This window comes from Triticum urartu, chromosome 4A (assembly GCF_056163025.1).
Source record: "Triticum urartu cultivar PI428250 chromosome 4A, HENAU_Tu73, whole genome shotgun sequence".
Lineage (NCBI taxonomy): Eukaryota > Viridiplantae > Streptophyta > Magnoliopsida > Poales > Poaceae > Triticum > Triticum urartu.
The window spans coordinates 28,142,891-28,213,848 of record NC_141876.1 but is presented as its reverse complement, the minus strand read 5'-3'; the positions used below and the strand labels follow the sequence as shown (position 1 = coordinate 28,213,848).

At 45.7% G+C, this 70,958-nt stretch overlaps 4 protein-coding genes and 1 pseudogene across 5 annotated transcripts; all 5 read right to left on the bottom strand.

The window, feature by feature from the left end:
* Positions 1-27,956: 27,956 nt before the first annotated feature.
* On the bottom strand, positions 27,957-33,417 carry LOC125553447 (DNA (cytosine-5)-methyltransferase DRM2-like). Of its 2 annotated transcripts, XM_087517596.1 has the most exons (8): positions 33,348-33,417; positions 32,558-32,686; positions 32,326-32,434; positions 32,183-32,229; positions 31,926-32,093; positions 29,537-29,636; positions 29,371-29,432; positions 27,957-29,288 (listed from the first exon to the last, which is right to left on the bottom strand). In XM_087517596.1, exons 1-8 carry the CDS (start codon positions 33,354-33,356, stop codon positions 28,107-28,109), a joined length of 1,806 nt encoding a protein of 601 aa, XP_087373722.1. In that variant the 5' UTR covers positions 33,357-33,417; the 3' UTR covers positions 27,957-28,106. The 2 variants fall into 2 exon arrangements, with proteins under 2 accessions (XP_087373722.1, XP_087373723.1); XM_087517597.1 differs by lacking the exon at positions 33,348-33,417 and having other exon boundaries at positions 32,558-32,695.
* Positions 29,918-31,611, bottom strand: LOC147974590 (uncharacterized; annotated as a pseudogene).
* A 1,844-nt stretch (positions 33,418-35,261) lies between the features above and the next one.
* On the bottom strand, positions 35,262-39,217 carry LOC125554558 (ubiquitin-conjugating enzyme E2 variant 1D). Its single transcript, XM_087517599.1, has 5 exons — positions 38,959-39,217; positions 36,227-36,366; positions 36,004-36,129; positions 35,786-35,912; positions 35,262-35,551 (listed from the first exon to the last, which is right to left on the bottom strand). Exons 1-5 carry the CDS (start codon positions 38,987-38,989, stop codon positions 35,493-35,495), a joined length of 483 nt encoding a protein of 160 aa, XP_087373725.1. The 5' UTR covers positions 38,990-39,217; the 3' UTR covers positions 35,262-35,492.
* A 2,600-nt stretch (positions 39,218-41,817) lies between these two features.
* LOC147974589 (uncharacterized) lies at positions 41,818-45,479 on the bottom strand. The gene is made up of 6 exons (XM_087517598.1): positions 45,045-45,479; positions 44,332-44,449; positions 43,035-43,342; positions 42,810-42,941; positions 42,632-42,730; positions 41,818-42,439 (listed from the first exon to the last, which is right to left on the bottom strand). Exons 1-6 carry the CDS (start codon positions 45,431-45,433, stop codon positions 41,902-41,904), a joined length of 1,584 nt encoding a protein of 527 aa, XP_087373724.1. The 5' UTR covers positions 45,434-45,479; the 3' UTR covers positions 41,818-41,901.
* A 518-nt stretch (positions 45,480-45,997) lies between these two features.
* Positions 45,998-48,267, bottom strand: LOC125553448 (uncharacterized). The gene is made up of 8 exons (XM_048717227.2): positions 48,079-48,267; positions 47,724-47,964; positions 47,473-47,623; positions 47,325-47,395; positions 46,871-46,948; positions 46,708-46,795; positions 46,486-46,541; positions 45,998-46,383 (listed from the first exon to the last, which is right to left on the bottom strand). Exons 1-8 carry the CDS (start codon positions 48,142-48,144, stop codon positions 46,313-46,315), a joined length of 822 nt encoding a protein of 273 aa, XP_048573184.2. The 5' UTR covers positions 48,145-48,267; the 3' UTR covers positions 45,998-46,312.
* Positions 48,268-70,958: the final 22,691 nt, after the last annotated feature.

The window sequence follows — 70,958 nt, the reverse complement described above, 5'->3', positions numbered from 1 at the left end:
CGCGAATAAATTTCCCGGACTCAAAAAAAATATGTTAGGTCCGAGAAAATTAGGAAAGACCAAGATTGAAAGAATAAATTCAAATTTCTTTGAATTTAATTCAAAAGGTTTGAACTAGGGTAGGTTCTAGGAGTTTCCAAAAATATTGAGAATTTTGGTAGAGCTCCGGAAAATGATGAAAGAATAAATGGCAAAGTTAGAGGCCAAGAGTAGAAATAATAAAAGGCATTGGGATTTTTGCAAGTGTGTTCATGAGTGATTTCGAAAATGGAATATTTAATATAGCTCCCTAAAATATTGGGAGGATATGTTATAAAGAGAATTCACCATGTGAATACCATCGGTTTAAATGGATCAAAGATCCATGCCATTTATTTACTTGAGTTACGAAAATAAATAACTTGATGGCATGATGACATGATGCAATGCACATGATGCAAAGATGAAATGCAGCGGACCAAACAAACTCACATGACGAAAAACCCGGAAACCCTGGAAGGCATCTGGAGCTCCGGTCTTGGGGCGTTACAGCCGGGCTTTTGCCCGTGTGAAGGTGCAATGGGCCAAGCTAGACGACGTGAAGCTGATCAAGGAAGGACCGCCGCAGGGCAAGGAGCATCGCACCCCCGAAATTTATTATGAGGGTGTCCTGAAGGGTGCCCATCTTGTAGCGGACGAATGTCCAAAGGATGTAATATTTGAGTAAACTTGCTCGTGTGATCCTGTATGATGAAAACTTGTTTCATATGTGCTATACAACGCTTGTTTGAATTTAAAATATTACCTTCTGTTTGGATGTTTATCCAATCTGAGAGATGGCTAGTCCTCGGCTTCTGCCCCCATGCCGCGAGTGCTGGGGTGTTCGGGGTAAACCTGAGCACTCTTGTTCCCATTTTTGGGTCCTTCGAGGGAGGTGCTCAGCACAGCGAACAAGGCAACCGAACTAATAATGGTTTATCACTCTCACTTAGCCATAGAATTCTATAATTTTAAATTTCGGCGAAGCCCCTGGTATTCGGAAGGCTGAATTCGGGGCGCGATACACGCCTTTAAGCCGGACAGGACCGGCTCCTCGCTCTAAGTGGCATAAGTCTTTGGGGACACGAAACCTCGCCGAACAGCGACTAGTCTCTCGCCTTATCATGACAGTCAGTTTTAGCTTTCTCTATTGAGGTGCTTAGCCCAGCAGAACCGGGGCACAATCGCAGTAGTTCTCCTAGTGCTACCTTAGCCAATAGAGCGGAATGTAAGGTACCAAAACATAGGAGCCGGGCAAACCCAACATTTGACCAAAGACATGATTCGGAGCTGATGCATATAATGCTGTAAGTTCGGGGTGCCGCACTTGTGGAAGTGTTCGGACTTCTCACACCATATTGTGGGGTACTTAAGCCCCTGGTGTATTGGCCATACCAAAGTGTACGATTGCAAGGCGTCATTAATGAACACACACACATATATATATAAAGAAGAATGCAATAATAGTCTTAATGCTATGCATTGTTTATTCAAAAAGGTGCGTTAAAGCAGAATGATACAGATAGTACGATAAGCAAAAAGTAGGACTATGTCCCTTCCAAGGGCAAGCTGAGGAATAGTACTAAAGCAAATATTTCACTCATTATCGTAATCCACCTGGGAGTTCCGTGGTGTGATGTAGCTTTCTGCCTCCTTGGTTGCTGCATCATGTGTTCGGCAATCATGCTGCCGGACAAGGTTTCCAGAGATTAAAGTCGTGAAAGAGAAAAATAACAAAGCGGGAAGCCCCTAGTGCGGTTTAAGCCGCGTATTGGGACGTGTTGTAGTTGTGCCCCCCTCCCCTCCTGTGCCCATGGTATTTTTAATGCGTAATTATATACGCGTGGCATGAATTTCGCCGTTTGGCTTGGGCCTGGGTGGGGGCCGTATTGCTACACGAGCTCAGATCGTGCCAGGCGGTCTAGTTGTCGATTACTCCGAGCGCACTTGAAGGTGTCCGGGTCTTGAAACGCCGAACTAGTGGATTGCCTTGAGAGGCTGCTTTGCGCTTCTGCTGCGAGGGCCGCAGTGTGCTCCTCCGTGCGGAGAGAGCGCTCTGTGTTTCCATTAACTGTGATGACCCCCCGAGGTCCTGGCATCTTGAGCTTGAGGTATGCATAATGCGGTACCGCATTGAATTTCGCAAATGCGGTTCGCCCGAGCAGTGCATGATAGCCACTGCGGAACGGGACTATATCGAAGATCAATTCTTTGCTTCGGAAGTTATCCGGGGATTCGAAGACCACTTCCAGTGTAGTTGAGCCTATGCAATGGGCCTCTACACCTGGAATGACGCCTTTAAAGGTCGTTTTTGTGGGTTTGATCCTTGAGGGGTCTATACCCATTTTGCGCATTGTGTCCTAGTAAAGCAGGTTCAGCCTGCTGCCGCCATCCATAAGGACTCGAGTGAGGTGAAATCCGTCGATGATTGGGTCTAGGACCAGTGCAGCGAATCCACCATAACGGATACTAGTGGGGTGGTCCCTGCGATCGAAGGTGATCGGACAGGAGGACCATGGGTTGAACTTTGGGGCGACTGGCTCCAACGCATATACGTCCCTGAGCGCACGCTTCCGCTCCCTCTTGGGGATGTGGGTTGCGTATATCATGTTCACTGTCCGCACTTGTGGGGGAACCTCTTCTGTCCTCCGGTGTTCGGCTGCCGGGGCTCTTCATCGTCATCGCTATGTGGCCCCTTATCTTTGTTTTTGGCAATTAACTTGTCGGCCTGCTTGAATACCCAACAATCCCTATTGGTGTGGTTGGCTGGCTTGTCGGGCATGTCGTGTATTTGACATGAGCGATCGAGTATGCGGTCCAAACTGGACGGGCCCGGAGTGCTTCTTTTAAATGGCTTTTTCCGCTGACCGGGTTTAGAGCCTTTGAATCCGGCATTGCCTGTTGTATCCTCGGTATTGTCGCTGTTAATGTGGCGCTTATGTTTATTTCAACGTGACCTGCCATTGCCTTCCTTGGTATCCGAAGTACCACGGTTATTTGATATGTTATTACTGCGAGCCAGCCAACTGTCTTCTCCCGCACAAAATCGGGTCATGAGTGTCGTGAGGGCTGCCATAGATTTCGGCTTTTCCTGACCAAGGTGCCGGGCTAGCCACTCGTCGCGGATGTTGTGTTTGAAAGCTGCTAGGGCCTCTGCATCCGGACAGTCGACGATTTGATTTTTCTTTGTTAGGAACCGAGTCCAGAATTGCCTGGCCGATTCTTCTGGCTGTTGAATTATGTGGCTCAAGTCATCGGCATCTGGTGGTCGCACATAAGTGCCCTGAAAGTTGTCGAGGAATGCAGCCTCCAAATCTTCCCAACAGCTAATGGACTCTGCTGGCAAGCTGTTAAGCCAATGCCGCGCTGGTCCTTTGAGCTTTAGTGGGAGGTATTTGATGGCGTGTAAGTCATCACCGCGGGCCATGTGGATGTGGAGGAGGAAATCCTCGATCCATACCGCAGGATCTATTGTGCCATCGTATGATTCTATATTTACGGGTTTGAAACCCTCTGGGATTTGATGATCCATGACTTCGTCTGTGAAGCATAAGGGGGGTGCGGCGCCTCTGTATTGGGCTATATCGCGATGCAGCTCGAATGGGTCTTGCCCGCTGTGTTCGTCCCGGCCGGATTTACTTTTAATGTATCCGGCGTGACGTTTATCGTCTTGCATAGTGGCGCGCTCTCATGATCCATAGATAGATCTTGCATGTTTTGCTTTGTCCTCCAATACGTCTCGCAGGTCTGGCGTATTTCCCCATGCCTTTTTATTTGAATGGCGTCGAGGTGTAGACTGAGTTTTTGGCTGGAATGCCTCTCTATCGCGGCCACGAGGTGGCCGATCAGCCGCGTCATACGCTTCTTCCTCCAGTCAGGGTAGCAACCTGCATTTTGGGTAACTCTTGGAGGGGCGCTCGAGTTTATATTCCTCGGCTGCGAGGAGTTCAGTCCATCTGTCAGCTAGCAGATCTTGATCAGCTTGAAGCTGCTGCTGCTTTTTCTTAAGGCTATTTGTCGTGGCTATAAGTCGGCACTTGTTCGACGGGATCCTCTGGCACGACGAATTTGGCATCGTCGAGGCTTGCCTCGTCTTCGAAGGGGGGCATGTAATTATCATCCTTCGCCTCTCCATCCGCCGCTCTCTCTGGAGAGCTGGCCTTTCCATCCTCCTGTCCTAGATCGTGTTGGAGGGGATTGTTGCCATCTTCGGCACTATCCGGAGTGTTATTATCCCCTGTGCCGGTATCACCACTTTTGCTTTGGTGGGACTTAGAGCGGCAGCGCTGACGTTGGCGCTTGGGTTGCTTCTTGGAGGGGTCATCCTCCGTTGTCTCATCGCTATTGCCTTCTTTGGGTGTGTCCACCATGTATATATCGTATGATGAGGTGGCTGTCCAGTGCCCTGTGGGCAGTGGTTCCTCTTCGTCTCTCGCATCGTCGTCCATACCGTCGATGTCTTCGGAGTCGAAGTCGAGCATGTCGGTTAAGTCGTCGACAGTGGCTACTAAGTGGGTGGTGGGTGGGCAGCGAATTTCTTCGTCATCCGCATCCCAATCCTGCCGGACATAGTTCGGCCAGGATCCTCCTGACAAGGAGAGAGACCTTAATGAGTTCAGTATGTCGCCAAAGGGCGAGTCCTCAAAAATATCCGCGGAGGTAAACTCCATGATCGGCGCCCAATCGGATTCGCTAGGAACGGGCGCAGGCGGCTCGGAGTCCGTGGCCGGAGAAGGATCCGACAGTCTGACAACACGGCTCTTGTGCAGGGTAAGGTCGATGTTCGGCTCGATCGCCGCTGAGGGTAAGGCCTCTGTGGCGGGGTCCATCCACCCGTCCATGGACGGTGCAACTGGCTCCGAATTGAGGGTCGGAGCGGCTGCCGGTGCGATCTCTCGAACACTGTCTGATGGTAGAGCTAAATCGTACTCATCGTGACCGCGTGGCGCACAAGGCAGAGGCTCGAATCCGTCAAAGATCAAGTCTCCGCGGATATCGGTCCTGTAATTTAAGCTTCCAAAGGGGTGTAACTTTCGATCTGCTCCAGATGGCCAAGCGAGTTGGCCCGCAGTGCGAAGCCACCGAACACAAAGATCTGTCCGGGGAGAAAAGTCTCACCCTAGACTGCATCGCTATCGATGATTGTAGGAGCCATCAAGCCTAACGGCGACGACACAGAGGAACTCTCAATGAAAGCACCAATGTCGGTGTCAAAACTGGCGGATCTCGGGTAGGGGCTCCCGAACTGTGCGTCTAAGGCGGATGGTAACAGGAGGCAGGGAACACGCTGTTTTACCCAGGTTCGGGCCCTCTTGATGGAGTTAAAACCCTACGTCCTGCTTGATTTATTCTTGATGATATGAGTATTACAAGAGTTGATCTACCATGAGATCAAAGAGGCTAAACCCTAGAAGCTAGCCTATGGTATGATTGTATGTTGTCCTACGGACTAAAACCCTCCGGTTTATATAGACACCGGAAAGGGCTAGGGTTACACAATGTCGGTTACAAAGGAGGAGATATACATATCCGTATTGCCTAGCTTGCCTTCCACGCCAAGTAGAGTCCCATCCGGACACGAGACGAAGTCTTCAATCTTGTATCTTCATAGTCCAACAGTCCGGCCAAAGGATATAGTCCGGCTGTCCGGATACCCCCTAATCCAGGACTCCCTCAATGCCCATGGTGTTGGGTAACGTAGCAGAAATTCAAAATTTTCCTACGTGTCACCAAGATCTATCTATGGAGAAACCAGCAACGAGGGGGAGGAGAGTGCATCTACATACCCTTGTAGATCGCTATGCGGAAGCGTTCAAGAGAACGGGGTTGAAGGAGTCGTACTCGTCGTGATCCAAATCACTGGAGATCCTAGTGCCGAACGGACGGCACCTCCGCGTTCAACACACGTACAGCCCAATGACGTCTCCCATGCCTTGATCCAGCAAGGAGAGAGGAAGAGGTTGACGAAGACTCCATCCAGCAGCAGCACAACGGCGTGGTGGTGATGGAGGAGCGTGGCAATCCTGCAGGGGTTCGCCAAGCACCACGGGAGAGGAGAAGGACTTGGGAGAGGGGGAGGGTTGCGCGAGAACCTTGGTGTGGCTGCCCTCCCACCCCCCACATATATATAGGGGCAAGGGAGAGGGGGGCGCAGCCTTGGCCCTTCCTCCAAGGAAGGGTGCGGCCAGGGAGGAGTCCATCCTCCCCAAGGCACCTAGGAGGTGCCTTCCCCCTTTAGGACTCTTCCTTTCCCTTATCTCTTGGCGCATGGGCCTCTTGGGGCTGGTGCCCTTGGCCCATATAGGCCAAGGTGCACACCCCTACAGCCCATGTGGCCCCCCGGGGCAGGTGGACCCCTTTGGTGGACCCCCGGACCCCTTTCGGCACTCCCGGTACAATACCGATAATGCGCGAAACTTTTCCGGCGACCAAAACAAGACTTCCCATATATAAATCTTTACCTCCGGACCATTCCGGAACTCCTCGTGACGTCCGGGATCTCATCCGGGACTCCGAACAACTTTCGGTAACCACATACAAACTTCCTTTATAACCCTAGTGTCATCGAACCTTAAGTGCGTAGACCCTACGGGTTCGGGAACCATGCAGACATGACCAAGACGTTCTCCAGTCAATAACCAACAGCGGGATATGGATACCCATGTTGGCTCCCACATGTTCCACGATGATCTCATCGGATGAACCACGATGTCAAGGACTTAATCAATCCCGTATACAATTCCCTTTGTCTATCGGTACGATAATTGCCCGAGATTCGATCGTCGGTATCCCGATACCTTGTTCAATCTCGTTACCGGCAAGTCTCTTTACTCTTTCCGTAACACATCATCCCGTGATCAACTCCTTGATCACATTGTGCACATTATGATGATGTCCTACCGAGTGGGCCCAGAGATACCTCTCCGTCACACGGAGTGACAAATCCCAGTCTCGATTCGTGCCAACCCAACAGACACTTTCGGAGATACCTGTAGTGTACCTTTATAGCCACCCAGTTACGTTGTGACGTTTGGCACACCCAAAGTATTCCTACGGTATCCGGGAGTTGCACAATCTCATGGTCTAAGGAAATGATACTTGACATTAGAAAAGCTTTAGCATACGAACTACACGATCTTTGTGCTAGGCTTAGGATTGGGTCTTGTCCATCACATCATTCTCCTAATGATGTGATCCCGTTATCAACGACATCCAATGTCCATGGTCAGGAAACCGTAACCATCTATTGATCAATGAGCTAGTCAACTAGAGGCTTACTAGGGACATGGTGTTGTCTATGTATCCACACATGTATCTGAGTTTCCTATCAATACAATTCTAGCATGGATAATAAACGATTATCATGAACAAGGAAATATAATAATAACCAATTTATTATTGCCTCTAGGGCATATTTCCAACAGTCTCCCACTTGCACTAGAGTCAATAATCTAGTTCACATCGCCATGTGATTAACACTCATAGGTCACATCGCCATGTGACCAACATCCAAAGAGTTTACTAGAGTCAATAATCTAGTTCACATCACTATGTGATTAACACTCAATGAGTTCTAGGTTTGATCATGTTATGCTTGTGAGAGAGGTTTTAGTCAACGGGTCTGCAACATTCAGATCCGTATGTACTTCGCAAATCTCTATGTCATATCGTAGATGCTGCTACCACGTTCCACTTGGAGCTATTCCAAATGGTTGCTCCACTATACGTATCCGGTTTGCTACTCAGAGTCATTCGGATAGGTGTTAAGGCTTGCATCGACGTAACCCTTTACGCCGAACTCTTTATCACCTCCATAATCGAGAAACATGTCCTTATTTTCTCCAAGGACAATTTTGACCGCTGTCTGGTGATCCACTCCTTGATCACCTTTGTACCCTCTTGCCGGACATGCGGCAAGGCACACATCAGGTGCGGTACACAGCATAGCATACTATGGAGCCTATGTCTAAGCATAGGGGACGACCTTCGTCCTTTCTCTCTATTCTGCCGTGGTCGAGCTTTAAGTCTTAACTTCATACCTTACAACTCAGGCAAGAACTCCTTCTTTGACTGATCCATCTTGAACACCTTCAAGATCATGTCAAGGTATGTGCTCGTTTGAAAGTACCATTAAGCGTTTTGATCTATCCTTATAGATCTTGATGCTCAATGTTCAAGTGGCTTAATCCAGGTTTTCCATTGAAAAACACTTTCCAAATAATCCTTTATGCTTTCCAGAAATTCTACATCATTTCTGATCCATAATATGTCAACAACATATACTCATCAGAAATTTTATAGTGCTCCCACTCACTTCTTTGGAAATACAAGTTTCTCATAAACTTTGTATACACCCAAAATCTTTGATCATCTCATCAAAGCATACATTCCAACTCCGAGATGCTTACTCCAGTCCTTAGAAGGATTGTTGGAGCTTTGCATACTTATTAGCATCTTTCAGGATTGACAAAACCTTCCGTTTGTATCACATACAACTTTTCCTCAAGAAAATCGTCGAGGAAACAATGTTTTGACATCGTATCTGCAAGATTTCATAAATAATGCAGTAATCGCTAATATAATTCCAACAGACTCTTAGCATCACTACGAGTGAGAAAGTCTCATCGTAGTCAACTCCTTGAACTTGTCGGAAAACATCTTAACGACAAGTCGAGCTTTCTTAATGGTGATACTTACCATCATTGTCCGTCTTCCTTTTAAAATCCATATGTACCTAACAGCCTTACGACCATAAAGTAGTTCTTCCAAAGTCTACACTTTGTTTTCATATATGGATCCTTTCTCGGATTATATGGCCTCGAGCCATTTTGGAATCCAGGCCCACCATCGCTTCTCCATAGCTCGTAGGTTTATTGTTGTCTAGCAACATGACTTCCAAGACAGGATTACGTACCACTCTGAAGTAGTACGCATCCTTGTCATCCTACGAGGTTTGGGAGTGACTTGATCCGAAGTCTCATGATCAATATCATAAGCTTCCACTTCAATTGGTGTAGGTGCCACAGGAACAACCTCATGTGCCCTGCCACACACTAGTTGAAGAGATGGTTCAATAACCTCATCAAGTCTCCACCATCCTCCCACTCAATTCTTTCGAGAGAAACTTTTCCTCGAGAAAGGACCCAATTCTAGAAATAATCCCTTATTGCTTTTGGATCTGAGATAGGAGGTATACCCAACTGTTTTGGGTGTCCTATGAAGATGCATTTATCCGATTTGGGTTCGAGCTTATCAGCCTGAAACTTTTTCACATAAGCGTCGCAGCCCCAAACTTTTAAGAAATGACAGCTTAGGTTTCTCTAAACCATAGTTCATACGGTGTCATCTCATCGGAATTACGTGGTGCCCTATTTAAAGTGAATGTGGTTGTCTCTAATGCCTAACCCATAAACTATCATGGTAATTCGATAAGAGACATCATGGTATGCATCATATCCAATAGGGTGCAGTTATGATGTTCGGACACACCATCACACTATGGTGTTCCAGGCTGTATTAGTTGTGAAACAATTTCCACAATGTCTTAATTTTGTGCCAAACTCGTAATTCAGATATTCATCTCTATGATCATATCATAGATATTTTATCCTCTTGTCACGACGATCTTTCAACTTCACCCTGAAATTACTTGAATAATTCAGACTCGTGATTCATCAAGTAAATATACTCAACATCTACTCAAATCATCTGTGAAGTAAGAACATAACGATATCCACTATACGCCTCAGCACTCATTGGAATGCACACATCAAAATGTATTACTTCCAACAAGTTACTTTCTAGTTCCATTTTACTGAAACCGAGGCTTTCAGTCATCTTGCCCATGTGGTATGACTTGCATGTCTCAAGTGATTCAAAATCAAGTGAGTCCAAACGATCCATCTGCATGGAGTTTCTTCATGCATATACACCAATAGACATGGTTCGCATGTCTCAAACTTTTCAAAAATGAGTGAGTCCAAAGATCCATCAACATGGAGCTTCTTCATGCGTTTTATACCGATATGACTTACGTGGCAGTGCCACAAGTAGGTGGTACTATCATTACTATCTTATATCTTTTGGCATGAACATGTGTATCACTACGATCGAGATTCAATAAACCATTCATTTTAGGTGTAAGATGATTGAAGGTATTATTCAAATAAACAGAGTAACTATTATTCTCTTTAAATGAATAACCGTATTGCGATAGTCATAATCCAATCATGTCTATGTTCAACGCAAACACCAAATAACAATTATTCAGGTTTAACACCAATCTCGATGGTAGAGGGAGCGTGCGATGCTTGATCATATCAACATTGGAAACACTTCCAACACATATCGTCAGCTCACCTTTAGCTAGTCTCCGTTTATTCCGTAGCTTTTATTTCGAGTTATTAACACTTAGCAACCGAACCGGTATCTAATACCCTGGTGCTACTAGGAGTACTAGTAAAGTACACATCAACACAATGTATATCCAATATACTTCTATCGACCTTGCCAGCCTTCTAATCTACCAAGTATCTAGGGTAATTCTGCTCCAGTGGCTGTTCCCCTTATTACAGAAGCACTTAGTCTCGGGTTTGGGTTCAATCTTGGGTTTCTTCACTAGAGCATCAGCTGATTTGCCGTTTCATGAAGTATCCCTTCTTGCCCTTGCCCTTCTTGAAACTAGTGGTTTCACCAACCATCAACAATTGATGCTCCTTCTTGATTTTTACTTTTGTGGTGTCAAACATCGCGAATATCTCAAGGATCATCATATATGTCCCTGATATATTATAGTTCATCACGAAGCTCTAGCAGCTTGGTGGTAATGACTTCGGAGAAACATCACTATCTCATCTGGAAGATCAACTCCCACTCAATTCAAATGATTGTTGTACTCAGACAATCTGAGCACAAGCTCAACAATTGAGCTTTTTCTCCCTTAGTTTGCAGGCTAAGAAAATCGTCGGAGGTCTTATACCTCTTGACGTGGGCACGAGCCTGAAATCCCAATTTCAGCCCTCGAAACATCTCATATGTTTCGCGACGTTTTAAAACGTCTTCGGTGCCTCAACTCTAAACCGTTTAACTGAACTATCACATAGTTATCAAAATGTGTATGTCAGATGTTCGCAACATCCACAGACGACGTTCGAGGTTCAGCACACTGAGCGGTGCATTAAGGACATAAGCCTTCTATGAAGCAATGAGGACAATCCTCAGTTTACGGACCTAGTCCGCATAATTGCTACTATCAACTTTCAACTAAATTTTCTCTAGGAACATATCTAAATAGTAGAACTGAAGCATGTGCTACGACATAATTTGCGAAGACCTTTCGACTATGTTCAGGATAATTAAGTTCATCTTATGAACTCCCACTCAGATAGACATCCGTCTAGTCATCTAAGTGATTACATGATCCGATTCAACTAGGCCGTGTCCGATCATCACGTGAGACAGACTAGTCAACATCGGTGAACATCTTCATGTTGATCGTATCTACCATACGACTCATGCTCGACCTTTCGGTCTTCTGTGTTCCGAGGCCATGTCTGTACATGCTAGGCTCGTCAAGTCAACCTAAGTGTTTGCATGTGTTCCGAGGCCATGTCTGTACATGCTAGGCTCGTCAACACCCGTTGTATTCGAACGTAAGAATCTATCACACCCGATCATCACGTGGTGCTTCGAAACGATGAACTTTCGCAACGGTGCACAGTTAGGGGGAACACTTTCTTGAAATTTTAATGAGGGATCATCTTATTTACTACCGTCGTTCTAAGCAAATAAGATGTATAAACATGATAAACATCACATGCAATCAAATAGTGACATGATATGGCCAATATCACTTTGCTCCTTTTGATCTCCATCTTCGGGGATCCATGATCATCATCGTCACCGGCATGACACCATGATCTCCATCATCATGATCTCCATCATCGTGTCTTCATGAAGTTGTCTCGCCAACTATTACTTCTACTACTACAGCTAATGGTTAGCAATAAATTAAAGTAATTACATGACGTTTATGTTGACACGTAGGTCATAAATAAATAAAGACAACTCCTATGGCTCCTGCCGGTTGTCATATTCATCGACATGCAAATCGTGATTCCTATTACAAGAACATGATCATCTCATACATCACATATATCATTCATCACATATTTTGGCCATATCACATCACATAGCATACCCTGCAAAAACAAGTTAGACGTCCTCTAATTGTTGTTTGCATGTTTTACGTGGCTGCTATGGGTTTCTAGCAAGAACGTTTCTTACCTACACAAAAACCACAACGTGATATGCCAATTGCTATTTACCCTTCATAAGGACCCTTTTCATCGAATCCGTTCCGACTAAAGTGGGAGAGACAGACACCCGCTAGCCACCTTATGCAACTAGTGCATGTCAGTCGGTGGAACCAGTCTCACGTAAGAGTACGTGTAAGGTCGGACCGGAACGCTTCATCCCACAATGCCGCCGAATCAAGATTGGACTAGTAACGGTAAGCATATTGAACAAAATCAACGCCCACAACTACTTTGTGTTCTACTCGTGCATAGAATCTACGCAATAGACCTAGCTCATGATGCCACTGTTGGGTAACGTAGCAGAAATTCAAAATTTTCCTACGTGTCACCAAGATCTATCTATGGAGAAACCAGCAACGAGGGGAAGGAGAGTGCATCTACATACCCTTGTAGATCGCTATGCGGAAGCGTTCAAGAGAACGGGGTTGAAGGAGTCGTACTCGTCGTGATCCAAATCACCGGAGATCCTAGTGCCGAACGGACGGCACCTCCGCGTTCAACACACGTACAGCCCGATGACGTCTCCCATGCCTTGATCCAGCAAGGAGAGAGGAAGAGGTTGAGGAAGACTCCATCCAGCAGCAGCACAACGGCGTGGTGGTGATGGAGGAGCGTGGCAATCCTGCAGGGCTTCGCCAAGCACCACGGGAGAGGAGAAGGACTTGGGAGAGGGGGAGGGCTGCGCGAGAACCTTGGTGTGGCTGCCCTCCCACCCCCCACATATATATAGGGGCAAGGGAGAGGGGGGGCGCAGCCTTGGCCCTTCCTCCAAGGAAGGGTGCGGCCAGGGAGGAGTCCATCCTCCCCAAGGCACCTAGGAGGTGCCTTCCCCCTTTAGGACTCTTCCTTTCCCTTATCTCTTGGCGCATGGGCCTCTTGGGGCTGGTGCCCTTGGCCCATATAGGCCAAGGCGCACACCCCTACAGCCCATGTGGCCCCCCGGGGCAGGTGGACCCCTTTGGTGAACCCTCGGACCCCTTTCGGCACTCCTGGTACAATACCGATAATGCGCGAAACTTTTCCGGCGACCAAAACAAGACTTCCCATATATAAATCTTTACCTCCGGACCATTCCGGAACTCCTCGTGACGTCCGGGATCTCATACGGGACTCCGAACAACTTTCGGTAACCACATACAAACTTCCTTTATAACCCTAGCGTCATCGAACCTTAGGTGTGTAGACCCTACGGGTTCGGGAACCATGCAGACATGACCGAGACGTTCTCCGGTCAATAACCAACAGCGGGATCTGGATACCCATGTTGGCTCCCACATGTTCCACGATGATCTCATCGGATGAACCACGATGTCAAGGACTTAATCAATCTCGTATACAATTCCCTTTGTCTATCGGTACGATAATTGCCCGAGATTCGATCGTCGGTATCCCGATACCTTGTTCAATCTCGTTACCGGCAAGTCTCTTTACTCATTCCGTAACACATCATCCCGTGATCAACTCCTTGATCACATTGTGCACATTATGATGATGTCCTATCGAGTGGGCCCAGAGATACCTCTCCGTCACACAGAGTGACAAATCCCAGTCTCGATTCGTGCCAACCCAACAGACACTTTCGGAGATACCTGTAGTGTACCTTTATAGCCACCCAGTTACGTTGTGACGTTTGGCACACCCAAAGTATTCCTATAGTATCCGGGAGTTGCACAATCTCATGGTCTAAGGAAATGATACTTGACATTAGAAAAGCTTTAGCATACGAACTACACGATCTTTGTGCTAGGCTTAGGATTGGGTCTTGTCCATCACATCATTCTCCTAATGATGTGATCCCGTTATCAACGACATCCAATGTCCATGGTCAGGAAACCGTAACCATCTATTGATCAACGAGCTAGTCAACTAGAGGCTTACTAGGGACATGGTGTTGTCTATGTATCCACACATGTATCTGAGTTTCCTATCAATACAATTCTAGCATGGATAATAAACGATTATCATGAACAAGGAAATATAATAATAACCAATTTATTATTGCCTCTAGGGCATATTTCCAACACATGGCACCCCCAAGATAATCTAAGGACACCTAAAAGCCAAAGCTTGGGGATGCCCCGGAAGGCATCCCCTCTTTCGTCTATTTCTATCGGTAACTTTACTTGGAGCTATATTGTTATTCACCACATGATATGTGTTTTGCTTGGAGCGTCTTGTATTATTTGAGTCTTTATTTGTTAGTTTACCACAATCATCCGTGCTGTACACACCTTTTGAGAGAGCCATACATGATTTGGAATTTGTTAGAATACTATATGTGCTTCGCTTATATCATTTGAGTTATATAGTTTTGCTCTAGTACTTCACTTATATTTTTTAGAGCACGGTGGTGGAATTGTTTTATAGAAACTATTGATCTCTCATGCTTCACTTAGATTATTTTGAGAGTCTTAAATAGCATGGAAATTTGCTTAAATAATACTAATATGCTTGGTATTCAAGAATAGTAAAAACTTTCTTATGAGTGTGTTGAATGCTATGACAAGTTCGATGCTTGATAATTGTTTTGAGATATAAAGATGGTGATATTAAAGTTTGTGATTCCCGTAGCATACACGTATGGTGAACCGTTATGTGATGAAGTCGGAGCATGATTTATTTTTTGATTGTCTTCCTTATGAGTGGTGGTCGGGGACGAGCGATGGTCTTTTCCTACCAATCTATCCCCCTAGGAGCATGCGCATAATACTTTGCTTTGATAACTTGTAGATTTTTGCAATAAGTATATGAGTGTTTTATGACTAATGTTGAGTCCATGGATTATACGCACTTTTCTTCCTTCCACCATTGCTAGCCTCTCTAATACCGTGCACCTTTCGCCGGTATCATACACCCACCATATACCTTCCTCAAAACAGCCACCATACCTACCTATTATGGCATTTCCATAACCATTCCGAGATATATTGCCATGCAACTTTCCACCGTTCCGTTTATTATGACACACTCCATCATTGTCATATTGCTTAGCATGATCATGTAGTTGACATCGTATTTGTGGCAAAGCCACCATTCATAATTCTTTCATACATGTCTCTTGATTCATTGCATATCCCGGTACACCGCCAGAGGCATTCATATAGAGTCATATTTTGTTCTAAGTATCGAGTTGTAATTGTTGAGTTGTAAGAAAATAAAAGTGTGATGATCATCATTATTAGAGCATTGTCCCAGTGAGGAAAGGATGATGGAGACTATGATTCCCCCACAAGTCGGGATGAGACTCCGGACAAAAAATAAAAAAAGGGGAAAGAAAAGAGGCCATAAAAAAGGCCCAAATAAAAAAATAAGAGAAAAAGAGAGAAGGGACAATGTTACTATCCTTTACCACACTTGTGATTCAAAGTAGCACCATGATATTCATGATAGAGAGTCTCTCATTTTGTCACTTTCATATACTAGTGAGAATTTTTCATTATAGAACTTGGCTTGTATATTCCAATGATGGGCTTCCACAAAATGCCCTAGGTCTTCATGAGCAAGCAAGTTGGATGCACACCCACTTAGTATCTTTTGTTGAGATTTCATATACTTATAGCTCTAGTGCATCCGTTGCATGGCAACCCTTACTCACTTACATCGATATCTATTGATGGGCATCTCCATAGCCTGTTGATATGCCTAGTTGATGTGAGACTATCTTCTCCCTTTTTGTCTTCTCCACAACCACCATTCTATTCCACATATAGTGCTATATCCATGGCTCACGCTCATGTATTGCGTGAAGATTGAAAAAGTTTGAGAATGTCAAAAGTATGAAACAATTGCTTGGCTTGTCATCGGGGTTGTGCATGATTTAAATACTTTGTGTGGTGAAGATAGAGCATAGCCAGACTATATGATCTTGTAGGGATAACTTTCTTTGGCCATGTTATTTTGAGAAGACATGATTGCTTTGTTAGTATGCTTGAAGTATTATTATTTTTATGTCAATATTAAACTTTTATCTTGAATCTTTCGGATCTAAATATTCATACCACAATTAAGAAGAATTACATTAAAATTATGCCAAGTAGCACTTCACATCAAAAATTATCTTTTTTATCATTTACCTACTCGAGGACGAGCAGGAATTAAGCTTGGGGATGCTTGATACGTCTCCAACGTATCTATAATTTTTGATTTCTCCATGCTATATTATCTACTATTTTGGACATTATTGGGCTTTATTATCCACTTTTATATTATTTTTGGGACTAACCTATTAACCGGAGGCCCAGCCCAGAATTGTTGTTTTGCCTATTTTAGGGCTTCGAAGAAAAGGAATATCAAACGGAGTGCAAACAGAATGAAACCTTCGGGAACGTGATTTTCTCACCAAACATGATCCAGGAGACTTGGACCCTACGTCAAGAAATAAAGGAGGAGGCCACGAGGTAGGGGGCGCGCCTACCCCCCCCCCCAGGCGCGCCCTCCACCCTTGTGAGCCCCCTGATGCTCCACCGACATACTCCTTCCTCCTATATATACCTACGTACCCCCGAACGATCAGATACGGAGCCAAAACCCTAATTCCACCGCCGTAACTTTCTGTATCCATGAGATCCCATCTTGGGGCCTGTTCCGGAGCTCCACTGGAGGGGGCATCCATCACGGAGGACTTCTACATCAACACCATAGCCTCTCCGATGAAGTGTGAGTAGTTTACCTTAGACCTTCGGGTCCATAGTTATTAGCTAGATGACTTCTTCTCTCTTTTTGGATCTCAATACAATGTTCTCCCCCTCTCTTGTGGAGATCTATTCGATGTAATCTTCTCTTTGCGGTGTGTTTGTTGAGACCTATGAATTGTGGGTTTATGATCAAGATTACCTATGAACAATATTTGAATCTTTTTTGAATTATTTTATGTATGATTGGTTATCTTTGCAAGTCTCTTCGAATTATCAGTTTGGTTTGGCCTACTAGATTGATCTTTCTTGCAATGGGAGAAGTGCTTAGCTTTGGGTTCAATCTTGTGTTGTCCTTTCCCAGTGACAGTAGGGGCATCAAGGCACGTATTGTATTGTTGCCATCGAGGATAAAAATATGGGATTTTTATCATATTGCATGAATTTATCCCTCTACATCATGTCATCTTGCTTAAGGCGTTACTCTGTTTTCATGAACTTAATACTCTAGATGCATGTTGGATAGCGGTCGATGAGTGGAGTAATAGTAGTAGATGCAGGCAGGAGTCGGTCTACTTGTCTCAGACGTGATGCCTATATACATGATCATACCTAGATATTCTCATAACTATGCTCAGTTCTGTCAATTTCCCAACAGTAATTTGTTCACCCACCGTAAAATACTTATGCTCTTGAGAGAAGCCACTAGTGAAACCTATGGCCCCCTGGTCTATCTTCATCATATTAATCTTCCAATACTTAGTTATTTCCTTTGCTTTTTACTTTGCTTTTATTTTACTTTGCATCTTTATCATAAAAATACCAAAAATATTATCTTATCATATCTATCAGATCTCACTCTCGTAAGTGACCGTGAAGGGATTGACAACCCCTTATCATGTTGGTTGCGAGGAGTTATTTGCTTTGTGCAGGTAAGAGGGACTCGCGTGTAGCCTCCTACTGGATTGATACCTTGATTCTCAAAAACTGAGGGAAATACTTACGCTACTTTGCTGCATCATCCTTTCCTCTTCAAGGAAATCCAACACATTGCTCAAGAGGTAGCAAACCACATAGCCACAGAAAAGCAAAACAAAACAGGAAATCAAAGAAAATCAAAGGAAAAAAGAAAAGAGCAAAAATCCAGGCTGTTACAGTATCATCCTTAGTTGATTGTGGATTGTGTATGTCTTCTTGTGTACTCGAGGATCTAGCACATGTGTGACTATTTCGTGTTGGTTTAGTGATTCTCCCGTGTTTTCCCTTGTGTCTACCCTTGTTTTCCCCTCGTATTCTTCGCAGGATCCGCTCCTTTCGTGAAAGATCGGGCGATTAGGGTTCTACCCTACATCAGGTACCCTCCTGAAACCACAATGAGGTGAGATCACAACAACAATTGCATGCATTAACCCAACGTTGGTCAAAATTAAAACATACAACTGTTTATGCAATTAAGTATGTATCACCGTTGGGCAAAAGTATCAATAAATGCACATTTTATAACAATAACATATCATGATCATGTTATTAACAACATTGGTCATAAAATAACAGGATCATAATTGTTTCAATAATCGCTTTAACATGCTCCTAAAAATTTAATTTTACTTTTGTTTTATTTACTTCTAAAAGAGCACTTTTATTTATTTACAGCGGAAAAACATGAATAAAAAATTCATGAACTTTATCGTTTTCAAAAAAAACTTTTTCTTTTCTGTTTTCTAGACAAATATTTCGTTGGATCAATTTGAATAGAACTCAAAAACTATATGAAATTTACCCAAAAAACTGGGAAAAATTCATCAAAACTCTGCTTTGTAAAAAATAACAACAGAGAAACCTCTTTTTCGCAGCCCAGCCCACGGCCTGCCTACTGCCCGCTGCTGCGTGGTCCGTAGCCTGTTGAGGCTGACGCGGATGCGGCCCACGGCCTGCTTGCTACGGCTGCTGGCCTCTACCACTTTCGTCCTAGAGGCCCACCGTGTCGGTTAGGGTTTTCATCAGGGGCGTTGGTTTTGACCGGACGGTCACGCGCACGTTGCGCTCGAACAAAACGAGCCACCGCACCGCTCGGGACAAAACCTAGTCCACACCCCCCCACGCGCCGCTCGCTGTTCCTTTCTGCCCGCAGCGGCGGATCTGAGCAGCGGTCATGTCGCGCCGCCGGCAACCGGCAATGGCGCCACACCACCGCGGCGCGCAAGCCCCTCCCGTTTCCCCTTCCCTTTCTCCCTCCTTTCTCATGTCTGTTCGCAAGAGAGAGCAAAGAGGCGCAGCTGCACCTCCTCTTACCCCTTGCGCCCAGCGAGCGTGAGCGCCCCGACTGTCTCTGTTGCCGGCGTGCGTTGTTGCCACCCCCTTCGTCGGCCACGCATTCGCATCACGGTGAGCGCGTCGCCGTTGACGGTTTGGCCGCGGTGCCCCCCTTTTTTTGGTTCTTCTTCCAACGCCTCGGCTTGCCGATGCGCGTCCGGATCGAGAGGAACGACGCGGCCTTGCGACGGCGCAACTTTTCTGGCGAGCCCAAGGCCCTCTGTCGGTGATGTTCTCTTTCTGTGAGATTCAGGATCTAGGGGAGGGGATTTATTTTGTGGGGTTAATCTCCCGTTTACTTTTGCTACCAAAAGAATCTAGAACCCTAGCGGCTCTGACACCATTGATAGGCTCTCTTAGATCATCTAGGGCTAGATTATATCGGTAGTTCACCTTCCGCTTGACTTGAGGAGCTCGAGCCGGAGGCCATGGTGGAGCTGTGGCGGCGGTGAAGGCACTGTGTGTGTAGGCGAAGTGGTGGTCGCGCTTCCCGTCGCAGTTGCGAACCCTAGATCGATAGGGGTGTTGGTGGGGGGCGTGGCAACACGAAGAACCTCGTGAGGCGTGCCGCCGGACCGTACCTTGTTTATATAGCGCAGTGCGACAGGGGCCCGTCAACCATGGGTTCTTGAGCACCCCTGATCAGGGCGCAGATCAAAGGCCCGCCATTGGGCCCATACAGTGGAGATCATCCTAACAGCTGGACGATGGTTGTTCCATTGCCGAGTTGGCGCCACGGCCGTTCTCCTTCGTCAAGGACAGGGGCGATCCATGAAAGACGCACTTGCCAACCATGCCTAGGTAAGAGGAGTAATGCTAGACGTACGAAAGGTTACATAGGGGCTAATCTGGATGTTTCAGATTGGAAGTGGGGGGATGAAGGGCCCCACCCCACTGAAAATCATGGGCCTTTCATAGGTCTAGTATTATCGGGGTAAGAGATATCGCGGGCGGGCTCTTTCTCTCGCCCTGCCATCGCTCAGTACCTCAAGGTCTGGGATTTGGCACACACCACTATGCTGGACGCGGGAGTCAGGGACACGTCGTGGTGGATTCTGACGGCTGATCAACAGTTCTCTTTTAGGAGCACCTACCGCATGTTCTTCCTTGGGAATGTTCGCTTCGCTTGTTACAAGCCGATTTGGAAGTCCAAAGCCCCACCCCGTTGCAAATTCTTCATGTGGCTTGGGGTGCACCGAAGATGCCTCGCGGTGGACAACTTGGAGAAAAGAAACTGGCCATCCAATGGATCTTGCCTCGTGTGCCTATCGGAACCAGAAGATTGCACTCGCCTGTTCGTCCACTACCGCTTCACACGGAAACTGTTGATGCACTTCAAATCCTGGACCGGTGCTGAGTTTCTGATTCCTGATAGCAGCTTTCCTTCCACAAAGGACTGGTGGTTGCAGGCTAGGGCTGCTATACCCAAGCACGTGCGAAGGAATTTCGACACGGTGGTTATCTTGCTGCACTGGAGGGTATGGAAGGAGAGAAATGCCAAGATTTTTGATCAGGTTGCCAGCTCGCCAATCAGAATATTGGACCTGATCAAGGAGGACATGCCATGTGGAGATCCGCGGGATGCATCATGGATCTGCCCACTTAGTTGCAGTTGTGGTGCCTGATGTAATAGGAGGACTGCCCTTTGCTGGGTTGTATAGCTGCTCCTGATGAGTTCAGTCTAATCTTCCTAGACTGTCTCTATTGTACTCTTCTTCCCTATCTAGTAAAGATCGGCCAATGGCCCTTCGAAGAAACGTCGTCCAGTGAGGTCAAAACATGCAACTCGCTAGACTGATGTCAAGTGTCCAGCTGAGCTCAAGCCGCATCTCTGCGTTGCTCCTCTCTTTTTTTACATCATCTCCGCGTTGCTCCCTGTTTAACTGAGCAACGAACAAACAGTCAGTTCTTACCTGTGCTCCTAGTCCACGCTCAGTTACCCCTCGCATTTGACGGCCCTTAGCGACTCACCTGCCCCCCTATGTGATCTCTCGCAATGAGACGACTAGCTTCATTCCTTCCTTCACTTTTACTGCTTTACCATCATCGTTTAGCTTAGCCATTCCCAGGGGGAGGCCATGGCCAATGCCAGTTGCACAATTTCAGAGTAGCCCAAGGCAAGGCAGTGCCGAGAAGACATAGACATGGCGCATGGGGACTATGGTTGGGCTAAATTTTGAAGTATACATGTTGAAATGTTGTGCATATATGTGGAAATGCTAAAAAAATACATCGTGAAGTGTGAATTGGTAAGGTGGCCGAGATGGGTATTTTTACCCGAGAGTATTACCTGCACCCGGTCGGGTAAGGGTATGGGAACAATTTCAAACCCGAGGTGCGGGTACGGGTACGGGTTTGGGCGAAAAATAATATGATGGGTAAGGGTTTGGGCGAGACCATTACCCGCACCCGAACCCGGTGGGTGCCATGTTGAGATAGAATAAAACCAAGCAATATGATTAAACCCCGTTGTTTTACCCTTAGTAGCAACAATACAATATGTGCCTCGCTACCCCTTCTGTCACCGGTGAGGACACCGCAAGATTGAACCCACTAGAAGGCACCTCTCCCACTGAAGATAAATCAATTTTGTTGGTCGAACCAAATGGATAGATCAGAGAGAAATACAATGCTATAATAATCATGCATAAAAAACTTTAGCAAAAACTCAATTACTTTCAATGAATAACATGATCATAAACACACAATTAATCGGATCCCAACAAACACACCGCAAAAAAAGATTACATTGAATAGAACTCTGAGGAGAACAATGTATTGAAGATCGGAGAGAGAAGAAGACATCTATCTAATCACTATGGACCTGTAGGTATGTGGTAGACTACTCACACATCATTGGTGGTGAAGCAAGGTTAATGTAGAAGCCTTCTGTGATCGATTCCCTCTCCGGTAGTGTATTGAAAAAGGCCTCCAGATAGGATCGCGGAAGAATAGAAGCTTGCAGTGGCAGAAAAATGTTGCAGGTGGCTCTCTGTTGGTTTGGGGATTTATGGAAATTTATAGAGGTGGAATTAGGTCAAAGGGAGTTGCATGGGACCCACAAGCTAAGGTGGCACCCCCCCCCCAGGGGCGCCGTGTGAGCTTGTGACTACTACCTCTTGAGCACTACGTTGGTTTTCCCTTGAAGAGGAAAGGGTGATGCAGCAAAGTAGCGTAAGCATTTCCCTCAGTTTTTGAGAACCAAGGTATCAATCCAGTAGGAGACTACACGCAAGTCCCTCGTACCTGCACAAACAAATAAGAACCTCGCAACCAACGCGATAAACGGGTTATCAATCCCTTCACGGTCACTTACGAGAGTGAGATCTGATAGAGATAATAAGATAAATAAATATTTTTGGTATTTTTATGATATAGATTGAAAGTAAAGATTGCAAAGTAAAATAGATAGGAAACTTTATATGATAAAAGATAGACCCGGGGCCATAGGTTTCACTAGTGGCTTCTCTCAAGATAGCATAAGTATTACGGTGGGTGAACGAATTACTGTCGAGCAATTGATAGAAGAGTGCATAATTATGAGAATATCTAGGCATGATCATGTATATAGGCATCACGTCTGCGACAAGTAGACCGAAACGATTCTGCATCTACTACTATTACTCCACACATCGACCGCTATCCAGCATGCATCTAGAGTATTAAGTTCATAAGAATAGAGTAATGCATTAGGCCAGATGACATGATGTAGAGGGATAAACTCAAGCAATATGATATAAACCCCATCTTTTTATCCTCGATGGCAACAATACAATACGTGCCTTGCTGCCCCTACTATCACTGGGAAAGGACACCACAAGATTGAACCCAAAGCTAAGCACTTCTCCCATTGCAAGAAAGATCAATCTAGTAGACCAAACCAAATTGATAATTCGAAGAGACTTGCATAGATAACCAATCATACATAAAAGATTTCAGAGAAGAATCAAATATTGTTCGTAGATAAACTTGATCATAAACCCATAATTCACGGATCTCGACAAACATACCGCAAAAAGAGTTACATCGAATAGATCTCCAAGAAGATCGAGGAGAATTTTGTATTGAGATCCAAAGAGAGAGAGAGAGAAGAAGCCATCTAGCTAATAACTATGGACCCGAAGGTCTGTGGTAAACTACTCACACATCATCGAAGAGGCTATGGTGTTGATGTAGAAGCCCTTCGTGATTGATTCCCCCTCCGGTGGAGCTCCGGAAAAGGCCCCAAAATGGGATCTCTTGGGTACAGAAGGTTGCGGCGGTGGAAATAGGGTTTCGTGGTGCTCTTGAATATTTTCGGGGTATATGGACATATATAGGAGGAAGAAGTAGATCGGTGGAGCTACGAGGGGCCCACGAGGGTGGGGGCGTGCCCAGGGGGCAAGCGCACCTCCCTGCCTCGTGGCCTCCTCGTTGATTTCTTGATGTCCACTCCAAGTCCCCTGAATCACATTTGTTCCAAAAATAATTCTCCCGAAGGTTTCATTCTGTTTGGATTCCGTTTGATATTCCTTTTTTGTGAAACACTGAAATAGGCAAAAAAACAGCAATTTGCACTGGGCCTTGGGTTAGTAGGGTAGTCCCCAAAATAATATAAAAGTGTATAAATAAGCCCATTAACATCCAAAACAGATAATATAATAGCATGGAACAATCAAAAATTATAGATACATTGGAGACGTATCAGTGACTCTCCTCCCGAAACTTCTAGGGTCTCTTCTGGTCCAGAAAAAAATCACCGTAGAACTTCATCATCTTTGGACTTTGTTTGGTATTGATTTTCTGAAAAGTCAAAAACAAGCAAAAAAATAACAAACATCACTGGGCACTAGGTTAATATGTTAGTCCCAAAAAATAATATAAAATTGCATATAAAACATCTAAGATTGATAATATAATAGCATGAAACAATAATTATGGATACATTGAAGATGTATCACATCTCCCTATCTAGATCGTCGTACGCTGGCTCCCTCGCTCTTGGCATTGTGTGGGCACCCATCTGCTGCCCACCCGCCGTCCGCGCCCGAGCGAGCTGAGACGCAGAATACTCGGAGAAGAGTGGCGCCGCATTTGCGTCGACGATGTATTGCACCTTACAGGCGGGGGTTCCGAGCTGCTTGGCGGCGTACTACGGAGGCTCGTGATGCTCCGGCCATGACGCTGTCCATACTATGGGCACCCCCGTCTGGCGACGTCCAGCACGACCATCGTGCCCAACGCCACCACTAGGCCCACCGGCTGCCAACCGCTTCTTGACCTTCTCCTCCTTTGTAGCCTTCGCTCTAACGTGACAAGTTTATTGCATAGTCGAGCTAATCTTCCGGGCAAGTGTGATGCTTGGATCCTCCGGCACCTCCGCCGCCTTCATCTCCAACAGGTTCTCCGACGGTTCCATGCGTCGGCAACGGAAGGAAGGAAAGGTGGGAGAAAAAAGCAGGAATTGGACAGAGAGCGGCAGGGATGGAAGAAGAGAGCAGGGGATTTTAGCGCGAAAACAGTGCGGATTGCTACAGAAGTGCGGGCTCTGCCTTCCTTTTGGGTGGGCCAAGGGGGTTAGAGAGCGACATTTCGCCTGTCCGGACTCCCACAAAACCCCCCACGTTTGGTTCCAGTTTGCGGGAGAAAACATGTCTGGACCACTCGGCGGACCAATCCATGCCAGTGTTGGATGACTTCCATGATCCGGACAGCGCGGTCCGGACAGATGCGGACGGTTTGAGGGCCGGCGTTGGAGATTCCCTTAGAAAATGTTTGAAGAGTACTCTCGAAAAAGAAAATGTTTGAGACACCGATTGGTCCGGACAAGGATTTATGACACCCAAGTGTGGGGCACCCAGATCCTGGTGCCAGCTTTTTATTTTGGCTTTCAATTTTCAAAGTTCTATATATTTTAAACAAAAGTTAAAATAAAGTTATGTTTTCATATTTGTGTTGCTCGTGACCAACGCTTTCAAATAAGATTCATTTTGAATACATTTTGACGACTTTTAAAAAAATGTAAAGTTTCAATGTTTGAACCTTAGTACGAGCTACCAGTAAACATCAATTATTTTATGTCTTTGATCGATCGAAAAAATTGCTTAAAATTATATCTCTGAAACTTGTTGAAACCGGGCATTTTTAATGCGAAAAGGGTAAGTCTCATCGTTGAAATTTAAAGCTTTTTGAGGGATTTACTTTTTACTGTGCGGGATTCAACAATTTCATGAATGGCGAGGTAAATCGAGCGGAACGGCGGGGCTTGGTGAGTGCCTCAACATGGATCATGTTGCTGGCTGCATCAGTGTAAAGGGGGTTCAGTCAGTGAGTCCCAGTGAGATGGCAGGGTATGGGGTGTGTCCCAGGCAGCCAGATTCGGAGGCCATCAAGGTGCCGGTGATCCACGGCGTGGGGGCACACTGCTTTCGTTGGCTGGCTTGCCCGGTGGGATATGCATATGCGGCTATGGTAATGGTGGTGTACACATCCTCGTCGTGTTCTCCGGCCTTTCGGCACCCTCCATGATGCCTTCTGAGCGACCTGTGATCCTTTCTTACTCGTCTCCACCCGTCGCCCTTGGCTTTCTCGAGGAGATAGCTTCGTCTAGGCAAAGTGTCGAGAATCTCTAGCAAGGTCCAAGGTCGGAGTCGACATGAACTGCAGCCTGAATATGAACGAATCTCTAGATCGACATGGGCAACCTGAATATGAACGCCGCCTTAACTTTGATTTAGTCTGCACTTTCATCCTTTCGCACTCTGATTTGCAACTGTTTACAAATCCCAAAAATGCGCGTTTGGCTTCCTAAACATTGGCGCCGAGAACATGCATGCTTGGCGTACCAATTCGGAAACGTCACATAACTGAAGAAGAAGAAGAAGAACATAACCTAACACTGTCATAGGTAACACTTGTAAGCGTGTCAATCAGTTGGACTGAAAGAAAGAAAGGAAAAAAAAAAAACTAGCTTCATCAGGTGTGCAGCTTCTGCCTCACTTCAAAAAACCCTTGATCAGTGCACACACACAAGCCACATAACTGAAGAAGAAGAATATACCATAACACAGTCATAGCAACTAGCATGTCTTGTATGAATGCATTACTCCACAGGTTCGTTGTCTGAATCTGGTCAGTAATTCAGACGACAATGGCGACAGCACAAACAGGCAATCGAATCGGTCAAGGCTAGCTGCTCGTGGCGATGGCGCCGCAAAGCAACTTGCGACTTACCCGGTGGGATGGAGGATTCCAGTGCTCACAGGCCACCGGTCCTTCTCCTTCCTCCGATCCCCATTTCTCCTGCTACACTAGAAAAAAAGGGCCATTCCTCGGGGCTGAATGCCGCCGATTTGCAGCATGAACCGTGCATTCCCCTGCTTATTCACATTGCATATATTGGAGTTGGTTCAGCAACGAACAAGAATTTACTGGTGCACAAGGATATCTCCAAGGTTAATTCTCAAGGAAAATGCTCAAGATGCACTACCAACTTACCCAAATTTTCTTCACATGCAAAGCTGCTTCAGAAGGGGGAAAACAACAGCTCGCATTCAGACCTCTTTCGCACGATCTGGCACAGCGCAACTCCCATCACCACCGGATTCTGCGAATAAACTAAAAGCATCCATATCCGCTCCGTGCTGCCAACAGAATTTAAAGATCATCAACTGCCATGCAAAGTGGCAAAGTAGAAAAGACCAGCACTTTCAAGGAAGCCTGTTTAATCTTTTACCATGCAGCTGATGACTCGCAGAACAGAGCATATGACTTGCAGAAAACACGCGGTCGGAAACATTTATCTGCAATTGGCCATTACTTGGGTTACATTCATTTGTCGAAAACTGGCCAGTCATAAAGCTTAACTTTGTCGAAATACAGTGGTATTCATTTGTCCTTCTATTACATTTGATTGACAGGTGTATGCATATAACCACGGTGATTTTGAGATTTGCTTGACTGAATTGCAGCATCGAAGTATAAGCGATGATAGGTTACTGAGCCATCTACAAGAACAGACTAGTAAGCAGACATCGATTTACCTTATAATACATAAATGATAAGAAAATAGCACCAAGATCTGCACCTAAGCATGAACGTGCACATAAAAATATCTATTACTCCCTCCGTCCCATAATATAAGAGCGTTTTTTACACTACACTACTGTCAAAAACACTCTCATATTATGGGACGGAGGGAGTGACATGTCTTCCACGAAAGCTTGTTTGGTGGAAACTGAATGTATTAAGATTATCAACACAACATTTCTAACGCATCTCAGCTGATTAAACAAATCAAAGCCATGGGAAGGAGAACAAATGCAAGAAATGGACTTTAACCAAGGGAAGAAACACTAAAATACAGAGCTACACTCTCCAATTTCCCAGCACATAATTTTTTTTTCAGGTAATGCAGTAGCTAGCCTCTATCTGCAGCACATGAGTCCTTGCCCTAAAGCTCTGAGATGTACCTTTCCATGTGCACTTTGACTTTGCAGAAGATTGCCAGCCCTTCCCCCTGCTCTCCCAGGTTCTGCAAAGGAGCAGAGCAACATTGCCAACCCTACCATAACCACCCACAAGTGTAGAATGAAAATACAACGAATCAGAAAGCAATAAATTCAGTATTCACAAACATCAAAACAAGTTTCTTCTCTGTCAGCAAAAAATGAACTTCTCCCAAATGAAGGCCGGCAGGTAAGAAAATAGTTATAAGCATCAAACACAGAGCTGCAAATTTATCTGGTCTGTCTACAAAATAAACTTTCACCACAGTTACTTGATGTTCCAAACCTAAATGAAGTAGGGTTTCTAAGGATAAGGACTAGAAGAACACGGAATACAATCATCATCCTACATTTGCCATAATCGACTTTACAGAGTTCAAGATTCTGACATAGTCACGAAACAACACGGACTGGTCACCCTCCAAGCCAACACGGTGGTGCCGGTTGCTGCCAGCAAAGTTGTTACATGGGCTTCCCCCGATCACCAAGTCAAAGCCACCAAGTTGTCTGATAAGTGATGCAATTTTTTCATGTGTGAGAGACTGCACATCACGGAACTCTATCAGTGTGCCTTCCTGGGTCTGATCCCACCAAGTTCTCAAGATGCTCCTACTCGCGTCACAGATTTCCACAGAAACCACGGTCTTCATCCGTATGCCAAGCTTGTGAAGGGCAACCTCTGCTCCTCCGATACCACTGAACAGGGACAGCACGTTCATACCACATGGAAACCTATCCTTCAGCACTGACAGATGAAAAGCAACAGTATCGACTTGGAATGAATTTCCAAGGCATTTCTCTCTCTTTTTCTTGCTAGTTCCCCTGGTATGGTCCCTTGGATAACCAAGCAGAAACTCCATTTCCAGAGAATCCAATGCAGCAACTTTGTTTCTGCCAATCCATACCAAATTCCACTTCCTGCATTCTTCCAGCACATATTTCTGAACAGCTTGAGTTGGTGGATCGCTCGAGTTTGCAAGAGCACGGTGGATCCGTTCAGTCAGCGTTGCGCTTGCCGTACATGTTTGTAGGCAATTGAACTGCCTTCTTTGGTCCCACGAGGGCCACCATGTCTCGTACTGGGGGAAGGCCTCGAAAATGGTCTTCGGAGGGATGGGACGCAAAACTGACCTTCCCTCAGTTGGGAGGTTATGGATGTAACCCCGTTTCCTTAACGCTGCGCAGAAGTATTTCGAGTCTACGAACTCTGGCTCAATACCATATAGGCATCTTGAAATTTCTGCCCAGGCGCCTTTAGTAGCAAGTGCCACATTCTCATAGTAGAAGAAAAGTGCTCTCATACTATGTGCAGGAAGCCATCTGCCCACTGACCGTGGTCGGTCACCAGGTAGGCCAAATCCCACCATTGGCTTCGGCAGAGAAATTGACTCTTCATGACCACCATCCCATGGGGATTGACTTCCATGTGCTCCACCTCCGTATCTTTTCCTCTTCTTGCTATCTTCTGTGAATCTTGCTTTCTTTCTCCCCACGCAGGAACTGAAGCGATTCTCATCCATAACCTGCAAACAAATTCCAGTGTCAATCCATCGAAATTAAGAACGAAGCCATTATTATTCACATGTATAGCAAACTGCAATGTACCTCATGGTCAGCCTGTGATGCATAGATGGAGTCAACCAATACATGCATAGGGGTATCCAGACCTGGCCAAGTTTGAACCAAATATAAAGCATAAGGTACGATCCCATTAAAGTATGATCAACAAAGCCTAATCACCAAGCCAACAACTACAAGAAGAGAGCCATACCACATCTTCTAAGAGCCATGTTTGCTTCATCTTCAGGAAATCCCATGTCCACTAAGGACTTGATCTGCTTGTCCCACTGTGACATTTCTTCTAGGAAACCCTGCACAAAAGCACAGCAAAACAGAGATTAGAAAGCACTTTCTACATCTCACCGCCCATTTTGATGCCAACTAAGTAACTAGTGACTACATACTAGTAGTGAATGTAATTGTACAACATGATGCACAAGACCTGAAGAAAGGAGGGGGGGTTCAAAAAATTAATATTTAAGAGCTCGATTTGATGTCCTGCAATGCCGTTTCAGATGTATAATACAAGAGTTATTCTTGTGTGCATGAACTCAGTCCAGTACTTCATCTGCTTACTTGACACAGTGTTATGGCGCTGCTAGAAGGAGGGCGCGAGAGGGCCGGCCGGGGGCCGTTTTGCCCACGGCCGGGCAAGAGAGAAGGGATTTCCTTCTTAATTCTTGCTTGATTAGATTGATACATCTCCTCTCTTTATATAGAGAGGTTTACTTGACTCCCAAGCAAGGCTTACTTGACCCCTAAGCAAGCGATTCTTATCTCTAATTAACCCTAAGACTAACGGGCCCATTAGGCCCATTACATACTCTAACACTACACCCCACCTGGACATGCAGCTTGTCCTCAAGCTGCAGCCTAACCAACTTATAACCATGACTCGACGCAACCCAAACCTAACACCTAAAAACAAGCCTTTTACATCTCGGCTTGTTTTATTATTCTCAACCTGAAATGGACTGGGACGCTTTATTTTGGACCCCTTAACAAAAAGTGGACACCATCCGCACGTCGGACATGCACGTGTACAGCCACCTGGATCCCATGGACACCATCTGGACAAAAGGAGTGCATGTATAGGACCACCTGGAAGTGGTCGCAAGAGTGACCAGCAGAGGCGCCCTTGCGGCGCCCGGTGACGGAATGCAGTGGTGCTACGTGGTGCGCTGTTGTCGGTGACACCATGCCTTCTTCCTGCCGGACGGCTGTTGGTCTGCACCGCACAGGGAAGAGTGGGGGGCTTGCGATGGAGAATGACGAGGAGGGGTGCGCTCCCCCAACCGCCAATGTCGCAGACTTGGAGGTCGCTGCCCGTGGGGAAAACAACATGCCCGCTGCCCGTGGGGGAAACCGCATGCCCAAGATCCCCGGCGCAGCGGGTGAGATCGAGGTCCTTTGCGCAGCGAAGGGCAACTTGGAGGAGCGGCAGCTGCAGACCACGCATCTCCCGCACACGCCGACGCGCTAGGAGGCCGCGCGCAGTAGCCTGCAGCCTCACCGCCGCCGACACGTGGTGGGTAGCGATCCAAGACGGAAGCGGTGACGGCGACGGCGGGGATTGGACTTGGTGGAGCGGGACTCCCGCCGGCACGGTCGATGCGGGGCCGGAGCTAACCGGCGGTGGCTGCTGCAGCAGCTGCGGTGGTGGCGCACCGGGCAGCGGCAGCGGCTGCTGCGGCGGAGCGCCGGGCGCGGCGGAGGCCGGCAGGAGCGGCGGCTGCCAGTGCAGCCAGGGCTGGGCGGTGGTGGCGATGGATGGCAGCTGCAGTGGCCCGGCGAGCGCGGCGAAGGCCGCCTGGTGCGGCGGCTGCCACGGCAACCACGGCGGCGCGGGGGCGGCGATGGGCGCTGGAGGCGCGGCAGGAGCCGGCCCCGGCCACTGCGGGGCGGCGGTGGGCGACAGCTGCAGCTGGGGCAGTAGCGTCCCAGCGAATGCCGCGGAGGCCCCTGGATGCGGCGAGTACCACGGCAAGGCCGGCAGCCCGGCGGTGGCGGTCAGCGGCAGGGGCGGCGGCGGCCCGTAGGGGTGGCCAGGTACAGCCGGATCCCCTGGACGGTTGTGACGAGGTCGTTGAGGACCCCGGTGATCTCCTCCGGGGTGTAGACGGCGGACGGTGGTGCGGTGGAGGGCGCCGACATCTGGGCGGTGGCTGCGCCGGAGGATGCGACCAGCGGCACGGACGGGGAGGGCAGCGGCGCGGTGTAGATGGCCAGCGGCGTGGTGGTGACGGTCGGCAGCGGAAGCGACGGGGTGGGAGGCGACGAAGACATGATCGGAACTGAGCTACCTGATACCTAGACCAGCCATAAATGTGTTTGCAGCGTCATAAATAAGTGAAAACATATCTAGATAACACATAAATCATGAAAGTGGGTAATGCTTATGTAGCTAGTAATTTTCCATCCCTCTAGACACATTTCAACAGGTAAAATTACTCCATGGAAACAACTCATGGTCTCATACGTTAGATCATACCAGCTAATAAACAGATCAACAATGTTTCACATGTATATATAATTATATATCACAATCCACATAATCAAAGAATTTCCGGTTACCAAGCTGAAGATAAGTAAGTATCTACCTCGTCACCAGAACCATCAGAGTAAGGTTCCCTTTGGCTAGCATCAACAGCATCATCCCAGTCTTCAAAATCAAAAGCATCATCTTCTTCTTCTTCTTCTTCATCATCTTCAACGCGCTGGGGGATGCGGCGAGAAGTAGAGCAGCTACCCACTGAGTCGTCATTTTCCTGCATTTCACACAACCAATCTTAACATACCGTCCTTCCCGCCATGAAGCAAGAGGTCAACTCAGATATGGGAGCACATCAACAAATACCGTATATGCAAGAAGTAGTGACAGCAATGCACTTTCGTCCCTCTCCCCTGAAAGCAAAACAAAAGGTTACAAACTGAAGGTGCAAAACACCAACAACACGAATGAAATGATCAAATGGAACTGACTGCTACTACTTGTATTACCAATCTCTTTGGCGGCCTTCAGTACCATCTCTTTCGGGAAACCCATTTCTACATACATCCCAACTAACGAGGCAGAAGGAGCTGCTCCATTGGCCATCCCAGCAGCGTCCTTTAGATCAGAAACAAACATCAGACTATGATCAAAATCATAACAAAATAATAACCTTATGCGAGCAATGACTAGCTCTTGTGCACTTGTGCTTAATTAAAGACACCCACTTCTATCAGTTACCTGCCTCACCAGCGTGGACGGGCCAGGAGCATCAGTGTTTCTCGGGGCTGGATAAGACGAGACCCCAACGTGACCATCATTGTCCTCATCCAATTCGAACTCATCATTATCGCTAACCAAGTCCACTATCTGTAACATGAGTGACACCACAACTCAAACGCACAAAATTCAAAAACAACTCAAACGCACAGAATAACAGCGAAAGCAAACCACCAGCAATGGTGAAGAGAAATAACATGAGGGCATAACACACCGAGCCACAAGCCGATAACAGCCATGCGACATCGCAAGTGAAGCCTCAAACAAGAAATTAGCACAACCACATTCTACTAGTATAAGGTCTAGAACGCGTTTAAACAGAAAGAAAAATGGCACCTTTTTTCATCCAACCGACCATTTACCTTCCACAGATGTCAAAATCCCGTGCAGGCGTGCACGGTTTATTGCATGCAATCGCAACCATAGCATGCACCCTCACTAACGGTTCCAAATTAAAGACTGCTAAGTGCTAGCCATCACTAGGCATGCAAACCTCGGCTAGAACGAAATGCTGCCCTTGTCCAAGATCACATTCTGCAACTCCTAAAAGACATTACAGAAACCAAAGTCTCCAGATTGCAGGGGAAATTGCATTGCCTACAGCAAGATGGCAGCACATCTAACAACATGAAGAAAAGGAAACCAACTACTGTACATTTCCAGTGTACTATGTCTCTTCTCGGCTGTGACGACAAAGAATCGTTTCATGCAGAACATCTGAGGAATCGATGAGAGGAGAGGAGGGCTTTACCACCGCCATTGTTCCTGAACTGCCTGGAGAGCGGAAGCACCCGGCTAAGCCCTAGACAGCTCCCTCCCTGCGAACCAGAAAAAGCATTCAATTTTAGGCTGGCCGACGTACGGACGGACGGACGGGCACACGTCCCGCGAAATCCGCGGCCTCCCCGTTCCGGAGCGAAAGCCTAGCGCGGCAGACCACCACGAGAGGGAGAAGGGAGGAAGCCAGGGAGAGAGCATGCTCACGTGCGATGATGCGACGGCGGCCGGCGTGGCTGGAGAAGGCCGCGAGCGTGGACGGGGAGGGGGAGGAGGCGGGCGGTGCCTGGTCAGGAGGGCGCGGGCTCCGGGTCGGCGGGTCCGATGGCGCCGCTGGGGGTCGCCGGCGCGGAATGCGGGCGCCGATCGCCTCCTCGCCTCGTCGATGGCCTTCGGAGCGGCGGGGTGGAGCGGAGCGGAGGTGGCGGAGTAGGCGGAGAGGAGGCGGCGCCCCGACCAGGTCACAGCCAGACAAGAGGAGGACTGGGGCGACGACACGAGTCCACTCCACTTGTTGTAGCAGCTGGTGTTTCAGCTGGGCCTTCACTGAACTGGCCCATTGCTCGTTAAGGCCACCCCAGTCTTTTTATTTATTTATTTACTGTATTTAATGCAGTAATTTTTTTACTGCATTTAAGGACTCCCTTAGAAAGAATACTGTATTTAAGAAGATCACAAGTTGTCAAGGAACATAGATGAAGCCTCCCCGTATCTTCCCCTACTTAAACTCAGACTTTCCGAATACGTTTAACTTGAACCGGTTATGGATGGTGTTTTTCTTCCTCTTTAGTTAGGGCTATTAAAAAAAAGGATGCGAACAAAGCGAAGGGTAGAAGGAAATGCTATGGATTGCGGATGATAACCTTCAAAAATCCATAGATTATTTTGTGAAAAAGAAAGTGATAATTTCATTTTTATGATATACATTACAAAATTATTTTGTTTTATTCTCATGAATTCTTGCCGGTTCTTTTTTTGTGGAATTTTATGAATTTTAATTTCTTCCGCTAAAACTTCAAATGCCCAAAACCACCCTAGGAACTCCCCTCCAAAAGCATAAAATAAAGTGAAACAATTCATGGGTCTGAGGATTATTGTAGGATTATAATCAAAATAGCATCAGACAATACGAGATCATTTGTGTTCCATACTAAATAGGAAAAAATGGTAAATGCATTTCTCTTTTTTTCACATGATATAAATAGTCCTAGTGCTAGATAAACCGTGGCATTTTATTTTTTATATGTTTACTACATGCATGGTTTTGTATTTGCATATATTTTCCTGGAAAAAGTGGGCTCAGGGTCGATGTTTTGGGAAGTTCTGGTTTATTATAAATTGTTGTGATAGGTTAGAGTTTAATTGGGACCCAGCACTGTTAGTTCATTCCAGTTGAATATTTTCCTAATAATTATCCCTCCCTCCCTCCCTCTACATTTAACTTTAGGTGAGAATTGACATTCTTGTTACCCTATCCACCAGTTGCTTTGTCATTTTGTTGTTGATATGGTCTTGCTTGTTTCTCTTGTGCACTTTTGGGAAATGTTTGGTCAGTAGCCAAAAATTGGTATGCCAATATGTTGGCAAGCCTACCAACTTATTTTGCAAACATAAAACTTGTTTATTTTTGGCAACTTTTGGAGTTGGCTACCAACCAAGCATACCCTTGGTAGCTACCATTAGAGTCAAATCAAACAAAGAAAGCATAAGGAAATCCTATGAAAAGTCACAAATACTCACTAGTGATCTAAATACTCTTATATTTCTTTACGGAGGAAGTACTGTTCACTAGGCGACGTCTGGTTTGCAGTTCTGTGCGTAAAAACCAGTGTTTTCCCATGATGAAACCCATGGAACTGATGCAGAAAGAAGTTCCCAAGAACTAACAGAAAGAAACAGCAGGCACATGGCTCTTGATATTGCTAAATGAGGGATAAACGGTTACACCACTGTGCAGACTGATTAACGAAGTCATTGGCATTTTATTCTGGCAATAGAGCAGTTTTGATCGAAAGTAGCGACTAGCGACTGTCAAATTACATGATTTCCTCCTGGGTTTCCTCGGCTTCTGCATTCTGATGCTACTCAGTGTAACACTGTACATTGCAATGCGCGTATCTTACATAACGACACATCTAGCTGCTAGCCCTTTCTGCTCCACTCTCTGATCATCGTTGCCTGCAGAGAAAAATTAGAGTCGGTTTAGAATCCGTCGTCATATGCATGAAAAATTCGAAAATGAAAACTGCACTGGCTTCTAGAAATTAAGAACTCCTTGCAGCTGGAACTTCACAGCAGAGAATGGACTTTGTGGTTTGGCAAGCTACTCTTGGCAGGCAAGAATTTTGGTAAGTCAGATTGATTCATTCAAGTAGATCTCAGCCACACTGAATTAGTGAAAAGGACAACTACCTTCATGAGGCTGGTGGAGCCTGCGGTTCTGAGGGGTTGACATCTCCTTTTTAAGGCTGATGAGGATGTCCTCCATTGTATGTTCCCTTTTCCAGTTTCCAAGCATAGGAAATCGTCTTGGATCAACCTAGACAAATAGCTCACTGTAAGTACTAAGGTAAACATCACATCAACAACTTCACCACAGGTTGGGTTTTTTTTTTTTTTGGCACAAGTACCATTCCAGTTTCTTGATTCACACATGTCATATTGACCCTAGCCTGGAACCGGACAGTCGGTGGTTTGTCTGGATAATCTGTATCACAGAACAACTTCAATTGATAGATTCGTCCCTCGTGAACAGTCTGTGAGACAAAAATAAATAAGTGCAGTAATCAGCTGGCTCGAGCATAAGGAAGCAAAAAACAATTAATATCTACTCATGGGTATTCTACAACATACATTGGGTGGACCAATAATAGTTCCTGTCCAGGAGCGCATATATATGTCATCAGCATCATCCATCCCATAGCTCACAGTTCCATCACCAATGCCCTTCTCACCTCTCTCAAGTTCTTCCAAAAGTCTGAAGTTTCTGGGAACTGAAGTACAGATAACAGTTAGTACAACAGAAAATGCAATAAATTATTATGAGCAGCTCATTCAAGCAGAGTAAAACATGAATCCAGTAACATCATTTGAAATTCTAATGGTAGAAAATTAAGGAAAAGCATAATTCCCTAATTTATTGGGATACTTATAATAGTACACTTATAATTTTTAAAGATGTTTTCAATGTCATAAAATTGGAGTGTAGTAGCTAAGTTAACAGTTGCAGTATTAACATAAGCTATCCATTTAAATAGCAGAAAAGGATGATGTTTAAGGGAAACAATGTTGTGTGCCTAGATCATAGACAACATATTGAAACAAAAGAGAAGAGTATAGAGCCACAACTCGCAGCATTAACCCTAGCATTGCACAAGACCTGCTTAATAACTGCAATCAAGCACAAGGAACAATATCTGGAGGTACTAAAGACGCACAACAAGCCAATACTTGTTTCAATATTGGCATATTTGCCTATGGCAGTATTCTTCTCATAAGAGGTTATTCAAGTTGTAAACAGGTTGCAGATGGTCCATGTTGTTTAGAGGACTAGTGTCTTGCCCCATGAATGGAGATTAATGACTGCGTACAAAATCGGCTATAAGTTACAAGTGAATGTTAGTTGTCAAGTCTTTCAATTTTCAAGATTGGCTTGACAGGTGTGACTGTCCTAGCTAAAGCATCTAGTATAAACTGACTTATTGGCCTTTAACTTGTAGCGCCCAAAAGGCAAGGCTCTTAGTAGACAGGGCCTTTCGGTATATCGGTATATCAAATAAAATCCCGAGGAGCCCGACCTGTTAAGCAGCGTCGACTTTAAGTATTTAGTTCTTCAATGGCAGGATATACTCTTAATGGATGGATAGCTCTTCACAAGTTGTGCCTTTGGAAGACAAGTATGGGTTATGGTTTCATCCTGGCAAAATCAGCCGTTCATCCCATTACTGTGATCACATGCTAGGGTTGGTAATGGTTCAATCATTGAGTGAGGGTAGGCTTGCTATATCGAGGAGGAAGAGAGATAGAAGAGAGGGGCTAGGATCAGATCTCTCTAGTTAATAATTCTCATTGGATAATATATATGGCATCACTTTAATATAGACGAATTTCTTAGTCATTAAGTGACATATCTCAACACTGAAGACCTATCTTATATCCAAGGAAATTGTCCTTATCTTTTATAGGTTTATAACCTTCCTTATCTATAAGTGACCATCCAAGTTACTGTTTTATTCGGCTAGACGGTGGGCCTACGCCTGACACAGCTGGCCACAAGCAGCATATCAAGTATAACAGGTTAGTAGGAATCAACATGAAAAGGGCAATGCCAGTTAGGAAGAAACTGATAATATAGTTGGAACACATTTTTATAAACAACGCTATCCTGTGAAGCAGTGTATGATCACATCAAAATAAGACACTATACTTAGGCTGAGTGCCCTGAGGATGAAATGCCTTCCTTAGATTGGTTGTTGTCAGTGTTTCTAAGTGGAGAGGAAGGACAGATATACCCACCATCCAATATAACTCCTAGGAGTACTCTAGTACTCTTCGCATTTAATTTGCTTCAAAATTCTCAAACCCTTCTTTAGGTTTTGGCTGCTCATGGCATGCCAGTCACAAACAACTAATGCCGGTGGGTTACAGGAATAAACACATCTTCATGATTGTTCTGACACACTAGTTTAACTACACATAGGGATCCAAAATTGCATTATTGTTCCATAAAAACATGCCCTGGGAGTGGGTTGTGAGTCTAAACGGGCAGCACATAAGTATTGATAGGAGTTCTTGATAGAGAAAATGGGGTGTAAGAATACAAGTGCCCAGATCGTAGTAATAGCTCGGATACCAGAGAGCTGGCAGAAAAAATCAACCTAGGATTATTAATCATAATGTGAACCTAATCAACAGACAACGATTCGCACGACAAGATAAACTGTGACCGGCCAACAAATCCAGCTGGTACCCCCTAAATCCATACCGGTCCATCCATCCAAAACTGTGCCAATAATTGAGGACTTCATCAATTCCTGGGTTAGGCATAAAGGACCAAACCACTCACCAAACTTCACACCAACAGACAACAGGGTGAATTCGGCCTCACCAACAGCCCTCAACGGTTCCTCTGACCGACATCTAGCCCATCGTCCTGATAGCCCCATCCAAAATTAACCCAACATAGCAGCATTCCATATTCCATCTTTGCCACAACCCATCATGGAAGTATGCTAATAATACCTACGGAACCTGCCTTTGCTCGAGAGTTCCTTGGCTGAATGTCCACACGGATGTCTGAACTGCGAAGGCAGATTTCACAGGGCATCATTCAGGAGGGATTCGGGATCGCCGGCAGATCCCAGCCCCATCAGATCAATCGCCAGACGCCGAGCCTAATCCAGCAATCCCTCCAACGGCCCCCTCCCCGGTCACTCGAATCACCGCCCCCCTAAAAATCCCACCAAGAATCCAAGAACTCGTACTCCACGGCCAGGAAGATCCCGCAGCGGCAGAACGAGTCCTACAGGAGGCGGTTCGTACAAATCGTGGCAAAGAAACGGCGAGAGGGGGGGAGGCTCACTCACCGACGACCGGCGCGGATCCCTCGGAGCCCATGGCGAGCACCTCTTCCACCTCCAGCTTCGGCCGCCTCTTCCTCTTCCCCCCTGAGCTGCGCTGGATGGATTCCGCGGTGGCTGAGCCGCGAGGACACGAATATCCGGAGCCCCGCGTGAAGCAAAGAAAGCCTTTTTCCGGCTCAGGGGGGGAGAAAAAGGAGGAGAGATGCGTGCACAGTACTGGACTGGGGCCGGAGCGGAGGAAGGAGCCCAAGTTGCCAAGTGATGATAAATAGGGATGACTCGGCTGCCGGGAAGCAATTTCCTTGCCACCGCCTTTTTTTTCTTTTTTTGTTTGCCTCAAATTTTCCTAAGATGAAGATAATTGGCCATTTAAGTTTAACCTATGGGAAATCGGGCGAAAACCGATGCGGACACGTCCACGATACGTGTCGGTCATGGGACATGATAGCGCACAAGGCATCCTCGGTCTGGCTATTGATAGTGGAATCCACACACCGCCGAGAGGAGAGCAATCGGCGAGGATGACTACAAGTGTCATCTTATTGCCCATCGCCCTCGAAACAACGACTCCGACTTTTCGCCACGGACCAACGGCCACCGCCATCTTATGACATATTAGTATTTGGTTAATAGCCAGGTGTATTGAAGAGAAACCGGTCATCCTTTTCTCGGCAAAGTTTGGAAAATATATCAATGCGCGACATGCGAAACATAACGACAAGAAGGTGTGACACCACGATCACGTTAGCGAGACAAACCAGTTTGTTATAAATACTTGTCACTTATGTGGAAAAGTTTTTAACCTTTTTCCATGATTTTTTTCTATTAATTAATTAATTAAGACAAAGAGAACTGTCAATTTAATTTACAGGAAATCGGACGAAAACCGATAAAAACACATCCACAATACGTGTTTCAGTGTTTGCCATGGAACATGATAGCACACAAGGCATCCTCGGTCTAGCTATTGATAGTGGACTCCACACACCACCATGAAGGGAGCAATCGATGAGGCTAACTACAAGCGTCATCTTATCGCCTATCGCCCTCGATTCAGTGACTAACTTTTCGCCACTGAAAAACGTCCAACACCATCTTATCACGTATTAGTATTTGGTTAATAGCCGGATACATTGAAGAGAGATCAATCATCCTTTCTTGGTAAAGTTTGGCAAATATATCAATGTATGACAGGTAAAACATAACGACAAGAAGGTGTGACGTCACGTTCATGTTAGCAAGACAACTAGTTTGTTATAAGTAGTTGTCACTTATGTGGCAAAGTTTTTAACCTTTTTCCTTGAATTTTTCTCTATTAATTAATTATGACAAAGAGAATTGCCAATTTAATCTATGGAAAATCGGGCGAAACTGATACAGACAAGTCCACAATACGTGTTTGTCATGGAACATCATAGCACACAAGGCATCCTCGGTGTAGCTATTGATAGTAAACTCCACACACCGCTGAGAAGGGAGCAATCGATGAGGCTAACTAGAAGCATCATCTTATCGCCCATCACCCTCGAAACAGCGACTCCGACTTTTCGCCACGGACGAACGGCCACCGCCATCTTATGACATGTTAGTATTTGGTTAATAGCCAGATACATTGAAGAGAGATCGGCCATCCTTTTTTTTGGCAAAGTTTGGCAAATACATCAATGCATGACAGGTAAAACATAATGACGAGAGGGTGTGATGACACGATCTTGGTAGCGAGACAACCGGTTTGTTATAAACAGTTGTGACTTATGTGGCAAAGTTTTTAACCTTTGTCCATGAATCGGGCATACTTAATTTGTGTTTTTAGGCGAGTTCTAACAATAGTTGCTCGGATCACTTTTGTGTAACATGTTGTTTTGTTATTTTTGTTCCTATTGATTATTAAATCTAAAGAATAGGAATTTCAAAGTGGCCTCTCGGAGATTCTTTTGAGAGAAAATGTGTACGAAAGCCCACATCCAGTTATTATGATAAGTGTAATGTTGCCGGCGTGTATATGCTACGTACCTAAGGGTATGCACAATGATGCTATCTTAGCAGTGTCATATAAGATAAATATTCAGGTGGAGAAAAGAGAAACCAGAAAGAAAAAAAAGGTTTTGTTTTCTCTTAATTAAGAGATGATCTCGTAGTAGCAAATCTCTTGCCACATTCACATTTCTAGGAATATCTAGTTACCAGAGATAAGATGAAGAGACAACCCATTGTACATTTTTTAAGTCATCTCTAGATTATATGGCAGGGTTAAGATTAGATTATCTTATCAATCACTCTACATGCCCTAATTAGCTAGCTGGGTTGAACTCGTCTTATCAGTTTTTGGCTGGCTTTTCTCATTAACTAATAATGTCTTTCTCTCTTGTTGCTTATAAACAACCAATAGTAATGGAAACTAAAGGATAACCTCCGCAAAAGTCACTCATCATCTACCCCTTTTTCACCCTAATCTTGAACCAAGCATTAAACAAACAAGGGCTCGAGAAAAATATGTAGGTATTTCATTTCGTCAAACAATAGCACGTGTGTATGTCGTATCTTCTCCAATTGTTTCGTTTTCAAAGGGTTGGTGGCCGGTCATGACTGGTGGACATGCTCGTTGCCGTTCATCAATTCCTGCGAAAATCCTCATGATTTCGGATAATTTTCAATCGGATACGTAACCCCTAAAAAAATATCCTACGGGACCACTGGTACAAGTGATGAGCACAGAGAGAATCAAGAAACATTAAGGGCCAGATCTTTGATGGATGACCTAACATGGACCAATATGTCATTGTAGTCTGCCATAAATTTCTGCTCCTTGGATACCATGTTCTCACGGAAGCTGCCGGTAAAAGAACAGCAGTAAAAGATGCCTTCACTGAATTTTGTACCTCTGGAGAATGGTAGATTTTACATGTGAAATTGCACAAATTACCGGCATTTACACAAATTTGGTTACTACTTTTTCAGGTTTCTACTACTGTTCGCACCAGAAAACCATGATGAGATATCGTCGTCGTCGTCGTCGTCCTCGATCATCTCCATGCTTCTGGGAACACGAGGGGAGGAGCGATTACTTTCTTCTGATGCCTCTCCTGGAAGCCCCTGCTCCCCCCTGGACATCTCTTCCTTCCATTTTTCCCGCTCCAGAGGTTCTTGGGAAGTGGCAGTCCTGCCCCCGACAATGGGGAAACTGTCGAGGAATTTGTAGTCCCTGTGCATTGGGAGCATGCTGTTCTCATTGTCGTCATCGTCGTCTGCCTCCTCCGAGCTCCAGAAATCTGAATCTTCATCAGATAGTGGGGCCCTTTTTTGCACAAGTTGTCGCTTTCGCAATGTCGGCTGGATGCCATCTTGAACGAATGAAATAGCGGGGTGCTTATTCTGCTCCAGATCACGGTGTGGTTCGATAGTGTCTTGGTCGTTTAATGCTTTTGGTCTTTTCCAACCACATTTCAAGCAGAACGCGTTCCTCTTGAAGTTCAGGTAGTTACACCTGCCATCAATCCCTCAACAATATGATTATGCTGATTCTATGGTAGTAGAGTACAGAACAAAATAACAACGCGGAAAGGTTAGCCACTTCGTTGACACCATTTTCCCCATGTTCTGTCTCATATCGACAGTAGACATCAAAACAGTGCAAATATACAATGGTAAGCACTATGCAGTAGAAATAGTCACTCACGAGGCACACTCCCATTCTCCTGGACTGAGTAAACGGTTTGTTGGTTTGTCATGACACTGCAAGCACCGTGTATTCTTCGCAAAATTCAAGAAGTTGCACCTGAAAATGTAGGATCAGTACAGGCGAGAGAGTACCCCCAGTCCATCTTAAATATAAACTAGACTTTTTGGCATCTCACCTTTTGCAAATCCAGTCACCTTTTTTGAGGGGTAGATGATCTTGGTCCTCATGCATCAAGTGATATCTCTCTTGAAATTCGCCATCACAGCGCAAACATTTGATATTCTTTGCAAAGTTAAGGAAGTTGCATCTGGAAATATACACGTGGTATTATTCTTTTTGAAGAAAAATAGATTACATCATGTGGGCAAGTGATATGAGGTAAAATAAAAATCCAACATACTTGGGACAATTCCAGTCACCCTGCTTCACAGGTACAGCAGATTGACCTTTTGGTATACGTTGTGCAGCTTTATCAGTTGTGGAACCAGGCCCCTTGGAGTCGAGCTCAACAACCTCATTCAGTAGTTTCTTAATGGATTCTTTAACAGTTTTGTTTAGGCATGCTTTGTTCCCCACATTACCAGTAATGATATCAAGACCATAAGTCAGGAGGATGCGCATAACATCCACAGTTCTGCCCACTTCCTCTTTATGAGCCCTTACATATGCCCTCTCACAACTTCCCCTTAAATTGCATTGGCTGCAAACCTGTCACTCTGTCAGCATAAGGTGATGAGGCAGATATACTATATATACTACATAGATTTATGTCACAGACTTAAAGCAATCCAAATTGTCACATGTAGGCGAAAATACTAACTACAATATGATTGAGGGCTAACCACAGGAGAAGGCATAGTTAGACCATGTACGATGTAAGGTGCCTGGAGAGGTGCTTAGTAAAATAAACCAAGTTTTTCTTAAGCACCAGTGCTTATCTCTATGGCAGGGGTGCCTAATTAAACACCTGCCATCTACAAATAAGTACCAGTGCTTCAGCAAAAACCCGGTCAATTTCTCTAAGCACTTTGCATTGTACATGGTCTTAAAGGCAAGGAAAGTGAACATCGTCTGCAGCATGGCAAGCAAACTGAACATTGTCTTTTGCAGAGGTATACAGAATGAATTGGTTGAAAGCCAAATATCCTAAGTTTTATGTTAAATAGTACTCCCTCCGTAAAAAACGCTCTTATATTATGGAAATGTCCATAACTCCTGACATTTCCTAGTTTGCAGCAAAACATGTTTTAGCTTTTAGGTTGAATTCTAAATTGCTAACACAAAACATGGTTTCTCAAGCTCATACACACTGATTGAGTAAGGCAAGGCTAATAAAGAGGGCAAACTGTTAACTACTTCAGTCCCCAGCTTGTATTTGTAGTTAAGATTTGCATGGCGCTTTTTATAAGCAAGCAGATTAAAATACACACTGTTACATTATTATTATTATCTGAAGTACAAAACATCATGAACTTTGCTGAGCCTAAGAGGTAAGATAGTTGGCGCACACACACAGCTTTCACAAAAATTCCTGTGTTTAACAATTTGAATGTTCGATTCTCTTGGTTCAGAAAACATTTTCTGGTTCAAATTTTCTCCAAAACATTTGTACAAATGGGTACGTTCTAAACTAATGTGAAATAGAAAAGGAAGGTAAAAAGAGAGAAATTCCTTTGGACACATTTTCATGTACTTACCTCTCCCTCATCAAGTCCTACATGAGCACGCAATCGCTTCCCAGAATTAATAACTTTCCTGTCAATGCTAGGGCACCCACCACGCAGAGCGACCTGAATATCCCATCTTGACAGATACCTGCAACAGAAGAGTTCCGACTTTATATGCATGGCACAGGGATGTCGTATTGTAATGCACTGCATCCATTTAGGGCCCTGGTAGTTAAATTCAATGTGGCGAGTGCCGAGTGGTGAGGCCAACAATAAGACTGCTGCTACACAAACAGAAATCATGTCCTGAAATTGCATATATTGACTGATGTGTCTTTCTACAGTTGTACAACATGTTAAGCACCCTGTATATAAGCTCAGATTTTTTTTAAAAAATTCTTCGAAATTACTTGGTAATACTTTGCTCAACTTCATACAACAACCATAGTATTTTGCACTGATTATCCCACTATTAGGTAGCGGTGCTCTGGAGCTTTCTACCAAGGTTGAAGACAGCATATCAGCAGTATTGCATTTGTTAGGCAAGCTGCTGCAAAAGGCAACATTTTCCCTCACCGAGACACGGACGACCACCTTGTCTGCACTGCGGTGCCTAACGCAGGGCAACGCAAACTGCTGGCACATTTCAGCAAACATCTGGCGTGCAGCTAAACAATGGCGCCAGACACTGACAACGGCATCGAGACACACAAGCAGGATCCTTCCAAGCTCAGCCACCTCACCTGACGATCTCCGGACGCTCGCGCCCGAAGCGGAGGCAGGCGGTGCGGACGAGGTTGGAGTCCTTGGACGGCGCGGCCCCGGCGAAGGCGGAGGGGTCGAGGTGGCCCTTACGGAGGAGGAGCTCCATCAGCGCCACCCACTCCGGCCACGGGTGGGCGATGTCCACGGCCACCGGCTTGTCCCCCGCGCGAGCGCCGCCGCCTCCTGGCTCTTGGGTCACTTGCCATTGCTCCCGGGGCGGCGGTTGTGCTGGTGCGCGGGAGAGGTCTAGGTCTTCGAGCTCCGAGCGTAGGAAGGCGAGCCGCCGGTCCGGTGGCGGAGGCGGGCGGTGGCTGCAGAACCGCCGGAGTGCAGTGGCCGCGGTGGCGAGGCCGAGGCGGCGGTGCATCACTAGCAAGACTGGTTTCTGTTTGCCCGGCCGAACCCAGTAGCCTAGTGTACATCAGAAGCTGCCAGGCCAGGCCCAATCTTGGACTGTTACATCGTTTTTGGCCCAGCTAGTGCAGTTTTAGTTTTAGCTTTTTTATATAAAAAAATAGCCAGAGCAGATGCTGATATTGGCATTTCTGATTTCAACTTGTAACAGGCTCCATGAACTTCATTTCAGCATGGCAAGATCTTATTGCAAAAGGATGTGTATAAGACAACATTTTACTGATCCAGACACTCGTGTGTTATCCCTGTTAGTGTTTTTATTTTCTTGCGAAAATCACGCGGGTAGTGTCGGCATAGGGCTTGAGTGAGATGTGTCTCCCTAGAAGAATTATGTTGGGTGCAATAGTACCAGGCATGAAATTTCATGTGAATTTCTTCTTTTGACTATCTTCGACATCTTTGGCCACTCAATTATGTTGTAACAGCTTCATATTATAAAGCATAGATTCTTTGGCCACTCATACCATTTTTACGACGACATTGACTTTTATTTTCTTGACCGAAGAAGCACCAATGATACCAAAAGCATAGATTCTACAGCACAAGTGCACACAACTGACGTTTTACAAACAACAGAGAACATACATGGATAAGCTCAAAGCTCATCCGCTACATCTGAGAGACGCAGAATCCTTGCTTCGATCTTCAGCGAAGGTCACTCTGGGAACATCTGGGAGAAGGTTTCTGTAGCTCGGCATTTTTCAGCAACAGAGTCTAGCTGTCTACCATCTAAACCGTCAACGAAACAAAAGATCCAGCGCAACCATCAATCATCCCTAAAATCACTGAAGAAGTGAGCAACTGGGGAACTCCAGGCAGTCGTGCGTCGTTGTCAGAATGATCCGCGGCTCTTCAGCTGGTCCATGAGAAGGTGAGCGACCGACGCATATCCTTGCTCACGCGCTGTTGCAATGCCGAATGAAGTGAAAAACAGGTCAGGTCAACTATGGGTATAATCTGCGTGAACATAGTGCTGAAGTTGCACCTTGGAAGAACCAGAATTACCTTGGAATATGGCGATCCCGGTTGGTGCTATCTTCCTCTTCTTCAAGCAGATGGAGCTGCATAATTTCCGTGACAAATTGAGCGTGTCAGAGAGCATACACATAGCCATACGTACAAAACATACACTCTTTCAACACAGGATATCCACATCTTGGAAGTGCCATTTACCCATTTCAATTTGTGAGTGCTAGAATCAAAGATCAAGCTTGCAAGTTCACTCACCTGTTGCATATCCAGTATTTCTTGGTACCCTTCTCCTCAACGCAGTGAGGGCACATCCACTTCTTGTTCTTCCTCACCTCTTCCATCTCTGCCACCACGTCTCAAATTCAGTAGTCTTACAAATATTATCCACCAAGAATAGTATAGATGCCATTGAACTTACCTTCACCATACCTAACTTTAAGGCAAGCACGGCAGAGGATCCCGTAGGAGGAATGGCAAGAGGAGCACTCCGTCTTCCCTGCCGTCAGAGAACAAAGATCGATCAAATGAACGTGAATTTGCTACACTGAAGAACTAGCTGCTGCTCCATACAAATGAACAAGAAAAAAAAAGGATTTGTAGCTTCTCTTGTACTCCCGCCGTTTCTTTCTAGTTTGCATAAAATATTTGGTCAAAGTCAAACTTTGCAATGTTCGACTAACTTTATAGAAAAAAATACCGATATTCACAATATGAAATCAATATTATTAGATGCATCACGAAATTAACTTTCATATACCATATAACTTCGGTTTTGTAGATGTTGATATTTTTGATACAAATTTGGCCAAACTTTGTTTAGTTTGACTTTGACCAAATTTTATATGCAAAGTAAAAAGAAACGGAGGGAGTACCTATGCATTGCTGCTCAAAGTCTCCTTCCCCACAGCGCTTGCAGCCCTCCTCGCCGCAGAGTTTCTTCTGCCTATGACCACACGGCGGCAACTATACTGAGTGAACTAATCCCAGAACACAATCAGGATTTATAGGATGCGAAGCTACCTGCAGAAATGGCAGCAGATCCCAAGAACGGGGTCGTACACGGACCCCCTCGCCTTGCTGTCGCACCGCGTCTCCTGCAGCACCCGCAGCCTCTCCTTGTCGATGTACATAGGAGACTTCTCCTCCTGTTCCTCTTCCTCGGCGTCCGCTCCTGCGGGACGACAAGAGAAACTCAGTTCCGGTGCCAGCCCGCAGAGCAGGGCCACGGAAAAGCAGGGCGTGCGGATGCGGAGGCGGGAGAAGGGGCCAACCTCTGTAGGGCAGCGCCTTGTGCTGCACGGAGTCCCCGTTGAGCCGGGCGGAGCGGCGAGAGCCGGAGCCGGGCGGCGTCGCGGCGGCAATCAGGCGGCCCGAGCGGCGGAGCGGGGTGAGGACCCGCGGCGGCTTCGGGGTCTTCCTCGGGGTGACGCTCCCGGCGCGGGGGGAGGGGGCGGAGGAGATGGCGCTCAGCTCCCCGGCGCAGCGGCGCAGGCCGAGCATCTCCATCCGGGCCTGCACGGGTCACCGGATCCCAAACACCGGTGGCGGTCAGGGCCGCGAGAAATGGTGAATCTGGAGGAAATTTCGAGATTGAGGGGGAATCGATGGATGGATGCTTGCGCGTACCATGTTCTCGGAGATGCGGGCCTCGCGGATGCTCTCATAGTCGGACTTGTCGCCCAGCCTTCCCATGGCGGCGGCAGCGGAGGAGGCGACGGCGACGGCGACGGCGGCGGCGGGTTTCGGGGATTGGCTGCGGCGCTGCTGGGCGTGGTAGGTTTGGGACAGGGGGCGCTGGCGACGGCTGCGTTTGAAATTTGAGGGGTTGGGGGGGGGGGGGGGGGGGGGGGGGGGGGCGGGAGGGTAGTTTTACCGGTTTGCCCTCACGCGCGCTCGCTGCAAGTCTAGTAAATCTGAATATTCTTGGTAATGTAAAATTTGAGTGGGGTCAAGAGAAAGTGGCAGTATGGCACCCGGCTGTGTGAAATGGCAAAATTTTGAAAAGAATGCAAAGGAGACGTTGGTTGAACCGGAATGGTGTACCACTTGTGTGAAATGGCAATGAATCTACCAATGAGTTCTTGAATCCATTTCCCATTACTTTGTGCGATAGAGATGGTGATGATGAGACTTCTCGCCTAGCCTTCCCATCGTGGCCGCGGCGGGGGCTGGTTTTGGGGATTAAATGGGGCACTATCGGAAGTGATAGGTTTGGGGCAGGGGCGTCGGTGACGACTGCGTTTGAAATTTGAGTTGAGGGGTAGGGGAGCCCGTGAGAGTAGTTTACCAGTTTGCCCTCACACATGCAAGCCTGGTTAAATCTATAAAAATTGGGTAACTGAAAATTTGTGTGGGGTAATGAGAAAGTGGGACCCGACTTATCATTGACAACTAGTGGCAATTTTTTTAAAATAATGCAAAGGAGACGTTAGTTGAGCCGGAACGATGCGGAGTTCATACATGGTCTTTCCCCTAGTGCTCGTAGCTAGGGTGTAGAGGTCCTCTGACGGCGCCACCATCGAGAGTCTTTCTCTTCCGATTGATCTCCCCTCCAACCCCGTCTTTCTTCCGATGACTCGTGTTGACCAAGGGGGGGCTGCACTCCTGCCCAGCCTTGGTTTGGTGAGGACTCTTGGGAATTCTAGGAGGGTTTTGATCTACGTGGGACAGATGGGGCCATAAGGGAGTAGCGCTAGAATGGAGAAGGGACGATGAAGATGTTGAGGATCTGCTCAACCGACTCGATATAAATGAAGACGGTGGGGATGATTTCATTTGAGAGAATAACCTGATCTACCAGATGTGCGTGCGAAGTGGCTAGCAATTGTAAAGGTTTACACTAGCAAGGGTCGACGTGGAATCCTGCGAAGGAGGTACATTGGTAGTTGAATGTTGTCAATTTTGTTTACGGTGCAGTTTCGGATGTCTGTGAGATTGGAACACAATGGTGCTCAATGGCCTCTGGCTATTCATAAACCAAACAGTTATTCTGATGGAGCGATGGCTTCACAAACACTAGATCAGTAGTGTTGGATAAGGTAGTTGTGCGGGTGAGAATTCCCATAGTGCCAGGCGGTTGCTTGAATGATGTGGTGACCAAAGTATGTGAAGGAAGATGGGAAAGATCCTTGAAGTCCAAATTAAACTCCCAGTTGGGTATGTCGACGCACCTGTAGGGGTTAGAGTGAACATGGATGTCAACAAGAAATTGGAATGTCTTGTTTCAATAACTAGGGCTAGAAAGAAGGATTGATACCAAGTATGAGAAGTTGCCAACGTTCTGCAATAAATGTGGATTGTTGGGTCCCAGTATGACGATTGTTGGGTACCAGAAGTCCAGTAATTTATGGTTGTTCTACTTCTAGATAGGCGGTGCCGGATTTTCGGTAAGGACCAGATGTGTAGAATCGAAAGTATGTCTAGAGGGGGGGGTGATTAGACTACTTGACCAAAGAAAAATCTAGCCTTTTCCCAATTTTAAGTTTTGGCAGATTTTAGCAACTTAGCACAAGTCAAGCAATCAACCTACACATGCAAGTCTAAGAGTATAGCATCGGAATGTAAAACATTTGCATATGAAGGTAAAGGGAGGAGTTTGGAGGGAGCAAACGCAATGTAGACATGGAGATTTTTGGCGTGGTTCCGATAGGTGGTGCTATCATACATCCACGTTGATGGAGACTTCAACCCATGAAGGGTAACTGAAAGAACATGCGGTGCCCCCATGTTTGGTTTTGGTAATTGATGACAATCTCTATGGACTAATGATTGCCTCGAGTTATATTTGAAGGATTTGTCCATAGGTTTTTCTTGAAGTCCATTTGTTGGTTTCAAGGAGTTTATGAGTTGACCATGGTGCTTTTAAGGAATTATCCAAAGATTGGTCATGTGAGTGTTGAGCTTATTGCAAGCATGTCTTGAAGAAGAAGATTGTGTGATCATTCATGCTTACCTTCAAGGCATCATCCAAATAAAGAGAGTTGGAAAGGTTCAAGGTTGATCAAGACTAAGTCAAGAGTGAATCAAGTTGATCAACTCACAAAGCATAGAAGATGTACCGAGAGGGATCAAGTGATCCCATGGTATGGTAAGCATTGTCAATTACGCTTTGTGTACTAACCCATGGTCTTCATGAGAGTTTTTTGTGGGGTTAGGTTGTCGTGTGCAAGCTCAAGTGATGCATCACGAAGAGATCAAGTGCTTGAAGCTTGCCGTCCATTCTAGTGAAAATGGACTTGTGAAGATGTGCCGAAGAGTGGCTCACCCATAGTGGAGTATGGGGGAGAAATCTACTAGTCTTCATCGAGCCAACGCAATCAAGAAAGGTGGACAAACTTGAGGGAGTCAAGATCATCATCATCTAGCTCAAGTGGACCATGTGCAAGGCAAAGGTTTTCCATTGATAGGTTTTCTATTTTACCAGTCTCATGGTGGTAGTTGGGAGACCGGGTTATAGGATCAAGTGTCGTACTATCAAGGGGGGCTCTCAATGAGTAGCCTGATCATATCTTTCGTAGAGAGCTCAAACCATTGCATATTTGCATCATCTTTATTGGTTCTTGTTTGGTTCTTCTCTTTGTGAGATTTGGAGCTTATGGTCATCTTGATGACAAGCTCGAGTTCTTCGAAAACGGAGTTCACTCGCATCTTCTATGATGTTTTCAACGTTGGAGGTTATGTCAGTTCTTCTCTGTTGGAGGTTTCACTCCTCTATTTGTTAGGCATACCTCTCCTGCCTCTTCTTACTATATCCAATCGATGTTTTGATGCTTCTCGTCATCTTGTTTTCAACAAGCTTGAGCTTGCTCGATTCAGAGCTCATTTGCAAAAGTTATGGCAGTTCTGGTTTTCCTTGGAGTATACTTGTTTTCGTGGTAGTGGCATATGTTTGGTGCCAGCGGTAGTACCGCGGGGCCAGACACTACTGGAATCAGCTACTTTGCCATCTGCCGGCTCTTTGCCGTCTGCTAGCAGAGGGCAAAGAAGCTCTTTGCCATCAGCTACCGAAAAGAAGACGACAATGAAACGGCGGACGGCAAAACAGGCCTTTGCCATCTGCCAGCTCTTTGCTGTAAGCCAGCAGATGGCAAAGATTCTTTGCCGTCAGCTGGCTGACGACAAAGAGAGAGGTGGCCCCCACCCCCAGCCCGTTTAGAAAAAACTTAACGCCCCACCTCTTTGCCGTCCGCTAGCAGACAGCAAGGAGAGATAAAGGCGGACGACGAAGAGCGGCGGACGGCAAAGAGCAGTCTAACTAATGGCCCCCACCCCCGCCCGTTACTCTCTCTGCTCTCCCTCTCTCCTCCCCGACGCCCACCAGATCCCCACCCACTGCCGCCTCCCCTCCCCCCGCCCGGCGCCGCCGCCGCCGCCGCCCCCGCACCCGCTTGGCCTGTCGCCCCGCCATCGCCCCCGCAGCCCGGTGCCCCCCCCCGCCACCGCCCCCGCCGACCGCCCCATTGCTCCGGTGAGGGGCTACTTCTTTTTTTTCTTCTGTTTTTTCATTTTTTGTTGTTTAATTGTTAGTGCTAGAATGTGTTAGTGTTAGTGTTAGAAAAAGAATTAGAAGAAGTAGAATTAGTAGAAGAAGTAGAAGTAGTAGAAGAAGTAGAAGAAGAAGAAAAGAAGTAGAAAAAATATGAAAAAAGAAAAATAAGAAAAGAAGTAGAAGAAGAAGAAAGGAAGAAAAGAAAAGAAGTAGAAAAAGATGAAAAAGGAAGAAGAAGAAGAAAAGAAGTAGAAGAAGTATAAGAAGAAGAAAAGAAGAAAAGAAGAAAAGAAGTAGAAGAAGAAGAAGAAAAGAAGAAAAAAGAAGTAAAAAAGTAGAAAAAAGATGAAAGAAGAAGAAGAAGAAGAAAGGAAAGAAGAAGAAGAAGAGAAAGAAAGAAGAAGAAGGATAGAAGGAAACACCCCGACCCCCTGACCCCGACACCACACCCCGACACCCCGATCCCCTGACCCCGACACCCCGACCCCGACACCCCGACACCACACCCCGACCCTGACACGACACCCCGACACCCGACCCCCTGACCCCCCGACCCTGACACCACACCCCGACACCCACACCCCGACACCACACCCCGACATCTGACCCCCTGACCCCGACACCCCGACCCCGACACGACACCCCGACCCCCCGACCCCGAAACAGCACCCCGACCCTGACACGGCACCCCGACACCGACACGACACCCCGACCCCCGACACCTCCCAAAAAGGTGTTCTTTGGCCTTCCAGAGGCCGACGGGGTCATATATATTTGTGAATTATTAGTTAGGTCATATATTTTCGATTTTGTTATGAAAAACATCATATATAATTGTGTTGATCGGGTAGATTTAAATGTGCAGTTGTTTCATCGCTGCGAGGTTTGGTGTTCGACGACCTCGCTATGCGTTTGACGAGCTCTGCCCCTTCGTTCGTGGGTGAGCACAAATGAAATGTCCTCCTCCCCCATTAATTATTTGCTCTGTTCCGGTGTTCGTGCCAATGAAACTTGATAGCTAGCTATATATGTGTCTTGAATCATCAGTATGCGTAACCAATATGTGTCTCCCGTTCGAAAGTGTCATAGTTATAAATATGCATGCATTTGCATATTTATAACCTTGATTCTTTCGAATTGTCCAACGCTATCCATGGACAGCCCGAGTATGTGTAGATTGGGTTCGTTTTCCCATATGCTTTGCTCCGGATCCGACGCATAAATTTCGTCAGTGCCTCCCCTGTTGTTCTCCGGGTACACATCCTCTCTGTTTATTGCAGAGACGTGTATCAGGAGAACAGCGGGGAGGTGCTGCTGAAATTTTGCGTCGGATCAGGAGCATAGCATGGGAAAATGAACCCAATCTACACATACTCGGGTGGGATTAGGACCTATCATTACCTATTAGAGTGTAGGTTGCATGGACGTAATAAAATTGACAAAGTAGATCAACTGATTAATATATACATGGTGAATTATATATATAATTGTTGTGTGTCCAGTAGCTCTGAAAGTCAAGATGAGTGATTGTGCGTGGATGTATACCGGTCACACTGGTCAGAACAAATGGAGCGCTGAATGGTTCACAAAAACCAAGGGGTTTGTGCAAGCTGCATTTGCAAATGGCCATAGGAAAACCTGATGCCCCTGTTTCCGGTGCGGCAATTGGGAAAAGAGGATAGAGGCTGAAATGGGTAAACACCTGCAGAAGAGTGGTTTTACGCCCGATTATACGGTGTGGACATTTCATGGTGAGTCTACCCAACGTGACCGAGCCGAGGTGGATCGTCGTCGCACCGACGAGCATGGTACCGGGATGGAAAACATGGTGCAAGACTATGATGATGCTCGGGATTTGGACAAGGAGATGGAGGAATCTGCAAAGGCCTTCAATGAAATGTTGGAGTCTTCAAAACGCCCGCTCCACGAGCACATTGAGCTTTGTCAGTTGGATGCCATCTCACAAGTAATGGCTCTGAAGGCTCAGTTCAACTTGGGCAGAGAATGCTACGACGCAATTATGATAGTATTTGAACGCTTTCTACCCAAAGGCCATGTAATGCCTGCAAACCTGTACCAGTCGGACAAAATCCTCCGTGCACTGAAGATGCCCTATGAGAAGATACATGCTTGTGAGAAAGGATGTGCCTTATTTAGGCTTGACTATGCGGACTTGAACTATTGTCCCATTTGCAAGTCTTCCAGGTATATTGTGGTAGACAACGGTATGGGTGAGAAGACACAGACCAAAATCCTCGTTAATGTTCTTTGGTATATGCTAATCGTACCAAGACTTCAACGTCTTTTCATGGTCGAAGAGACGGTCAGACAGATGACATGGCACAAAACAGGCAAAAGAACCGAACTAGATGCAGATGGGAATCTAATGATGGTACACATGGATGGTGTTGCGTGGAAAAAGTTTGATGAATTACATGCTGACAAAGAGGCAAATCCGAGGCATCCTTGAGTCGGCATCAGCACGGATGGGTTCAATGTGTTTGGTATGACGGCAGCCCAATACAGTTGTTGGCCCGTATTTGTCTTTCCACTCAATCTCCCCCCGGACAGATTATGCAAAGAAAGAACATTTTCCTGACGTTGATAATTCCAGGGCCCAACTATCTGGGGAAAAATATGAATGTGTACATGCAGCTGCTTAAGGACGAATTGCAAGAAGCCTGGGATAATGGGTTCAAGACATACGACGCCTATAGCAAACGGAACTTCATAATGCGTGTCTGGTACATGTACTCGACACATGACTTGCCGGCGTATGCGCTATTCGTTGGCTGGTGTGTGCATGGAAGGTTCTCGTGCCCCACATGCAAGGGAGCTCTTGAGTTTCGTTGGCTTCAGGCCGGTCACAAGTTTTCTTGCTTCGACATGCATAGACAGTTCCTGGATCCTCGCCATAAGTTCAGGAAAGACAAGAAGAACTTCATCAGAGGTAGAGTTGTCAAAAACTCTGCACCACCCGCGTTGACAGGCCAACAGACCCTGGATCAGTTAAACGCTCTCGAGCCAGATCCAGAGCGTCCAGGGTACTTCAAGGGGTATAATTCTAAGCACGCCTGGACTCACAAAACATGCTTATGGGATCTGCCTTACTTCAAAGACCTCCTTTGCCCACACAACATCGACGTGATGCACACTGAGAAGAATATCGCCGAGGCACTTTTTGGTACATTGTTCGGCATAGATGGGAAGTCAAAGGATAATACTAGGGGCCTAGATAATACTAAGGCTAGAGTCGATCTGGAGGCGCTATGTGATAGGCCGTTACAAAACATGAAAGAACCGAAAGGAAAGCAGAACTAGACGAAGCCAAAGGCATGGTTCAATCTTGGAAGGCCAGCTATGAGGGAAATTATCTTGTGGGTGAAAATGTAGTTGATGTTCCTGATACGTCTCCAACGTATCTATAATTTTTGATTGCTCCATGCTATAGTATCTACTGTTTTGGGCAATATTGGGCTTTATTATCCACTTTTATATTACTTTTTGGGACTAACCTATTAACCGGAGGCCCAACCTAGATTTGCTGTTTTATGCCTATTTCAGTGTTTCGAAGAAAAGGAATATCAGACGGAGTCGAAACGGAACGAAATCAACTGGAGAAATTATTTTTGGAAGGAAACACACCTGATGAACTTGGACCCCACGTCAGAAGATACGGGAGCTGCCCACGAGGGTGGGGGCGCCCCCCCTAGGGCGCGCCCCTGTCTCGTGGGACCCTCGTGGCTCCCCTGACGTACCTCCTGCACCCATATATACCTACGTGACCTAAAACTTCCAGAACACACAATAGATCGGGAGTTCCGCCGCCAAAAGCCTCCGTAGCCACCAAAAGTCAATCGGGACCCTGTTCCAGCACCCTACCGGAGGGGGGAACCCTCACCGGTGGCCATCTTCATCATCCCGGTGCTCTCCATGACGAGGAGGGAGTAGTTCTCCCTCGGGGCTGAGGGTATGTACCAGTAGCTATGTGTTTGATCTCTCTCTCTCTCTCTCGTGTTCTTGAGATGATACGATCTTGATGTATCGCGAGCTTTGCTATTATATTTGGATCCTATGATGTTTCTTCCCCCCTCTTCTTTCTTGTAACGAATTGAGTTTCCCCTTTGAAGTAATCATATCGGATTGAGTCTTTAAAGATTTGAGAACACTTGATGTATGTCTTGCCGTGGATATCTGTGGTGACAATGGGATACCGCGTGCCACTTGATGTATGTTAAGGTGACCAACTTGCGAGTTCATGAACCTATGCATAGGGGTTGGCACATGTTTTTGTCGTGATTCTCCGATAGATCTTTGGGGCACTCTTTGAGGTCCTTTGTGTTGGTTGAATAGATGAATATGAGATTGTGTGATGCATATCGTATAATCATACCCATGGATACTTGAGGTGACATTGGAGTATCTAGGTGACATTAGGGTTTTGGTTGATTTGTATCTTAAGGTGTTATTCTAGTACGAACTCTAGGGCTGTTTGTGACACTTATAGGAATAGCCCAACAGATTGATTGGAAAGAATAACTTTGAGGTGGTTTCGTACCCTACCATAATCTCTTTGTTCGTTCTCCGCTATTAGTGACTTTGGAGTGACTCTTTGTTGCATGTTGAGGGATAGTTTTATGATCCAATTATGTTAGTATTGTTGAGAGGACTTACACTAGTGAAAGTATGAACCCTAGGCCTTGTTTACCATCATTGCAATACCGTTTACGCTCACTTTTATCACTTGCTACCTTGCTGTTTTTATTATTTCAGATACAAAAACTATTATCTACTGTCCATATACCACTTGTATCACCATCTCTTCACCGAACTAGTGCACCTATACAATTTACCATTGTATTGGGTGTGTTGGGGACACAAGAGACTCTTTTTTATTTGGTTGTAGGGTTGCTTGAGAGAGACCATCTTCATCCTACGCCTCCTACAGATTGATAAACCTTAGGTCATCCACTTGAGGGAAATTTGCTACTGTCCTACAAACATCTGCACTTGGAGGCCCAACAACGTCTACAAGAAGAAGGTTGTGTAGTAGACATCAAGCTCTTTTCTGGCGCCGTTGCCGGGGAGGTGAGTGCTTGAAGGTATATCTTTAGATCTTGCAATCGAGTCTTTTAGTTTCTTGTTTTATCACTAGTTTAGTTCATAAAAGAAAACTATAAAAAAAATGGAATTGAGTTTGTCTCATACGCTTCACCTTTTTAATATCTTTCGTGAGTATGATGGAAAGGATAATTGTGCTCAAGTGCTAGAAGAAGAGATCTCTAAAATGTTTGGCACTAAATATTTGAATGATGAGCATGATTGCAATGTTGTTAGTATGAATTCTTTGAATATCCATGATGCTAATGATGATTGCACTAGTTATGATGAAAATGCCTCCTATAAACATGTCAATTTTTGTGGAGTAGACTGGGTTTGCAAGTACACACCAAATAGGGAAGATAAAGATTGCAAGAGGCATAAGTACTTAGAAACTAAATTGTTGCAAGAAGAGCTAGATGAATGTGCTGAAAATTTAAGATATCTTACCCATACTTGCGAACTTTGCAATGAACATGGTCATTTAAATATCAAATGCAAATTGTTCCATGACCGTATCATGTCCAAACATTGTGATGACTTGATTTCCCTTGCACATCATAATGAACTTAGTTTGCTCTTGGGTTATGAAGAAATGAAACGTATAACTGAGGGTATTCCAAAATTTAATCTCGATAAACTTCTTGGTTTTGATCTAGAGAAGATTTATATGTATTGTGCGGTGAATTGCATTGAAAATCCTTATATTGCCAATTACATAAAGAAAAGAAAACAAATAGAGGATGAAGAGAATACTAATGAAAGGGAAGAGACTTCCCAATATCCTCCTATTATTTCTTATGATGAATCAGGTAACGAGGAGGAGCTTTCTATCCAACCAATCTCATTAATAAGGAGCTCCAAAAAGAGGATTGAACCCACACATGATGTGGTGAATAAGAAGAAAAGAAAAAGGAAGAGAGGTAAAAAGATATCTCTCCCAAATAATGCTGCTCCTATTACTATTGTGCCTCATGAAAATATAATTGTGGAAGATAATGATACTTCTTATGATCTTGAAAATCTTTTTGGCACTTGCTTGGAAGAATATAATATTTGCTATACTATCGGTGCTAACCATACTATTAATGATGAGAGTGATTATGCTTATGATACGAAAAGGCCCAAGCTTGGGGAAGCTATGTTTGATGAGGATGACATATTTGAGAATATATTTGCTGCAATTAATGTTTGTCCCAAGCTTGGGGATTCTATGTTTAATAATGATGATATTTTTAGCCTTCCATGTTTTGATATGCAAAGTGATTATGATGAGAACAAAGTTGCTACTTATGATGATTATTGTGATGAAACTTATGCTATAAAAGGTAGTGATGATTATATTTATAAAACTTGTCATGATTATGATTACCCTTTTTCTAAACATTACTCTTTTAATATGGAAACACTTTATAGTATTCGAGTCTCTTATGATACTCCCACTATTCCGAATGAGAAGAAATTTGCTTATGTGGAGAGTAATAAAATTTCTATGCTTGTAGATCATGAAAAGAATGCTTTATGTGATGGTTATATTGTTGAATTCATTCATGATGCTACTGAAAATTATTATGAGGGAGGAATATATGCTTGTAGGAATTGCAATAATATTAAGTTTCCTCTCTATGTGCTTAAAGTTTTGAAGTTATGCTTGTTTTGCCTTCCTATGCTAGTTGATTATTGCTCCCATAAGTTGTTTGCTCACAAAATCCCTATGCATAGGAATTATGTTAGACTTAAATGTGCTAGTCATATTCTTCATGATGCTCTCTTTATGTTACAATTCTTATCCTTTATGTGAGCATCATTGAAATCATCATGCCTAGCTAGGGGCGTTAAATGATTGCGCTTGTTGGGAGGCAACCCAATTTTATTTTAGTTCCTTGATTTTTGTTCCTGTTTAGTAATAAATAATTCATCTAGCCTCTGTTTAGATGTGTTTTTATGCTTTTAATTAGTGTTTGTGCCAAGTAGAACCTTTGGGAAGACTTGGGGAAAGTCATTTTGATCTTGCTGTAAAAAACAGAAACTTTAGTGCTCACGAGAATTGCTGCCATTTTTTATTTGAGAGTGCTATTTAGTTAATTATTTTTGAAGATGATTAATAAATAAATTCCTAAGGTCCAGAAATTTATTTGAGAATTTTATGAGTTCCAGAAGTATACATTTGATCCAAATTACTACAGACTGTTCTGTTTTTGACAGATTCTGCTTTTCATGTGTTGTTTACTTATTTTGATGAATCTATGGCTAGTAAAATAGTTTATAAACCATAGAGAATTTGGAATACAGTAGGTTTAACACCAATATAAATAAATAATGAGTTCATTACAGTACCTTGAAGTGGTGATTTATTTTCTTATACTAACGGAGCTTACGAGTTTTCTGTTAAGTTTTGTGTTGTGAAGTTTTCAAGTTTTGGGTAAAGATTCGATGGACTATGGAATAAGGAGTGGAAAGAGCCTAATATTGGGTATGCCCAAGGCACCCTAAGGTAATATTCAAGGACAACCAAGAGCCTAAGCTTGGGGATGCCCCGGAAGGCATCCCCTCTTTCGTCTTCGTTCATCGGTAACTTTACTTGGAGCTATATTTTTATTCGCCACATGATATGTGTTTTGCTTGGAGCGTCAATTTATTTTGTTAGGATTTGCTTGATGTTATTTAGAACAATGTTTTGCATCTTTTATTTCAATAAAAGTGGCATTGATAGCCTTTAGTATGCCTATTTTAGAAGTTCACATGTTGCTGTTTGAAAATAGAAAGTTTACCGCTGTTGCAATAATTCCCTAGAAAAGTAAGAATGTGATAAAATTTTGAAACCTTTTTCATATTAAGCTATGATAAATTTACTATAGTGGGAATTTTATTTCATATTTTTGGATCTAGGGAAGTATGGATGTTGCAGCATTCTTTACAGACTATCCTGTTTAGGCAGATTGCTGTTATGTTTGCATTGTTTGCATATGTTTGCTTCTTTAATAATTCTATTTGAGGATAGGACTATTAAATATGCATAGGCATTTAGTATGCAATGTTGAATAATAATTTTAGTGATTTGCTACAGTAGAGTATGATAGGGTTTTTGCAATGGTTTATACTAACTTATCTCACGAGTCCTTGTTGAGTTTTGTGTGGATGAAGCTTTTGAGATTTAGGGAGACCGTGATATGAGAGGAATTAAGGAGACACAAAAGCTCAAGCTTGGGGATGCCCAAGGCATCCCAAGATAATATTTCAAGAAGTCTCAAGCATCTAAGCTTGGGGATGCCCCGATTGGCATCCCACGTTTCTTCTTCAACAACTATCGGTTAGTTTCAGTTGATCCTAAGTTTTTGCTTCTTCACATGATGTTTGATATTATTAGAATGTCATTTTATTTTGCTTTGCTTGCTGTTTGAATAAAATACCAAGATCTGAAATTATTAAATGTTAGAGAGTCTTCACATAGTTGCATAATTATCAAACTACTCATTGATCTTCACTTATATCTTTCAGAGTAGTTTGTTGTTGCTCTAGTGCTTCACTTATACCTTTTAGAGCATGGTGGTAGTTTTATTTTGAAGAAATATATGAACTCTCATGCTTCACTTATATTATTTTGAGAGTCTTAAATAGCATGGTAATTTGCTTAAAATCCTAATATGCTAGGTATTCAAGAATAATAAAATTCTCTTATGAGTGTGTTGAATACTATGAGAAGTTTGATACTTGATAATTGTTTTAAGATATGGAGATGGTGATATTAGAGTCATGCTAGTTGAGTAGTTGTGAATTTGAGAGATACTTGTGTTGAAGTTTGTGATTCCCGTAGCATGCACGTATGGTGAACCGTTATGTGATGAAGTCGGAGCATGATTTATTTATTGATTGTCTTCCTTATGAGTGGCGGTCGGGGACGAGCGATGGTCTTTTCCTACCAATCTATCCCCCTAGGAGCATGCGCGTAGTACTTTGTTTCGATAACTAATAGATTTTTGCAATAATTATGTGAGTTCTTTATGACTAATGTTGAGTCCATGGATTATACGCACTCTCACCCATCCACCATTGCTAGCCTCTCTAGTACCGCGCAACTTTCGCCGGTACCATAAACCCACCATATACCTTCCTCAAAACAGCCACCATACCTACCTATTATGGCATCTCCATAGCCATTCCAAGATATATTGCCATGCAACTTTCCACCATCTAGTTCATCATGACGCGTTCATCATTGTCATATTGCTTTGCATGATCATGTAGTTGACATTGTATTTGTGGCAAAGCCACCGTTCATAATTCTTTCATACTTGTCACTCTTGATTCATTGCATATCCCGGTACACCGCCGGAGGCATTCATATAGAGTCATCTTTGTTCTAGTATCGAGTTGTATCATCGAGTTGTAAATAAATAGAAGTGTGATGATCATCATTCAATAGAGCATTGTCCTAAAAAAAGAGAGGCCAAATAAAAAAAAGAAAGGCCAAATAAAAAAGAAAGGCCAAATAAAAAAAATAAAAAAATAAAAATAAAAGGGACAATGCTACTATCCTTTTACCACACTTGTGCTTCAAAGTAGCACAATGATCTTCATGATAGAGAGTCTCCTATGTTGTCACTTCCATATACTAGTGGGAATCTTTCATTATAGAACTTGGCTTGTATATTCCAATGATGGGCTTCCTCAAAATGCCCTAGGTATTCATGAGCAAGCAAGTTGGATGCACACCCACTAGTTTCTTTTGTTGAGCTTTCATACATTTATAGCTCTAGTGCATCCGTTGCATGGCAATCCCTACTCACTCACATTGATATCTATTGACGGGCATCTCCATAGCTCGTTGATATGCCTAGTCGATGTGAGACTATCTTCTCCCTTTTTGTCTTCTCCACAACCACCACTCTATTCCACCTATAGTGCTATGTCCATGGCTCACGCTCATATATTGCGTGAAGATTGAAAAGGTTTGAGAACATCAAAAGTATGAAACAATTGCTTGGCTTGTCATCGGGGTTGTGCATGATTTAAATATTTTGTGTGGTGAAGATGGAGCATAGCCAGACTATATGATTTTGTAGGGATAACTTTCTTTGGCCATGTTATTTTGAGAAGACATAATTGCTTAGTTAGTGTGCTTGAAGTATTATTGTTTCTATGTCAATATGAAATTTTGTCTTGAATCTTATGGATCTGAATATTCATGCCACAATTAAGAAGAATTACATTGAAATTATGCCAACTAGCATTCCACGTCAAAAATTATCTTTTTATCATTTACCTACTCGAGGACGAGCAGGAATTAAGCTTGGGGATGCTTGATACGTCCCCAACGTATCTATAATTTTTGATTGCTCCATGCTATATTATCTACTGTTTTGGGCAATATTGGGCTTTATTATCCACTTTTATATTACTTTTGGGACTAACCTATTAACCGGAGGCCCAGCCCAGATTTGCTGTTTTATGCCTATTTCAGTGTTTTGAAGAAAAGGAATATCAGACGGAGTCGAAATTGAACGAAATCAACTAGAGAAGTTATTTTTGGAAGGAAACACACCTGATGAACTTGGACCCCACGTCAGAAGATACGGGAGCTGCCCAAGAGGGTGGGGGAGCCCCCCCTAGGGCGCGCCCCTGTCTCGTGGGACCCTCGTGGCTCCCCTGACGTACCTCCTGCACCCATATATACCTACGTGACCTAAAACTTCCAGAACACACAATAGATCGGGAGTTCCGCCGCCAAAAGCCTCTGTAGCCACCAAAAGTCAACCGGGATCCTGTTTCGGCACCCTGCCGAAGGGGGGAATCCTCACCGGTGGCCATCTTCATCATCCCGGTGCTCTCCATGACGAGGAGGGAGTAGTTCTCCCTCGGGGCTGAGGGTATGTACCAGTAGCTATGTGTTTGATCTCTCCCTCTCGTGTTCTTGAGTTGATACGATCTTGATGTATCGCGAGCTTTGCTATTATATTTGGATCCTATGATGTTTCTTCCCCCCTCTTATTTCTTGTAATGAGTTGAGTTTCCCCTTTGAAGTAATCTTATCGGATTGAGTCTTTAAAGATTTGAGAACACTTGATGTATGTCTTACCGTGGATATCTGTGGTGACAATGGGATACCGCGTGCCACTTGATGTATGTTAAGGTGACCAACTTGCGGGTTCATGAACCTATGCATAGGGGTTGGCACACGTTTTCGTCGTGATTCTTCGGTAGATCTTTGGGGCACTCTTTGAGGTCCTTTGTGTTGGTTGAATAGATGAATCTGAGATTGTGTGATGCATATCATATAATCATACCCACGGATACTTGAGGTGACATTGGAGTATCTAGGTGACATTAGGGTTTTGGTTGATTTGTATCGTAAGGTGTTATTCTAGTACAAACTCTAGGGCTGTTTGTGACACTTATAGGAATAGCCCAACAGATTGATTGGAAAGAATAACTTTGAGGTGGTTTCGTACCCTACCATAATCTCTTTGTTCGTTCTCCGCTATTAGTGACTTTGGAGTGACTCTTTGTTGCATGTTGAGGGATAGTTTTATGATCCAATTATGTTAGTATTGTTGAGAGGACTTACACTAGTGAAAGTATGAACCCTAGGCCTTGTTTACCATCATTGCAATACCGTTTACGCTCACTTTTATCACTTGCTACCTTGCTGTTTTTATTATTTTAGATTACAAAAACTATTATCTACCATCCATATACCACTTGTATCACCATCTCTTCGCCGAACTAGTGCACCTATACAATTTACCATTGTATTGGGTGTGTTGGGAACACAAGAGACTCTTTGTTATTTGGTTGTAGGGTTGCTTGAGAGAGACCATCTTCATCCTACGCCTCCTACAGATTGATAAACCTTAGGTCATCCACTTGAGGGAAATTTGCTACTATCCTACAAACCTCTGCACTTGGAGGCCCAACAACGTCTACAAGAAGAAGGTTGTGTAGTAGACATCAGTTCCCCGATGGGTATGCAGCGAATCTAAAGAGGGGAGCGAGTCTTGATAAATTGAAGATATTTGGTCTCAAGAGTCATGATTGGCACATATGGATTGAGCGGGTAGTGCCGGTGATGTTGCGTGGCTTCATCCCTGAGGATGAATGGCTAGTACTGGCAGAACTCAGCTATTTCTTCCGTGTTCTTTGTGCGAAAGAACTATCGCGTGGCGTGCTAGAAGAAATGGAAGAGTTGGCGCCGGAGTTGATCTGCAAGTTAGAGAGGATCTTTCCACCGGGCTTCTTTAATCCAATGCAGCATTTGATTTTGCATCTCCTGACCGAGGCAAAATTGGGGGGGGGGGGCTTGAGGGAGTCCGGGATTAGGGGTCTCCGGACAGCCGGACTATATCCTTTGGCCGGACTGTTGGACTATGAAGATACAAGATTGAAGACTTCGTCTCGTGTCCTGATGGGAATCTACTTGGCGTGGAAGGCAAGCTAGGCATACGGATATGTATATCTCCTCCTTTGTAACCGACCTTGTGTAACCCTAGCCCCCTCCGGTGTCTATATAAACCAGAGGGTTTTAGTCTGTAGGACAACATACAATCATACCATAGGCTAGCTTCTAGGGTTTAGCCTCTTTGATCTCGTGGTAGATCAACTCTTGTAATACTCATATCATCAAAAATAAATCAAGCAGGACGTAGGGTTTTACCTCCATCAAGAGGGCCCGAACCTGGGTAAAACATCGTGTTCCCTGCCTCCTGTTACCATCCGCCTTAGACGCACAGTTCGGGACCCCCTACCCGAGATCCGCCGGTTTTGACACCGATATTGGTGCTTTCATTGAGAGTTCCTCTGTGTCGTCGCCGTTAGGCTTGATGGCTCCTACGATCATCGATAGCGATGTAGTCCAGGGTGAGACTTTTCTCCCCGGACAGATTTTTGTCTTCGGCGGCTTCGCACTGCGAGCCAACTCGCTTGGCCATCTGGAGCAGATCGAAAGTTATGCCCCTGGCCACCAGGTCAGGTTTGGAAGCTTAAACTACATGACCGATATCCGCGGAGACTTGATCTTCGACGGATTCGAGCCTCTGCCTTGTGCGTCACACGGTCACGATGAGTACGATTTAGCTCTACCATCGGACAGTGTTCAGGAGATCGCACCGGCAGCCGCTCCGGCCCTCAATCCGGAGCCAGTTGCGCTGTCTATGGACGGGTGGATGGACCCAGCCACGGAGGCCTTATCCTCAGCGGCGATCAAGCCGAACATCGACCTTACCCTGCACGAGAGCCGTGTCGTCAAACTGCCGGATCCTTCTCCGGCCACGGACTCTGAACCGCCTGCGCCCGTTCCTAGCGAATCCGATTGGGCGCCGATCATGGAGTTTAACTCCGCGGATATTTTTCAGCACTCGCCTTTTGGAGACATACTAAACTCATTAAAATCTCTCTCCTTGTCAGGAGGATCCTGGCCGAACTATGTCCAACAGGATTGGGATGCGGCTGATGAAGAAATTCTTTGCCCACCCACCACCCACTTAGTAGCCACTGTCGACGACTTAACCGACATGCTCGACTTCGACTCCGAAGACATCGACGGTATGGACGACGATGCAGGAGACGAAGAGGAACCACTGCCCACAGGGCACTGGACAGCCACCGCATCTTACGACATATACATGGTGGACACACCCAAAGAAGGCAATGGCGACGAGATAGCGGAGGATGACCCCTCCAAGAAGCAACCCAAGCGTCGACGTCAGCGGCGCCGCTCTAAGTCCCGCCAAAGCAAAAGTGGTGATACCGGCACAGGAGATAATAACACTCTGGACAATGTCGAGGACGGCCACAATCCCCTCCAACACGATTTAGGGCAGGAGGATGGAGAAGCCAGCCCTCCAGAGAGAGCGGCATATGGAGAGGCGGAGGATGATAATTACATGCCTCCCTCCGAAGACGAGGCAAGCCTCGACGATGACGAATTCGTTGTGCCAGAGGATCCCGTCGAACAAGAGCGCTTCAAGTGCCGGCTTATAGCCACGGCAAATAGCCTTAAGAAAAAGCAGCAACAGCTTCAAGCTGATCAAGATCTGCTAGCTGACAGATGGACTGAAGTCTTCGCGGTCGAGGAATATAAACTCGAACGCCCCTCCAAGAGTTACCCAAAATGTAGATTGCTACCCCAACCGGAGGAAGAAGCGTATGATGCGTCTGATCAGCCACCTCGTGGCCGCGACAGAGAGGCATTCCAGCCAAAAGTTCAGCCCGCACCCCGACGCCATTCAAATAAAAAGGCATGGGGAAATACGCCAGACCTGCGAGACGTATTGGAGGACAAAGAAAAACATGCAAGATCGATCTACGGATCACGAGGGCGCGCCACTATGCAAGACGATAATCGTCATGCCGGATACAGTAAAATTAAATCCGACCGGGCCGAACACAGCGGGCAAGACTCATTGGAGCTGCGTCGCGATATAGCCCAGTACAGAGGCGCCGCACACCCCTTATGCTTCACAGATGAAGTAATGGATCATCAAATCCCAGAGGGTTTCAAACCCGTAAACATAGAATCATACGACGTCACGACAGATCCCGCAGTATGGATCGAGGATTTCCTCCTGCACATCCACATGGCCCGCAGTGATGACCTACACGCAATCAAATACCTCCCACTCAAACTTAAAGGACCAGCTCGGCATTGGCTCAACAGCTTGCCAGCAGAGTCCATTGGCTGTTGGGAAGATCTGGAAGCCGCATTCCTCGACAACTTTCAGGGCACTTATGTGCAACCACCAGACGCCGATGACCTGAGCCATATAATTCAGCAGCCCGAGGAATCGGCCAGGCAATTCTGGACACGGTTCCTAGCAAAGAAAAACCAAATCATCGACTGTCCGGATGCAGAGGCCCTAGCAGCTTTTAAGCACAACATCCGCGACGAATGGCTCGCCCGGCACCTTGGCCAGGAAAAGCCGAAATCTATGGCAGCCCTCACGACACTCGTGACCCGCTTTTGTGCGGGAGAGGACAGCTGGTTGGCTCGAAGCAATAACATATCATAGAAACATGGTACTTCGGATACCAATGACGGCAACGGCAGGCCACGTCGCAACAAGCATAAGGGCCGCATTAACAGCGACAATACCAAGGATACGACAGTTAATGCCGGATTCAAAGGCTCTAAACCCGGTCAGCGGAAAAAGCCATTCAAAAGAAGCACTTTGGGCCCGTCCAGTTTGGACCATATACTCGATCGCTCGTGCCAAATACACGGCACCCCCGACAAGCCAGCCAACCACACCAACAGGGATTATTGGGTGTTCAAGCATGCCAGCAAGTTAAATGTCAAAAACAAAGATAAGGGGCCACATAGAGATGACGAGGAAGAGCCCCGACAGCCGAACACCGGAGGACAGAAGAGGTTCCCCCCACAAGTGCGGACAGTGAACATGATATACGCAACCCACATCCCCAAGAGGGAGCGGAAGCGTGCGCTCATGGACGTATATGCGTTGGAGCCAGTCACCCCAAAGTTCAACCCATGGTCCTCCTGTCCGATCACCTTGGATCGCAGGGACCACCCCACTAGTATCCGTCATGGCGGATTCGCCGCACTGGTCCTAGACCCAATCATTGAAGGATTTCACCTCACTCGAGTCCTTATGGATGGCGGCAGTAGCCTGAACCTACTTTACCAGGACACAGTGTGCAAAATGGGTATAGACCCCTCAAGGATCAGACCCACAAAAACGACCTTTAAAGGCGTCATACCAGGTGTAGAGGCCCATTGCACAGGCTCAGTCACACTGGAAGTGGTCTTCGGATCCCCGGATAACTTCCGAAGCGAAAAGTTAATCTTCGATATAGTCCCATTCCGCAGTGGTTATCATGCACTGCTCGGGCGAACCACATTTGCGAGATTCAATGCGGTACCGCATTATGCATACCTCAAGCTCAAGATGCCAGGACCTCAGGGGGTCATTATAGTTAATGGAAACACAGAGCGCTCTCTCCGAACGGAGGAGCACACCGCGACCCTCGCAGCGGAAGCACAAAGCAGCCTCTTAGGGCAATCCACTAGTTCGGCGTTTAAGGACCCGAGCACCTTCAAGCGCGCCCAGAGTAATCGGCAACATGACCGCATGGCACGTTCCGAGCTCGCATAGCAATGCAGCCCCCACCCCGGCCCAAGCCAAACGGCGAAATTCGTGCCACGCGTACATAATTACACATTAAAAATACCATGGGCACAGGTAGGGAGGGGGCACGATTACGGCACGCTCCAAGACGTGGCTTAAACCGCACTAGGGGCTTCCCGCTTTGTTATTTTTTTCTTTCAGGATTTCAATCTCTGGAAATCCTGTCCGGCAGCATGATTGCCGAACACATGATGCAACAACCAAGGAGGCCGAAAGCTGCGTCACACCACGGAACTCCCAGGTGGATTATGATAACGAGTGAAATACTTGCCTTAATACTATTCCTCAGCTTGCCCTTGGAGGGGACATGTCAAATAGCCCTACTTTTTGCTTATCACATTGTCTGTATCATTCTGCTTTAACGCACCTTTTTGAATAAACAATGCATAACATTACGACTATTATTGCATTCTTCTTTTTCATATATATGTTCATTCATGATATCCAGCACCCGTACACTCTGGTACGGCCAATACGCTAGGGGCTTAAGCATACCCCATAATACGGCGTGAGAAGTCTGAACACTTTTGACAGTGCGGCACCCCGAACTTATAGCATTATATGTATCAGCTCCGAATCATGTCTTGGGTCAATAGTTGGGTTTGCCCGGCTCCCATGTTTTGGTACCTTACGTTCCGCTATATCGGCTAAGGTAGCACTGGGAGAACTACTGCGATTGTGCCCCGGTTCTGCTGGGCTAAGCACCTCAGTAGAGAAAGCTAAAACTGACTGTCATGATAAGGCGAGAGATTGGTCGCTGTTCGAGAGGTTTCGAGTCCCTAAAGACTTATGCCGCTTAGAGCGAGGAGTCGGCCCTGTCCGGCTTAAGGCGTGTATCGCGCCCCAAATTCGGCCTTCCGAATACTAGGGGCTTCGCCAAAATTTAAAATTATAGAATTCTATGGCTAAGTGAGAGTGATAACGCATTATAGTCCGATTGCCTTGTTCGTTGTGCTGAGCACCTCCCTCGAAGGACCCAAAAATGGGAACAAGAGTGCTCAGGTTTATCCCGAACACCCCAGCACTCGTGGCATGCATGGGGGCAGAAGCCGACGACTCGCCATCTCTCAGATTTGATAAACAGCCGAACAGAAGGTAATATTTTAAATTCAAACAAGCGTTGCATAGCGCATATGAACGAGTTTTCATCAACACAGGATTGCACGAGCAAGTTTACTCAAATATTACATCTTTTGTACACTCGTCCACTACGAGACGGGCACCCTTAAGTACACCCTCATAGTACATCTCAGGGTGGCGATGCTCCTTGCCCTCCGGCGGCCCTTCCTTCACCAGCTTCACGGCGTCCATCTTGGCCCATTGCATCTTCACACGGGCGAAAGCCCGGCGTGCACCTTCGATGCAGACGAACCGCTTGACGACTTCCAGCCGTGGGCAGGCATCCACAAGCCGCCTCACCAGGCCGAAGTAGCTGTTGGGAAGGGTGTCGCCAGGCCACATCCGGACTATAAAGCCCTTCATGGCCTGTTCGGCCGCCTTGTGTAGCTCGACCAGCTGCTTTAGCTGGTCGCTCATAGGCACCGGGTGTTCGGTCCCAGTATATTGGGCCCAGAACAACTTCTCCATTGAGCTTCCCTCCTCAGCCTGGTAAAATGTTGCGGCATCCGACACGCTGCGGGGTAAATATGCAAATGCTCCTGGAGAGCTCCGGATTCGGGCAAGTAACAAGTAATTTACTTTCACATGCTTGCTTTGCATATAGAATGCATTACCTGCCACTATCTTCTTCATCGCATCAATCTCCTGGAGGGCCTTTTGGGCTTCGGCCTTGGCATTCTTTGCGCTCTCGAGGGCCGCGGCAAGCTCGGACTCTCGCATCTTCAAGTCAAGCTCCAACGCCTCGTGCTCTGTCACGAGAGCGTGGAGCTCTTGCTGCACCTCGCCCACCCGAGCCTCCTGCCTTTCCCGCTCGGTGCGCTCCTTGGCCGCTTTGTCTTCAGCCTCAGATAGCGCTTGCTTCAGGGTCGCCACCTCGGTCGTGGCCCCTGGCAAATTTACGATGATCCTGTCATTTTGCAATCACATTCTTTATATATATATATATATCCATAGACTAGGTACTACTTACCTTTGTTCTCCTCGAGCTGCCTCTTGGCAAGGCCGAGCTCTTCCTTGGACCCTTTGAGGTCCTGCTTCAGTGCGGCGACCTCCGCAGTCAGTGCGGCAGAGGCCAGCAGCGAAGCCTACATACGCATATAGACATATTTATATTAGACTCCTGCGATATTGTTTGATCCTCTGTTCGGCTTTTCTTTGTGAACACCGAACAGAGCATCAGGGGCTACTGTCTATGCGGTAATAGTTTTCCTATATTTCAAAAACTTACCTCAAAGCCTGTTAGAAGGATGGCACATGCTTCAGTCAGTCCGCTCTTGGCGGACTGAACCTTCTGGACCACCACACTCATAATAGTGCGGTGCTCCTCGTCGATGGAAGCGCTGCGAAGCGCTCCCAGCAGATTGTCCGGTGCCTCTGGATGGACAGAGGTCACCGGCACAGGCGTCTTGCCCCTCTTGGAAGAAGGCCGCCTGCCCAAGCCCGGAACCACTGGAGGTTCCGGCGCGATGTTCGGCTGAGGGCTGAACTCGGAGCCCTCGGGGGCCTTGCTCCCTCTGCTCCCGGAGTCCGGAAGGTCACCTTGAGGCACCTCCGGGACTGTCTCCCCTTGACCCGGTGCCTCTTGAGACAACACCTCGGCGTTGTCCGTAGGGCAAGGGGAGGTGGTGGTCGGAAGTGGATCGCTATCCATATCCGAC

What these genes read in the sequence shown, in the direction of transcription:
- LOC125553447 (XM_087517596.1), bottom strand. An exon ending in CACTACTTCTTGCATATACG is followed by an intron (nt 32,094 to 32,182) that starts GTATTTGTTGAT and finishes TGTGAAATGCAG; the next exon opens with GAAAATGACGACTCAGTGGG. An exon ending in CATCACAGGCTGACCATGAG is followed by an intron (nt 29,289 to 29,370) that starts GTACATTGCAGT and finishes ATTTGTTTGCAG; the next exon opens with GTTATGGATGAGAATCGCTT.
- LOC125554558 (XM_087517599.1), bottom strand. Translation starts at nt 38,989, where the DNA reads ATGGGCTCCGAGGGATCCGCGCCGGTCGTCG. An exon ending in GGGATCCGCGCCGGTCGTCG is followed by an intron (nt 36,367 to 38,958) that starts GTGAGTGAGCCT and finishes TCTGTACTTCAG; the next exon opens with TTCCCAGAAACTTCAGACTT. An exon ending in CTATTATTGGTCCACCCAAT is followed by an intron (nt 36,130 to 36,226) that starts GTATGTTGTAGA and finishes TTTGTCTCACAG; the next exon opens with ACTGTTCACGAGGGACGAAT.
- LOC147974589 (XM_087517598.1), bottom strand. Translation starts at nt 45,433, where the DNA reads ATGCACCGCCGCCTCGGCCTCGCCACCGCGGCCACTGCACTCCGGCGG. An exon ending in GGTGACTGGATTTGCAAAAG is followed by an intron (nt 42,731 to 42,809) that starts GTGAGATGCCAA and finishes CTACATTTTCAG; the next exon opens with GTGCAACTTCTTGAATTTTG. An exon ending in GGAGAATGGGAGTGTGCCTC is followed by an intron (nt 42,440 to 42,631) that starts GTGAGTGACTAT and finishes GATTGATGGCAG; the next exon opens with GTGTAACTACCTGAACTTCA.
- LOC125553448 (XM_048717227.2), bottom strand. Translation starts at nt 48,144, where the DNA reads ATGGGAAGGCTGGGCGACAAGTCCGACTATGAGAGCATCCGCGAGGCC. An exon ending in CAAGGCGCTGCCCTACAGAG is followed by an intron (nt 47,624 to 47,723) that starts GTTGGCCCCTTC and finishes GTCGTCCCGCAG; the next exon opens with GAGCGGACGCCGAGGAAGAG. An exon ending in AAATACTGGATATGCAACAG is followed by an intron (nt 46,542 to 46,707) that starts GTGAGTGAACTT and finishes GAAATTATGCAG; the next exon opens with CTCCATCTGCTTGAAGAAGA.